The 72,089-nt window shown below is 38.3% G+C and overlaps 2 protein-coding genes across 8 annotated transcripts in view; both read left to right on the plus strand.

The window, feature by feature from the left end:
- The first annotated feature begins 15,118 nt into the window (after positions 1-15,118).
- tprg1 (tumor protein p63 regulated 1) lies at positions 15,119-43,589 on the plus strand. The gene is made up of 6 exons (XM_039691638.2): positions 15,119-15,292; positions 15,945-16,466; positions 17,610-17,701; positions 23,636-23,812; positions 37,499-37,652; positions 43,261-43,589. Exons 2-6 carry the CDS (start codon positions 15,951-15,953, stop codon positions 43,453-43,455), a joined length of 1,134 nt encoding a protein of 377 aa, XP_039547572.2. The 5' UTR covers positions 15,119-15,292; positions 15,945-15,950; the 3' UTR covers positions 43,456-43,589.
- Positions 43,590-71,597: 28,008 nt separating this feature from the next.
- The window catches only part of tp63 (tumor protein p63), a 108,773-nt gene continuing 108,281 nt past the window's right edge, over positions 71,598-72,089 (plus strand). For 2 of the 7 annotated variants that reach the window (XM_089134156.1, XM_089134159.1), the window contains exon 1: positions 71,599-71,748. The gene's annotated coding sequence lies outside the window, so the exon portion shown is untranslated. Of the gene's footprint in view, positions 71,749-72,089 lie in introns of all 7 variants that reach the window. The other 5 variants (XM_089134160.1, XM_089134154.1, XM_089134152.1 and 2 more) reach the window with 5 other exon arrangements.

Here is a 72,089-nt window from a genome sequence, read left to right on the forward strand (position 1 = left end):
ATTGTTCTTTTCACCATTATTTACGCACAGATCACCTCAGATTAAGCAGTGAGTGCGGAGAAAACTGGTTATTTGCATACATGCTCCACAAAGAGCGGGTGCAGGTATGTTTGTAGCTTGCCACTGCTATCCAAAGGGCTGTGCGCACACATTTACATAGTTTAACAGCAAGACAAGCGCAGATGCGTATGGGACCATCTGGTCACGGAAAGAGGGTCAGTACAATTAGATAGCTCAAGGTAACTACACATCTTGCAGGAGAAGTCATTTAAAAAGGAAACTTCCCTCAAAAATCACTGTTGTTAATTACTCTGCACCTAAATCTCACCAGTTTACACCACCTGACTAGCACTGACTTTTTTTTTTTTTGCTTTGTTTGTTTACCTCAGGCCAAAAAAGTCAAATGAAGTGGAGAGATACTATGTGGGCCAGTGCAATAAGGATGCAGCTGGAGTGAAATGAGCCAGAAATGCACAACCTTAGATCAGATCTGGAGTTCTTGAAAAGGGTCAAAAAGTTACTCCGTCACCCAGCAATAACCTCAAAACAAGCAAGAGTCACAGCAGTGCTGTGTTTTAAACAAATCAGATGTGCCGTTCAACATAGCTTCATTTTTTTGTGGACTTTTAGCACAGAAGCTGCCCGATGTTCAGCACAAGGTGCACAGAGGCTACCTTAGAGGCTAAGATCAAAACAGGCCTATATGATATTAAATCAATTCATAACAGATCAGCATTTGGAGGATGAGATATTCTTTGTATTTTTTCTGCCTCATCAAAGCTTATTTTCATCATCGGATATTTTTTAAGGGCAGGGATTAATCATCATGAGAGATTTTCATTAGGAATGTAAAGATATCGTGGATAGATTATTTGACCCATGTCCCCCAAAGCAGAGTCCATTCCAAACTTCTAATAGTAATCAGACCAGATCATCTCAGCGGAGGCCTGATCCATTCAGGTCAATGAGAGTCAACAGTAGGCTTTTAGAAGCAGCAGAGGCAGCCCGAGCGCTCCCTCCCCAGTTTCTGGGTGGTGTGTATGAATCAAACTTGAGAGAACACTGCCACCCTGTGCCCATTGCAGTAACAAATCTCAGATCTGCTTCTAATGTTTGTTAGTATTGAGCGCAGCTGCAGTTTTCTGACACTACACGTATTTTGTCTTTGATGAGTGCTGGCTTACTGGGGTTTTGGCTAGAAGTCAGTGTTTAGACAACAATAAATAACAAAAACCATGAAGCCTGGGTGTTCTTCACTATTAATGTTTTCAGTTTCTATCTTTAGAAATGCTGGGAGAGAAAATGTATGTCAGGGTTTTCTATTCTTTAATGGTATAAATAGTACCAGATGGTTCTTTTAACAGCTTGATGCCTTCTAAGGAGGTTCAGTTCTGACATGTAAAATTCATATGAATTCATATCCTCTCTATTAAGAATATTAAGATATAATTCAAGAATATGGAATTATTCTGTTTAAGGAACAGCCGTTAATTTTTTCTACAACACTAAAATAAGGTTTGTTTATTTAACTTTAGTTAATGCATTAGGTATCCTATTCTAGACCATAATTGATAAACAGCATTTATTGATCTGGATTAAAGCTAATGTCATTATCCAACTCAATTCACTTCAAATTTAGTTCTCTTCCGATCGTGTCAGGGCAGTGAAATCGATAATATTACAGAATAATGACAATAACCATTGAACAATAGAACGTAAAATAAATGACATAGCCTAACCTAAATTAATAAATAAAAATGGTGATTAATTGCTGTCTATTTTATATAAAATGTCACCAGTGATTCACATTTTAAAGATTTATTGTTCATTTGCAATCATTTGTCACAATCATTCTGTCACAGTGTAGCAGACTAAGTGCCGTCACATCAGCTTGTGCAACATTGTTTACCTTCCTGGACATTCAGCTGCTTTCAGGAGAGGTAGCTGTCAGCAGTCATTTGGAAGAGATCTCTCCGGTCAAATGTTGTTGCTCTTCACGTACAGGGATATACCACTGTGCTCGGTTGCTTGTCTGCCCCTTGCATGTCTTCCACTCTAGTGTTGATGTGATACATTCAAGTGGAATACAGATGGATGAGGTTGAAACTATACCCTCCAGACATATCAGGGCGAGACCACGGTGCTGAAGAGGCAGGTTACTGCATGGTCAGAACCCTGGAAGCATTGACGATATGGGTCAGAGTGCTAGCACAATAGCTCAGTGTAACAAATTTTTTTAGAAAATTAATCCACATGCAGTTTTAGCCCTGTACACAATTCCATATTGTCTGTTTTTTGATGAATTGTCGTGCTTAGACAAAATTGGCACACTTAATGATTTGAATAATAACATAATATGTAACACAGTCTCATCCCAAAAAGTCATATAACTGACGTTTTGGGACGTCTTTTGACCATACGTCAATATCCGCCTTTTTAGGGCCCCCTTAAACGTCGGTAGATGGCGATGCCGGGCCGTCATACAACTGACGCTTTACCTTTAACGTCAGTTAGGTGACGGGTTAGGTTTAGGGTTAGGTTTAGGTATGGGGTAGAGTTAGGATCCCATAACCTCATCTACCGACGTTTAAGGGGGCCCTAAAAAGGCGAATATTGACGTATGGTCAAAAGACGTCCCAAAACGTCAGTTATATGACGTCTTGGGATGAGACCGGGTTGTAATATGATAGGATATAATAGGCTACAATTTAAAAAAGCCTATACTATAATACTATATAATTGTCTATACTATAATTGTGATATCTGAGTTTTGTAATTAGTTTTCATTGTGTTCAGTTCATGTTTGCCTGTGTGCCCAATTAATTTGATCTAGTTTCCCAATGTGTCTCATTGATTTATTCCTGTCACTTGTTCCTCAATTAACTTGTTAGTCTTGTCAGCTGTGTCTCGTTTACTTGATTAATTCCTTAAGCCTTGTGTTTGGTTCAGTTTAGTTTGGATGGTGGTTCTGTTCTCTGTTATCATGCGTTCATTGTTAATACATCTTTTTCTGCTGCACTTGGATCTACTACTTATCCTGCAACCACTGTTTGACAGAACAACAGACCGTTTAAATGGATCCAGCAGCTGCTAAAAGAATCCTTCTCGCAGGGGGACCAGTCCCTAGAGAGACACGCACAGGTATCTTTGGACCTTTGCCCATGTCCCTTATGATGACGACTGCCTGTGTGTGCTTTTTCGGACAAGACTCAATGCAAGAGATAAGAATGCACTTCCCCGGAAAGGTACTTTCATGAAGTATGTGGAGTGGGTACTCTTCAATAACGGTTACCCATTCACCATCTGTGAGTGAAGAGAAAATCAGTGTGCCAGTCTGTTCCTTTTAGAGAAATTCCGGAGTCTGTTCCTGTAAGTGAAATTGGAGCCCAACCCAGAGTGCATGGTATTTTCCATAATGGCTCATACATTTGTTTGTCTGGGCCACATGCTTACCTGCTCCAGCCCCTAACCAGAGTCCACTCCAGCCCAAGAGCCTTCTCCAGTTCTTAACTTCATACCTCCTGCCAAGAAAATTTGGGGGGAGGGGGTGCTATACTTCCTTGGTCATAGTGGCCAAGCTAGATTCCTTGGTCAGGACTACGGAGGCTGACCCTTCCTGAACTGTCGGCATCACCCTGGCACCCTGTGCATGTTTTATGACTTCCAGGAGGGCGGGGTACTAACACATTTTGTTTTTCTGTTCATGAGTTTTGTGATTAGTTTCCATTGTGTTCAGTTAATGTTTGCCTGTGTGCCCGTTAATTTGATCCAGTTTTTCATTAATATATACCTGTCACCTGTTTCTCACATAACTCAGCTGTGTCTCGTTTCCTTGATCAGTCCCTGTGTATTTAAGCCCTGTGTTTGGTTTAGTTGTCTGTTAGCATTGTGTTTGGATGGTGGTTCTGTGTGAGTTATCCTGAGTTTATTATTAATAAACCTTTTACTGCTGCACTTGAATCTTGTTCCTACATGCCCTGCAACTATTGTGACTATAATATAATGGGCTATAATTTAATACCATAATGTGTTGAGAGGCGTATTATAAATCTATATGTGTATAAATCAACTTCTATAAAACTAATATCTAATATCAAGGTTATAAACTTTGGTAACACTTCAGTCCAATTCTAACTTTACTTAAAGGAATAGTTCACCCAAAAATGAAAATAATGTCAGTAATTACTCACCCTCTTGTTTTTCCAACCCCGTAAAGCTTTCGTTCATCTTTGGAACACAAATTAAGATATTTTTTATTAAATCTGACAGCTGGATCACTCCTCCATATCTTCTATGGGATTGAAACTTGCAAGCCCAGAAAACTTATTAGTGCCGCTTTCTTTTACAGTACAGTACTTGCAACGCATTCTCACCCCAAGGCGTCACCTTTGACCATGCTTCAATATTTGACGTTTTAGGCGCCCTTTAGCGCCCACTTACATGACGCGATCCTACGGCGTCATCTAACTGACGCTAAAGGAAAGCGTCAGTTAGAGGATGCGGTTAGGTTTAGGTATGGGGTGGGGGTAGGGTACACGCGATCCTAGAGCGTCATCTTACTAACGCTAAAGGGCGCCTAATGGCTCTTTCAGACTGCACGATTTTCAAAGTAGTCAGGTCGCTGCTCTTTTCACACTGCATGACTATCTTGGCCAGCATTCAGTCGCTGCTGTGTTCACACTGGACGATGGATCGGCGACAGAAGGTTTCACACTGCATGACTTTAGAAAAATCGCCGACAGACTCTGTCTAGCACGCTGCACGCAAACTACATTTCACAACAAACACGCGTGAGATATGAAAAGGAAACAACGCGTGACACCACACGTGCAAGACCGGAGTTCTCACGTGAGACTTTTTTTTTCGACCCGGTTGTGGTACAGCTGGTGAAACAGACACGAGTGCTCCTGCCAAATTTCTACTAATTTTTCTTCCATTTATTGTGTCCAAATAGACAGAGAAGAAGCTTTTTTTGTTGAAACAATGCCATATCATGTTGATATGTGATCTATAACTCCTCCCCGAACTCCCTGCTGCTCTGTATCTTGCTCTCTCACTGGCTGCCGGTGATCGCCGATGTAGTTTTCAGTCAAAACACTTTTCACACAGCAGGATTTTGAATCGCCGACAGGTCCAGATATTTAGCATGCCAAATATCTCACGGGCGTCGGCGACTCGTCGGTGATTCTCTCAGTTCGCGTCTTTGTTCATTCACACTGCGTGATTGTCACTCGCGTGAACGAGCGCCGATTTGCCTGTGATTTCGGGCATTTGTCGGCGATTTCTCAAAACCTGTCGGCGAGCCAAAATCGTGGCTAAAATCATGCAGTCTGAACTCGGCATAAAGCGTCAGATATTGACGCATGTCCAAATGCTTCCCAAGGCTTCAGTTAAGTGACGGCTTGGGGGTGAGAATGGGCTGGTACTCACTGTGTACTTACCTAGAAAGTACTGGCTAATATAAGGTAAGTACATGGAACAGGGGTAGGTTTAGGGATAGGTTCAGGGTTAGTACTAGTTATTACCCAGTAATTGTATTTACTAAAATAAGTGCAGTACATAGTATTTACATGGGTAACTGGACTGTAAAAGGAAGCGTTACTAAGTTATTAAAGGCATCATTGAAATGGTCAATCTTAAGTTTATCAAGCAATGAGAATACAGAAGAATAAAACACCATCTCCTAAATCATAAGAACAGGCAGAACAGGGGTTACAAGCGGAGATGCATCAGAGAGAAAAAAAAGTGACATATTCAGCTAAAGAGGGACTGATTACTGCATTGCGCATGGTGTTGCTGGATGACATCCAACTGAGTGATCAACTCCAAAGTTAATGAGGCCTCATAAACATGTTTTTATACCCCTGCACAACATAATCAGTGGCAAGGGTCACTCTGCATCAGAAACCCTGTTCACACACACTAAAGCTTAAAATCGTCATATCAAACAATAAATATATTCGCAAAAATGCAAACATTGCACATTCGCACCACACTCATGCATGCCCATGAATACACACCGAGTTCAGCTCATTCTTGCTCAGTTAACACAGCTGTGGACACCCAGGGGCATTTAAGGTTGTACAGCATCTGCTGATCAGGCGCACTGTCCTAAACTTCATTTAAGCTTCACTGGCATTTGGCCCAACAAAGATAAACATGCAGTCGTATAATTGAATTACAGCGTCTCCACCCGTACAGGGAAGACAGTAGATCGCCACATGCTTAAACTGTGCAACGAGGCATTTGAGCAGCAAGTGAACACATGGCTTTTGCAAAGGTTTGCTATTGCCAAAAAAAGCAGTAGTGCACAGTGAACGAAACACAAAACACATGTGCAGTGTGCACACATATAAATGATTTCGCAGTACCTAAAGGGCACATAAAGGGGTCATGCGATCATGCGAATGTCTTTTTTGACAGGTAAAGAGGCATATGAGGTTTCATTGTTTTCTGCTCTGAAAATCCACAGCCTCATTTGTCTATATATAAACAGTTTTGATGTAAATAGTGATAGCTTCAATGGTGTATATAAAGTTAACAACCGTATTGAGCAGATGGTAAAACATGGTCGAGTGTTTTTGTTAGAGATTATTATTCAGCTGAACTGAGCCTGTTCATTTTTTAAATTAAGCTGAATTTACAATGTCTGACATTCCAGAATGAGATGTCACATTTCCTCAAGTTCCCTCTTGCGTGCTGCCATTTACTTGAGCAAATAAGCATAATTTATAGTGTTTTTCCATGGTTAATATAGTTATTTTATTCCTTGCTCCTGGGGAAATTTCCTCGCTTTATGGGTCATCAAATCTTATCCTGTTTAACATCACGCATATGGAGGATGTGCATTGTGGATAAACAAAATACAGACGTTATACGTTCCCAAGCATCAGAGTTTAAATAACATAATATGATAAAGCAGGGGTTGATTTAATAGCCTAGTTCTCAGTGACCCATAAGATATGTGTTTTAGGAATACAACAAGAGTTAGATATTAGTGACAATATATATTATGACAATATATCTTGTTTGAAGAATGCTCCATCAGTTTTCTTTCTAGAAAGCCATCTGCCTTGGAAGAGTCAGGATCTATTATGTTAGAGTAATAAGATAATTATTGACACAATATTTACTTTGCAAGCTAATAAGTGTTTGTGACAAAGCAATTTGGACTTGAGCTGAATGCAAAAGCTGCTCTGTAGTGGCTGCTGAGTGTATTGCTTAGATAAAGCATTTGAAAAAAGAATCTTATTGTAGGCTATCACGCAGAAAAAAAAAACATTACAAAGTGTCTCTCTCACATGCACACAGTTAATATGCTTTTGAAAGGGAATTGTTACTGTACATATTTCATTTTTTTTTATTCCCATCCAGCAAGCTTTCTCTAACAGGCCAGTTAAAGAGCGGCGTGTGGCCACGAAGCGTCTCACGTCAAAAGCGATTAGCAGGAATGGAAAATGACACCTGAATAGTAAAGCCTTTTGATGCATTGTGGGAGGCTCTAATGCTCAAGAAAGCAAACCCCAAACATCCCACTCAAATAATTGTTAACTGAATATTTGAGGGCTTCGATCGGCTGTTTGAATTGGTATTTTTGGGAGGACACGTCTAAGGTGGAACATAAGCGTAAAATAAGAATAAACTGCACAATGTACTATCTGAGGCCAGTGTGTGTGAAAAGCATGCAGGACAAATTGTACCCATGCCCCTCTCTGCCAGAAGATTAAGTCTAAGTGTGAAATCCTAAATGCTGTCGAGAAAAATACAGTTGCCAGTAATGTCTTATTGTGTATCTGGAGAAATGTGGGTGGTTTGGGCTAGTTGAATTATTGATGTCAAAGATGGGAAAGTAAAAGCCTGTGTTCCCAGTCTGATTGGTTATTCATGGTGTCCAGAATTAGATATTGAGATGAAGAGATTTATGAACTAATTGGTTCAACATAAAAAAATCCTGTTGCTTGTGTTTGGAATCAATATGCTTTTAACTGCCCTACAAAGCAAAAAGGCAGTAACTGCAGTTTTGGTAAAGCATTAATTATTACAATTTTCATGACATTCAAGGCATCCTTTGTTATGTGACAAAACATCTTATCTTAAATGCGTGTCGTTTTAGAGAAAAATGGTAGTCGTTTGTACAGTAACTGCAAAAAGCCCTAGTAAAAGTCATTTTTGTCAGTTCTGCACTCTGCGTAGTTACTGCCTTTTTGCTTTGTAGGGCAATAGCCTACTGCACAGTGAGGCAGCTACGACCACAGCAACTGCCTCTCTGTGCAGTGCAGAGGTTTAGTTTTATGTTCAACACCCATGGCCGTTTCTCAATAGGCCTTTATCTCATTTCCTGGTTTCGGAATGTTCAAAATGTACGGAATGTACACGGAAAGCATGTGTACTCGCACTTCCAGTGGTTACTTACAGTAGTTACCAGAGAAACTATGACTGCCTCCTCTCGCTGGTGCTATTACAGTGTGCTTGGGGACACAAGAAGTGCAAAATACAAAATACAAAGTTCAAACATTGCTCAGAGTAGTATAAACCAGACAAGTAAGGATCTTTTTTATATATATATTAAGTGCTCACGGAAGAGATGAGATTTCCGTTGTCTTTTGAAGGCTGTCAGGGATTCTGCATTCCGGATGATGATGGGCAGATCATTCCACCAGCATGGAACTGTGAATGAGAATATTCTAGAAGTGATTTTGTGGCTCTTTGTGATGGTACCACGAGCAATCGCTCATTGACTGATCGTAGGCTTCTGGTAGAGATGTAGAGCTTCTCGAAGGAGCGAGTGAAAGTAAGAGGGAGCTGAGCCAGTGGTCAATCTGTAAGCAAGTGTCAACGCCTTGAACTTGATGCGAGCAGTGAGTGGCAGCCAGTGCAAAGATTTGAACAGAGGAGTGATGTGGGCCCTTTTGGGCTCGTTGAAAACCAGACGAGCAGCAGTATTCTGGATCATTTGTAGAGGTTTAGTTGCTCATGATGGAAGTCCAGCCAGAAGAGCATTGCAGTCATCAAGCCTAGAAATAACCAGGGCCTGGACAAGAAGCTGTGTCGCCTGCTCAGTTAGGAAAAGCCTGATATTCCCAATGTTGTGCAATGCAAACCTGCATGATCGAGCTGTCTTTGTAATATGGTCTGAGAAGGTCAGCTGGTCATCAAAGATTACTCCAAGATTTCTGACTGACCTTGATGGGGTGATTGAGGAAGAATCTAGCTGGATAGTGAAGTTGTGCTGTAGAGACGGATTGGCAGGGAGGACGAGAAGCTCAGTCCTAGCTAGGTTGAGCTGCAGGTGATGTTCCATCATCCATGCCGAGATGTCCGCCAGACAGCTTGAGATATGTGCAGCTGCTGTGGGATCATTTGGTTGAAATGAGAGGTAGATCTGGGTGACATCAGCATAGCAATGGTAAGAGAAACCATGTGCCTGTATGATTGGTCCCAGTGATGTGGTGTAAATGGAGAAGAAGAGGGGTCCACGCACTAAACCCTCGGGAACCCCTGTGGTCAGTTGATGTGCTTTGGATAGCTCACCTCTCCATGCGACCCTGAAGGACCTACCTGTGAGATAGGACTCAAACCAATGGAGGGAAGTAATCTGTTTCCCAGGCTGTCTCAGTCGAACAATTAACACAGCACCCTCAAATAATCCGACAATCGGTGACAAATCGAAACTAGGCCTTGGCCAGTGACTTGTTGTATTGTCGTGTGATTTATACGCTAAAGTGAGTTTTTACGTGCATATGATAGCCTACGCATTGGTTGGTTCTGGTATGTGTGGGGTGTTGTGTGTGTGTATTATACGTTTGGGTAGAATTAGTATCAAGTGCAAGCGGAAAACTGCGTCTCATATGCACGTAAAAACAAATCGGTTACCTAACGTAACATCAGTTCTCTCTAGATGAGGGAACGAGTATTGTGTAAGCTAGCTTACGCTACGGGAAAGATTAATCTTTTCTGAGATATTGAAGCCATAAAAATTTTCCTAATTTTTGTATCCATTGACAACGCAGTGGAGCAGCTGCAGACCAGGAGCGGATAGCTAGTGAGCTCATTGGTTGCTCTGCGGCAAACTGCTGCAGCCTATAGATGAACTCGCGTGAACTCATGTCCAATGAAAGGCGCTTGTATTTAATGGCCTTGAATGGGGGACCCCGGGGAGCCCTTATAAGTGGGGAATAATGTATATATGTGGCCGGCAAGAGTGCAGGCCAGTGTGTGTGTAATACATAAGCACATAGTGGGAGGGATACACAGAGCGGCGGTGCTAGTCTGTGTGGAATGTGTCCCATCAGTGCAGCTCACCAGGAGAGCTGTAGCGTATTAGACCACTAGTAATTTCACCTGCATGGCGGGCACTTCCAGATTGTAAAATCTGACGAAGGTGGAGGGGGAAGCCCATCCCACTGCCACACGTATGTCGTGAATGGAAATCCCGCTGGACCATGCCCACGATGAGGCCATGCCTGGAGTGGAGTGAGCCCTAATGCCCAGGGGGCATGGCAGATCTTTTCCCGCGTATGCAGCAGGAATTGCGTCCACTATCCAGTGTCTGTTTCGAGGCGGCGAGACCTTTAGTGCGCCCTCCAAACGAAACAAAAAACTGCTCTGAAAAGACGCAGTGCTCGTATTATACAATCTCAGTGCTCTAACTGGGCAGAGGAGATTGGCGTCGCATTCACTATCGGATGCTAGCAGAGCCGATAGGGAAATGACCTGAGCCCTGAACGGGGTACCGATCACTTTGGGGACATAGTCGTGTCTAGGCTTTAAAATGACCTTGGAGTCGTTTGGTCCGAACTCGAGACACGCAGCGCTGACAAACAGCGCGTGAAGGTTGGCTCCCCCTGATCTCGCCTAGGAGGCTCATGTTATAGGCCCGTGGGCCATCATATGCATGTTTGTCAAAATCGGAGAACTTGCGGTTTCTTCATTCGCATCCATTGTAATCTGAGCTTGAATTTGACCAGACTCCCCTGCCGATCGTCACTTCTGGTTAGTTCTTCATAGACGTGGGTAGCCTGGATGCCAGCCCGAACTCCGCCCACAACATTTTTTGGTTGGGAAGTTCGGTCTGGACTCGATCCATTGAGGAGTAATTATGATCAGACAAGAAAAGTTCGGGCCAATCAAATTGCCAGGGCGGGCTTTATACGATGATGGACAGATGATCTGCAAGGACGTAATAATCACGTTATCAAAGAGCGCTTAACTGATTTCCCTCAGAGATGACTGCAGCTGGAGAGATGTATAGATTCCGTTATCACGTCTGTTGTAAAATAAATCGATAGCGCAAGATATTTTTGGCGTCCTTCCTACATGATTCGGGAAAAGTGTAACTTCTCAGCTGGCTCTGACAGTCGCTAAGAAGATGGGACGTAATGAAAAGCCTGTGGTTGTTGTGGTTTTGTCCTTTGGTCGCACTCATGGAGAAGGATGTAAAAGAAGCAACACTCATTATATTACTTCTAAAATAAGTAAGTTCTGTAGTTGAAAACTGTGCTATGCAAAGTAGTTGACTTACTGCGTTGCTCTGATTGGTTGTAGGTCTAACGACTATCCAATTGAGTGCAGAGGGTTTTTTTTTTCCTGGTTCGGTTACGACACCAGGCCTCATAATCAAAGCCCTACGGAGCGGTTTCAGACTCATATTCTCACTCGAATATGAGTATGACGAAGTCAGGCTAAGACGTGGGAGTTATTTTATCACAATTTTTCTCAAAATATCGTTAATGGCTAAATATTACTCCAGTTCAGAAAATCTAGTTGTTTTATCATCAACATACACTATGCTACAGTATATAGGGGTGTCTAACCTGCATGTTGCTCTTAAAAACCTCAAGTCAGTTGTGTATTTAGAAAGATTGTGCATGTTTAAAATTTTGATCTGCTGTTTTCGTAGTTGTGATATCCAGTCAATTGCGGGTGCTCCGCGCTCATGTAGGCCTATATATCCCACCGAAAACAGCTTTAGGCTACCTCGGCTAGTTCTTCTGATGTTTGTCGCTGGCTCTGATGTGCCTTGGGGTTCTAAGTATGCATCAAAACCATGGTCAAAACCATAGGTCAAAATAGCCGCCATCTTGGAACACGCTGCTATCTCCGCCTGTACTTTTAATTCATGGATTTTCAGACTTTTGTGCTGCGTGTGGATGGTCACACGAACAAAATCTGAACTTGGAAGAATGTTTAAAAAAAATATGTGTATTTTTATTTTCTCTGGACTCAATGATAAGTACATGTCCGATCATTGGAACGAACCAAAAAAACTAGAAAATCGCATTCATGACTATGGTGCATTTATTTCTTTTGCCTACATTGAGCCTTATAAAGAGGAGAGGCTTCCCTGTTCCATGATGGCGGCATTCATTCCAATGAACTGCCGTAGCCAAGGTGATCTAGTGTATATAAGTCTATGGCTGGGTCTGATATCTCTGTATGTATGTAATGGTTAACAGGTACAGTAGCACTAGCCCCCCCGGAATATGATTGCCAAAAAAAGCCATGCTGTGGTAAACAGTAAAATGTGAGAATGTTAACATGCAAGTTGCAACTCTGTGTAATTTATACTTTTGTTTATTTTTACACTGTAACAGGACATCCAAGGTTTCTTTAAGAAGAAACCATGTCAGAGACAGATTTCATGCGGAGAACGTTCGCCAACACACGCACACACACACACACACACACACACACACACACACTCAATGTTGGTGTTGAGAATAAAGCACGTTAAATTAATGTCTTGGAGATGTTTTTATTACAGTTTTTTTCAGTTGCTAAATGACAGTGAGCACAACTGGAGCTACATGTGCAAAACTCTAACTCCAGTCTGCACAGCAGCCGTTCATGTGGACCAAACTCTAGCTCGTTTTTCATTGATTGAACACAGTTTTCAAAACTGTACACACTTATCCCATGACTTTAACGACAACCTGCACAATACTATGGATTTACAGCACTTTGTTCAAATGCTAACACACTGCTGTCAAAACCAGTGTTGTAGTACTCGAGACTCGGACTCGTCTCGGACTCGGTCTCGAGACCATATTTTAATGGTCTTGGTCTTGTCATGGACTCGTGTCCATTTGGACTCGGAATTGACTCGTACTCGAACACTTTTTTTTTAGGACTCGGAATTATTCCCGAGTCCACTCGAGTTCAATTAAAAATATATTTTTCATGATTATTAATGTATGTTAATAAAATATTTCTTTAAAGTGATTGACACGCCCAGTGATTGGTGATTTTCTAGTGCGCAACTGCGCATGACAAATTGTAATAAAATTACTTTTAACACCACCTACTATGTGGCCTTTTTACCCTAAACTGATCACATTCAGTAAAAAAAAAAAAAAAAAAAGGATTTCTCTAAGTAAATAAAAGTAAATTAGGTAATCAACCCTCACTGGTCTCGGTCTCGACTCGGACTCAACCGTCTCTGGTCTCGGACTCGACTCGGACTCGACTCTCTATGGACGCGGTCTCGACTCGGACTCGACTCTCTCTGGTCTCGGTGTCGACTCGGACTCGAGTGAGGTGGTCTCGACTACAACACTTGTCAAAACTGTGAACCACACATTCAAAACAGAATAAATTTCAGCCTTGTGCCTTTCACACACTGCTGATTTTCAAACAATTTCAACTGAAAGGCTGAAAACTTGTGGCCTAATGCTTGATAGAGGCAGGGGGTTACAGTATTACAGTTTGTACTTTTAGTTTACAGTAAACCTTTTTTTTCTCATTACTGTCATTCTGTAAATTACTACAGGCTATAGACTATGGGCTATATGCACGCATAAATTCCGCATTTGACGCAAGGATGCTCGTCCATTTCCAGTTGTGGAGATTAAAGCGGAGAAAAACCGAGGAAAACGGGATTAGAGTCTTCAAAATTTACTGTCCTCTAGTCTTTGAAATGAAACGTACATACTGTACGTTTAGATGTAATTTTATATATAGTTATATTTATTTAATATAATTTTAAAAAGAAGCATAAACACAACGAGGGGTGTCTGTTTTATCTGTTTTTGTGACTAACGTTTCTTTAGTATAACCATGGAGTAAAAAATTCAATATAAATTCTCGGTATTGCATTGGACTCTACGATCGGCGGAAGTTATCGAGCATCCTTACCTTCACCGGAAATACCGCTGTGCATAGAGCCCATTGAAGCAAACTGCTAATTTTCAATTGTTATGTTCTATAAATGTAAATAAATCAAATTACTGTAAAGAATGTCACTCCTTTCTTTGAATAAAATATTACTTTGTATGAAGTCACTGAAATTGTTGAAACTGGAAAGATGAAGAGTTTGTATTTTCTGTATTGGTGTTTGATGCTAGTGTTTTTCCTCTCAGTGTGTTCTGAGTGACAGTGTGTGTTATCTCAGTGAGGGTTGTGCATGTTGTGTACACTGAGCCTGTTTTGAGCCGTGTGTTACTGGAAGAGTTGTGCTCAGGTGACTGTTGGTAATGCAGACTAGTTAGAGTTTTGCACATTTAGCTCCAGCTGTGCTCACTGTCGTTTAGCAATTAAAAAAAAAAAAAACTGTAATTATAACAAAACAGTGTGGTCCAATCCATGTCAGGCTCTTGTTTAGTGCCACATTTAATAACATATTAGGACATTGGGCATTGCAAATAGGCCTATTTTATATATATATATATATATATATATATATATATATATATATATATATATATATATATATATATATACACACAATACAATACACCCCATATAGTCTACTTTTAATATGGCTATTATTGATCACTAAAACTGACGTTTAACAACAAGAGAAAGGGTTGTTATTGCAAGGGGTTGTCGCATTTCATTTTATAATCAGAGTAGGCTATGCATATTAATGTTTTATATTTTTAAAATGTAAAGAGCGGGTTGTTTTATTACGTTTTGTTATATGCATAGGCTATAGGTAGATATGCTTTACGGGGTTTTTTACAGTAATGAAAAAAAAAAGAGAAAGAGTGCTGTTTTTCGTTTCCATTCCCCTGGAATGGAAAAACATAATTCGTTTTATTGTTGACTAAAATATACTGAGAACCGGAGTAGCCAGAGCTGAGAGACCACTTAACGCTGCAGTTCCACATTCTCCTCAGAGCCGTTGCTCTCCTGAGTCGAACCTGGCTGACAGGTCCAAACTTTGCGTATACTTTCAGAAACGCCCATCTCTTCAGATCACGGAAGCAGGAAATGCTGGTTTCTGGTGCACCTGACGCATTGTCAAACCGTCTAGTTAAAACATAGCAGGGTGAAATAATTCGTTCAGCCATCGGTAAGATACAACATTTCTTGCCTACATTTTATAATAAATATATAAGTAGGCCTAACTTATGCGGTGCTATACTTCGATTAATATATTGATGTTTCAGAATAGAGATGGAAATTGTAAGAATTAGGCTAGATTTGATATTCCATAACGATTAGCTATTTTAATACAGTTGAGGTCGAAAATATAACGTTTACGGAATTTAACGTTAACGTTACAGCCTTCAGCAGGTGTTGCCAATGACATCATTTCAACAGACAGATAACAAAACATAAAAGTAGGCCTAATGCTGTTCTTGTAAAATATTTGTGTACCTAGACGTTTATTTTTTTAACAGCATGTTAACATCACAGAGTTCTTAGTTTATGTATATTTCAGACATGTCGAAATTGATTCATAAGTAAGTCAAATATCTCCAACTGATTCACAAGTGTTTTGATTAAAGAATCGGTTCAAAATAGTTTGGAAATTCATTTAAAAGAACCGACACAAAAGATTCGTTTGGGAATTGAACTATTGTCGAACTGCATATGGCGTTAAATAGCCTACGTTTTGCTTCTTAAACTTAATTAGGCTTATTAATTAATTATAGTTTATGATTTATATATGTTTTTAATGACATGTTAATTTTAATGATCTTTTCAAACGAACTTTTTAGGTCACCATGTCAGAGAGAGATGAGGAAACATTCAAGTCTGTGGACTTGAAGCAGCAAAATCAAAAGTCTCCAGTCTTGTCAGAGCAAGATGAGGAAACATTCGAGTCTGTGGACTTGAAGCAGCAAAATCAAAAGTCTCCAGTCACATCAGAGAAAGAAGTTGAAACATTCAAGTCTGTAGACTTGGAGCAGCAAAATCAAAAGTCACCGGTCACTATGCCCGAGAGAGAAGATGAAACATTCAAGTCTGTGGACTTGAAGCAGCAAAATCAAAAGTCTCCAGTCACTATGTCAGAGAAAGACGAGGAAACATTCAATTCTGTGGACTTGAAGCCGCAAACTCAAAAGTCTCCAGAACCAGACATCTATCCTCAACAATCTCCCAGTGAAACAGAAAAACCCAGCACACCTGCTTCAGAGGCCAAGGCAGAAACCACCCCCTCTCCACGTGTCTCAGCGGTCAAATCTAAATGGCAAACATCTACACAACAGTTTAAAGTCAAGAAATTTTTTGTCCTCAGGGTAATGTTTACTTTTTTGAATTCTCATCAAAGTCTCTGTTTTCTGTGTTGACTGCAAATCGATGTTCTACTGTGTTTGTAATCATTCTGACACATAATCTACACTTCTATTGTATGTTGAGTGGTGTGGGGTAAACAAACCACGGTTGTTCTGCTGCAGTACAATAGAGTGAGGATATTCATACAACAGGTGTGGTCAGCAGCAATTGCCTATTCAGCAAACAATGATAGTCTTAATACTCTTCACTCGTCGAGTACTGACATGTCTGCCAATATTCAGTCATATATTCCTCGCCTGCAGAGATCACTGAAAGCTGTCTTCCTGTTTTCTGTTTCCTCAGTTGAGCTGAGGACATTTGAATAGCAAATAATGTCTGTTGGCCAGCTCAAAGACCACATTTTGTTTTGTGAAAGTGGTGAAATGGGATCACTCATCCCTCAAAACCATTTTTCCCCACTTACTCTAAAATAGAATTCCATTTTTCATGACTTCTTTTTAAGAACTATATTGTACTGTATTGTGTCTGGTATTGTAATCGGTGGCATCGTTGTCTCTGTATCCCTGGTGTGACACAACACTAACAAAATAATAGTTATTTTCATAGTAGTTAGAAATTAAATCTTATAATATTTCGAATTAAAAAATTTCAAATAAATAAAACGGACTTGCCAAAGAATGTTGCCTCCAGGTAATTTGTAGGAACTTTTCAGTATACAGTACATCTGGCATACAAAGCACATCGAGGCTGACATTCGTTTAAAGTTTTTGTCAATTTCAGTGTTTCTTATATGGACACAATGTGCACAAGAACATGAAATGCTAACATTTGGTTTCAAACACACCCTTTTGTGAAACTTTTTTTATATGAACACTGGAAGAACATTGTGAACATGACATTTTGCACTTCTTCAATGATTAACTGAAAAAAAAAATGTGTACAGTTACAGTTTATGGCTTCAACATCACAGACATTGTTTAACAAATAGTTTGTCTAAATAAAATTGTCTTGTTAAAGGAACTCAGAACAAGTTTAGTTTGCAGAAAAGAATATTTTAAAATGCCCCACTGGCCCCTAATGCACAGATGTCACTGGTTGTGATATTACTTGATGAAGATTAATTGTTGTGTTATGTCACATTTTAGCCTGGAACATTGGACCATGGCATTGAAGATGTTAAATCTCTGGTGGATCCCACAGAAGATGGTGCTGTCCAGAGTGTTTGGCTCATGGCTGAGTAAGTGTCTTTCTTTTTCAAAAAAAAAAAAACAAACAAAAAAAACAAAAAAACAAATTGGAACACTCTTGTTTAAGAGCACTTTTGAAGTAACCAAATATCGACTGCTCTGCTAATGTGCAACATTCATGTGGAGTAAGAGAATCTCATTTAGTTCTTTCACATGGCACTCACTCCAGAACACAATCCATTATCTTGCTCTGTGTTCTGTAAATAAGTAAAATGTACAGGAAATAAAGTGAAATAAACAGGGAGCAGAATGGGGCTGCTAAAATACATTTTGATATATGTGTTGACAGATGACAACTTCTATCTGTCTGTGAGCAGGCTTTCAGGAAACAGTTTGAAGGCCTTGCTATGTGATAATTAATAATATATTATATTTCCCATGCTCCAGACTAGTACCCAGAAGTACACACACACACACACACACACACACACACTTATTTACAGATCTGTGGTTTGAGTTTAGGATTGAAACAAAAGTTGAAGTTCATGGAATTCATTCTTTTTGACTGATACATTTATTATGTTAGACATTGTAAGAAATAGCTTTAGCTGTACCTTGTCTTTTTGTGCTGTCAAAACAAAGACACTTGAAATGCATAATAGGTTAGTTGCGTTAAATTACCTTTAAATAGTCTCGTATTCCAGAGGTATGCATTATTAAAGGATTCCTATAATAATTAAATGCATTATATTGCCCTGTGCATGCCCTCACATTGGCCCTCATTTATCAAAAGTGCGTACACCAAATTTCCAGCGTACACCCAAAACCACGATGACTTTGAGATTTATCAATATGGACGTTGGCGTATGGCACGCTCAAATCCTACACCAGCCAGGAGGTGGTGTACGCACATTTTGAGTTAGTGAGGAAATGCGCAGAAAAATTCCTAACACCACAAACCGCACTGGCAAACTAAAAGATATGATATGTTATTATGACCCTCTGTAAAAAATAAAATAAACAAACAAAAAACAACAACATAGTAGGCTAATTAATTATAAACTTCAGTGTTTATTTTTGTGCAACATGGAATTCAATGTTTTATTTGTGTGACTTTACCAAAGCATTTGATTTGTTAGCATATGTATTCCTTCAGTTGCGAGCCTGTGGACTTTACCCTGCCGTTTCAGGATTAGCTATCCCCGGCAGGTGCGCACGGACTCGGTTCGGTAATGAAAGGCTTTCAATGACCAAAAATAATTCAGACTGACAAAATAATAAAAAATACATTCTTCTTCTTTTAAATGATAATAATAATACAAATCATAATGACATCTTTCTTCTAAATATCAATAAGCGTCATTAAATCATTATAAGAAGAATATTACAAATTGTCATGCAATTATTAATGTGAATGAATGGTACTTCACATCACATCATCATCATCACTATTATACGTGTGACGTGATTCGAAATTGAATGCTAATTTCAAAAGGCGTGCTGTAAAATAATGCATTGTGATAGGTCATTTCGGCTCCACATCGGAGAAGTTTCTCTTCTTTGCCGTCTTCCGTGTGTCCATGGCGTAAAATGAGGGCGTGGGGGGAGCGGAGACTTGAATATTTAGGGGCGTGTTATTTTAATGACGATCGTTTTCGGCCGTGGGATTTATCAAGGGCAGGCATTGCGTACACCTGGATTTCAGAGTGTTGTGTAAGCATAATCTTACACCAAAATATACGCCCGTTTCTACGCAAGAATGATAAATGAGGACCATTATGTGCATAATTAAAAATAAATGTAAAATGAGCTCATATAAAAATTTACAGTACCATGTGAAAGTTTGATATACTGAATTGCTAAAAATGTTTTACTTTTACTTCCTCATACTAATTCAAGAAGTAATACCATTTTATTACATTTTTAATTAAAAAAGATACAAAATTATCATTCGAGGCTTAATCACAAAGCCTTCTATGTGAACAGTCGTCCAACTCTTTGAAAACCTAGTAGTAATTTAGGGCTCCAGGCTAACATTTGGAGGTAGTAGCACTGATGCCACTAAGTTCTACAGATGGTGGCGCCAGCACCTGATTTGGTATAGTAATTAGTTAATTTAATCTCAAAATGACTACTGTTTTGCATTGATAAGTACAGTTACTCATAATTATATTACATGTTTGTTTATTGGAAATTCAACAGTAAAGCACTGAGCTTGAATTGAGATGCAGATAAAATTAACTAGTAACCTAGTAAGACCCCCTCCACAAGTCAATAGGTGCTGCTTTGCCACCATCTACTGGTTATAGTGGTAATTTCATGTCTTTTTTAATATAAACGCGTTTCTCTGTCACAAAATATTAGGGCCCTATTTTAACGATCTAATCACATGTTCTAAAGCGCTCTGTGCAAGCGCACTGAAATCCACTTTTGCTAGATGGGGAAAAATGGCCGGCACGCCAGGCGCATGGTCTAAAAGGGTTGTCCCTATTCTCTTAATGAGTAATGGGCGTGTTTTGGGCTTTACGTGCAATAAACCAATCATTCCCTTTAAATGCCAGTTGCGCTCGTGCCACGGTGGATTCGTGATTTATTTGAAAAAATTTGATAGGAAAGACTCAACGCGTCTCCAGAGAGCAAACGGATCTGCTCGTGCGCGAGATTAAAGCGTGCGAGCAGACCATCTACGGGACAAGCCGGATTCCATCACATATTTATTTACACAATAATAAACGTGGCGCAGGACGTAAAAAAATGATAACTGCGTCGGGCTGGAAGTGAACTAGCAAAAAATACTCGGGTCTCGTCTGGCGCTGCATTACGCCGAATGTATGATAGGGCCGACGGTTTTCTTACATCTTTTAGTTTTAAAAGTCATGACATTAATAATATTTAAATTGGATAATATTTAGAGCTTTGAAGTTCTTTAATAGTGTGAAGCACTTTAAAACTCTCAAGAGGTTTTAAGAACCCTGAGATGCATAATGTAAAAAAAAAATAATAATAATAATTTCTGCCACAATACCATGGTTACAGTTAGCATTACTACATTAAATCTTTGGTGAATGTTGATTTGTGGACTGGAAAGCCTTCTATTACTTGTTCATTCATGGCACAATGTTTCTCCTGGTTTCCACGTCAGTGCTGTTTGTTCTGATATCTGTGAATTTGAATGCTTCCTACAAGATCTCCCTGTGATGCTGTGAATTCCCAAACTTTCTCGATGGATCCCCCAGCGCTATGTAATAATGGTGTCGCGTGTCTGCTAGTGCTACGAGCTGGTAAACGGTCCACACTACGTAGCTCAATCGAGTGACACAGGTTTCGTTCCACTTTTGTTTCATTTGCTGTTTGATTTGCTGTTGCTGGAACCAGTGCGACCTCTAACAAAATGTAGTCGCACTGGCAGGATTTTATTTTTTTCGCAAAATCCGACCATTCGGTCCTCTGGAGCGCTGTTATTTAGTGGTAAAGGAAGACTGTAGAGTTTAACAAGTCTTGTGACATCGAGAGAAACTCTTACACCATGCTTGCAGTATTACATCCAAAGGCCCTGGGGCACTGCTGTGAGCCAGAGCTCCTGTTAGTGTGTGGTGTGTAAATGTTTGTGTTCTTTCATACCTATTGTACGTCCCCAGACCCACATACTCAGCCAAGGTGAAATTATTCCATTTGTCTTATCAGAAGTAAACAAGTAAAAAGTATACCTAAATAAGACACCAGGATGGATAAAAGCCCTGTATTTTAGTAAGATTCTCATGTGCTGTTTTTGTCACTGTCAAGATCTGATGTTGTGATTAAGAGAAAATACATTCACATAGAAGTTTACACATCTGGATACAAGTCTTGTGTTTTTACCTTGTCATCACTGAGTAAGTTTCACAATTCCTTGCTGAGAGAAAGTTTTAAGAAATGAATAACATGCACTGCATCTGTCTTTGTCTCATGGGCAGAAGCTTTCCATACACTTTTCACTCACTAATTGGGACGAAAGCTCTGACAAAAGAAATGAGATTTGGTGTTTTGAAAAAAAAAAAAAAAGTAATTCATGAAATAAAAAGTAGCTTATGCATTTTCCAAAAGTAGCTTATGCATTTTTGACACATGTTTCTGGGATCTAAAAATGTGGGCATACATAATTTAAGAAGAATGCCAAAGGCAATTGCAGATATTTTGTAGCTTTTAGAATATGTAGGCCTACATAATTGAAACCCACATGATTATAGAAAATTTTGGTGTGGATGAACTTAAAATAAAATAGTTTGGTCTCTTTTTCTTAGGCTGTAGGCCAAACAGACCTACTGCAGCTTACAAATGTGTAATGTTTCTAAAAAAAAAAAAAGTATTAAGGGCTTCAATTGGTTTTTAAATTGAGGTCCAGGAAAATGCTAGGGGGTCTGTGAAAACTTTGAAATAAAAAAACGCATGATATTGGCAAAATAATCACATTTGCATATTTTTGTAAAAAAAAAAAAAAAAATCACATTACTTCTGACAGTAAATCAAGAATGCTTGAATGTTTCCAATTTTTTACAGACAGTATTCTGCCTTGAACTGTTCTCTTATATTGGGTAGAATAAAAGATACACTGTCAGTTTAATACAAAGTAAATATTTTCTACATAACAAGCTTGACATGGAAAAGTACGGAAGCCCTGAACCGCAAGCTGAGGAAAAAAAGAAAGAAAACTTATCTCGTTATTACAACATATCTCATTATTTCAACTTAAGTCGTTATTTCAATATCGTTATTACAACGTTATTTCGACTTAAGTATACTAAACTTACTGAACTTATAATAAAGTATACTACAAAAACCAGATAAGTCCAGAGAATTAATATTTTCTCTTTTCCTCCCATAGAAACTTATAAGAATGCTAAATGTAGCTTAATGTATTAGAATGCCCCTTATTATGTCGAAATAACAAGATATTTATGTCGTAATAACGAGATATTATGTCGAAATTCCAAGATATTATGTCGTAATAATGAGATATGTCGTAATAATGAGATATTTGGACGAAATACCGAGATATTATGACGAAATAACGTCTTAAATCCAAATAACGAGATATGTCGTAATAACGAGATATTATGTCATAATGACAAGATATTATGTTGAAATAACGACTTAAGTTGTAATAACGAGATATGTTAAAATAACAACTTAAGTTGAAATAACGAGATATGTTGAAATAACGACTTAAGTCGTAATAATGATATATGATGAAATAACGACTTATGTCGAAATAAAGAGATATGTTGAAATAACAACTTAAGTCGTAATAAAGAGATATTATGTTGAAATAACAAGATAAGTTTTCTTTCTTTTTTCTCACCTTGCGGTTTAGGACTTCCGTAGAAAAGCCTGCTGTTGCCATTTAGAATAACTGGTATAGAAACAATACTGTGACAAGATTAATTCATCTACATGTGCCAAACTAATCTGTCAAACTCTAAATTAACATATGTACAAGAACTTGTTTTAGAATCCTTCTGTGCTTGATTAAAGCTGTGGAAGGATTGTGAATGACAGATTTATGGGAATGTAGGCTGTTTGCTGGTGTAGTTACATTGATGTACTTTATGCAACACAGCAGAGGTCTGCAGTCGGCCCAGTGGGGGACCCTTGCTAACATGTTTCAAATAATTAAACTCATGCTAATTAAAGATGCTGTAAACGATTAAGCACTGTGAAGTTCCTGCCAGACTGCCACAGACATACTGCTGAAGCATATTTCATGGCGAAGCAGCAGAACACTAGCACGTCATCTCAATGTTTTCAAAGTAGTCAAAAGCAGCTGTAGCAGAAAAGTAGCAACTGCTTATGAAGTTGAGTATTGTTCAAGGAGCTTCTGCATCATATATCAGAGCACTGCCAACGAGGCTTTGGTTCTGACATTGGCCAGAATGTTATTATTGTGCATTGTAATACCCATATAAGTAATACCCATATGTTTAATGCTCTCTCCTTTTCCTGTGTAGGATCGATCATTGGAACAATGAGAAAGAGCGTTTGGTGCTCATCACAGAGAACACCCTTCTCGTCTGCAAGTATGACTTCATCATGCTTCACTGTGAGCAGATCCAGAAGATTCCACTCAACTTCATCGACCGTATCAGCCATGGTACCTTCTGCTTTCCACCAAATTCCCTCCTGAAGTGAGTAAAACCCTTTCTTTCATCAGTATCAGTTCATTCCTTGTTGAAGTTGTCCACATCTCCCTAATGCAACAAAAGGTTTCTGAACGTTCTTCATTTGCAAGCAGTTCCTTAACTTTTAACCGTACATCTGATTTTAATACTTTTAATCAACTGTAACCGTCAGAACCAAAAATACAAGCATGGAAAATGATCTATGCTCCACTGATTGTTATTGTGCCACCTGTTGTCATGTGTAATGAAGCCTTGTTCATTCGAGAACCCTCAGAAGGTATTTTTCTTAGAAACATCTTCCACACTGGCTTATTGCCAGTTCTGTTAATCAGTTGTAAATTCCTCCCCACCTTTTGCATGTCATGCTTAATTGCATGATAAGAGGAAAGTCTGGGGAGAGATAGAGCACAAAGAGAGGTGCTCCATATGTAGATGACTAACTTGCAGGGCTTGTCGAGAATGAGAGATGGGCTCCTGTTCTGCTTCAGTAAGGACATTGAGGATGTGATTGCAAGTAAAGAGAAGTCAGTGTTTCTTTAACTGCTTGGTGGTCTTAATAGTAGCTGGACACCTGGTTGAAAATAATTAGTTATCGAAAGGTTAAATGAATAGGACTGTTCAAAAGGTTTGGGGTCAGAAATATATATATATATATATATATATATATATATACAGTCTATATATATATACATATATATATATATATATATATATACAGTATATATATAAACATATATATATATATATATATATATATATATATATATACAGTATATATATATATAGTAAGATGCATTGAATTGACTTTTGCATTGTTACAAAAATAAATAAATAAATAAATATAATCAAATAAATGCTGTTCTTTTACTTTCCATTCATTAAATAATTCTAAACATTTTACATTTTATATATATATATATATATATATATATATATATATATATATATATATATAGTTATTTTAAATTGTAATATCATTTCACAATATTACTGTTTTTAAAATTGATTTATAAGTATCTTTTTGTTACTGTTATTGCACATCAAATACTGTTAATATATACTGTCAAATATACTGTTATTGCACATCAAAATTAATTAAGTACTGAATAAGGTATTGGATTTATGTTAGTAACATATTTTTTTTTTCATAACTGAGTTGCCACTGGAGTACTCAGGTGTTCCAACTGTCATCAGTAAGCTGTAATATTCTCACATTAAAGCACTTTGTATTTTTGTGAATATTTAAGCCAATGGCTTTTGACTCTCATTTATTTCTGTAGATTTCTCCATCCTCCATAAAGCCTTAAACAGACAAATGAGGAAAATCTGAGACCATTTTCCTTAACCGTATTAGCAGTTTTTACAGGGTGATAATACCCACAATGCAGCAGGATTTGACAAATGGTATCAGAGGGGAAGGAGGCCAGAGCCTCTTTTCTTCTCTTAATTTTTGTGTGGAGGGATTATGTGAATAGAAATGGGATGTAAGGAGGACTTTATAACGCAGGGAGGGGAGAGCTGTCAGTACAGCTCTTGTGTAACCGATTAGTGGTAGAAATTAATGTAGTCCTTTCATCCAAACCTTTTAAAGCTGGCTCAGGGGACACCAACCCAAGTAAAACTAATTTGATGAATAAAACGTAATGTGGCATGAAGTGCTTAGGAGAGGCAGGCCGTATTGGGCTGACTTTATCTCCCCACATTACATTCAATTATAAATAAAACGCCACTGAAAACCAGAAAGGCAAGCTTTAAAGCCACTCTCTTCCTTTTTCCTTTTCCTTCCATTTTTGCTTAATCATTTCTTTCCATCTCCCTCATTATTTTGTCTTTTCGCAAACTTAATCTCATGCTTAAGCTGTCAGTTGTTTATTAAAAAAAAACTGTGCATGCAGTTCTCCGCTCATGTTCTCCTATTTACTCACTTTTTACCACTTAAATATTATTCTTATTGATATACAGGCTGTCTTCAGCTTTAGTCACTGCTGTTGAGTCCTTCATTCTGTTATTGTCAGTCACCTGTTAGATGTTATTGTACAGACCCCATTTACAGTACAGAAGTGAGACAGCAGAATGCTAAAAAACTCAAAAAGGTAAACCTCAGTAAATACCTAACGCCACTGTCCTGCATCAGTCCGATGAATTAGTGAATATTGAGTGAATGGAATAAATCATACAGCAAATTGTGATGCCCCACATCACAATGTAGTTGCATGCATTTGTGCATTCAAAAGGAAAGTTAAGGTGTGTTCACACTTGTAGTTCAATTTTCTTGTTCTTTTGGTCAAAGAAAATTATACATTTAACGTTGGTTCACTTAGCGTTCCCAGTGTAATTTTTTAAAGGACACCTCTGGCACAAAATAAACCTTTGATCTAATAATACATTGGTACCCAGTCAACTGTTGTCTGAGATTTGTTTTCATGATAATCGAATGTAAAGAGTTTTATCTCTAAAAACTTTTTAGCTAGTATAGAGCATAGTATAGAGTTTATATAGTATAGTTTAGCTAGTATAGAGAAATGAAAAATAAAAATCGCTAGTTAATACCACTAACAAGGCTCAAAATAGCAACACAGTCTCATGAAGATGCGCATCTATAACATGAATGTCATTTCTCGTGGCATTAATACGCTAAAAATGTTTTTTTGCGTGCTTATGCTACACACTAAAAACCCTGGGGTAGGTTTAGGGGGGAGAAGGTGGGGAGTTTGTGCGTATTATGCGCCAAAAAGTGTGTATCATATCCACGCGAAAAACGCGTACCATATACACGCAAAAACTGTTTTTGGTGTACAAATGCCACGAGAAATGACATTCGTGCTATAGATACGAACTTGATCGGGCTCCAGAATAGCCCCACACTAACACAGTAACATAATGAGGGTTTCTACATGCAAACCGAAGCATTGAGACTTTGTAAGTACAGGCAGTTTAATAAGAAGATATTTTATAAAGAGAGTCCTCTTCGCATACAGGCAGGAGCCATCTTTGAAAAACAGTCTCTGCAAGTTTGAAACACGAACGCCGTGCCAAGTGACCTGTTCGATCGGAATTGCGTACAGTATGTGAAATCTAATTACATGGAAATGCATGAGTTATATTTGTTTAAGTTTGCACTGTTTTGGGAGAGGGAGGGCATGGGCAAGAGGTTTTTGTAGTGTAGAATGTAATTAATAACATGAAAATAATCAACTGTATCAGCCAGAATTTGAATGTGCATTCTTATATTCTCAGCTCTGTCGAAAACATTTAGTCATACATAAAACCTTCAAGCCATCAGATTTCCAACAATCAGTGCAGGACATGTGGGGAAAAAGTGTGCTGATTATGTGTGGGCTTTTGCCATGAGTCATTACAGTGATAAATGATGGCTAATGCCTTTACTGAGAATGAGAGAGACAAGCAATTTTTTTTGAGACTCTCTACCCTTTCGGTTTTTATTTTCTAAGCCTCTTAGACAGTACACCTCTTAAGAAAGAGCACTGGATTTTTTAAATTTTGAAATTGATTTTTTTAATTAACTTTTTTTTTTTTTTTTTTCATGATAATCAGATTTATTTACAGTGCAGCCCAAAAAAATGCAGTGGCTCCACTATGACCAAGTTCTATCATGAGTAAGGTTTACTTCAGATGTCTGAAGGCCACTGATATCTTCCCTTAACTGCAGGGAGAATGGTTCATGGTGGTTTTGAATGAGTCTTAGCCCCAGTGTGGTGCAAAGAGAGTTCATTCACTGTGGCTGGATAAAGAAGTGTGCAGTGTTTTCAAAAAGTGCTTTTCACCCAGACTGTCTAGACAAGGTAATTACCCATCTACCCTGCACATCACTCATGTGTCCTCAGTAGCTCGTGCTGACAAGAGCCTTAAAAAAAAAAAAAAAAAAACATTTTTGCGGAATGTTGCTATAAAAATATAACTAGCATTTCAAGTGTAAAGAGGATGTTTATGAAACATCAAAATGTGTCAGACTTGGAGGCAATTTGTAGCTTTCTGTCAAATGAAAACATACTGATAACAAAATGTGCTATTAAGCATGAAGATTGTCATTACAGTCAGAACTTGGATAGGCAAAGCGATAACCTTATATTTCCACAGAGAAGACATAGAAAACAACTTTAAAATGTATCTTAGTATCTTATTCCAGTCATGGCAAAGCTGAATTTACAGCAGCCATTACTCCAGTCTTCAGTGTCGCATGAAATCTTTCTATAAACTTTGATGCTCAAGAAAGATTTCTTGTTGTTCAAGTAGTTCTTGTTGAGTAGAAAGTTCAAAATATTTATTTGAAATAAAAATCTTTTGCAACATTATAAATGTTATGTCCTTGCTGAATAAAAAGTATTAATTTCTTTAAAAAAAAATCATAACCAAACTTTTGAATGCATAATGTTCATATACACTACTATTTGTATATAGCTTTAAAATGAAATTAAATATTGAGTTGCTGTGTTTGTGTGTATGTGTGTGTATATATATATATATATATATATATATATATATATATATATATATATAAATGTGTGTGTCTGTATGTGTATATATATAATGTGTGTGTCTGTATGTGTATATATATATATATATATATTCCACCCCATCACATTATTGGACACTTGATAATGAATCATTTTGTCAGCAGAGGGGGCAATTTCACACATTTAGACCAGCTGTGTACAGCGTCCTCATCTAGTTCATATCCTCCCACAACTGCACCGTAACCAAAACCACCTTGTGCACATTACCTGATTAAGAACAACATTGCTGATATAACTTTTGAATTACTTTAAGCTTTTTAATTTTGCAGATTTCCTAGACCTTGCAATCAATCTGAGCTGTTTCCATTAAGTGCACTGGGTGGGGTAAAAACTGCACAAACAGAACTGTATTGAAGCATTCATTGTGATTGACTTCCTGGGATGGATTAGCTAAAGTTTACATAGGGATTTGTTAACCATTTCTTAACTATGTGTCAACATGCTAGTGCTTGCCAGGTCATCTACTGTATTGACTGTGTCCACTGCACTCATGTATAATAATGTGTCAGCACTGTTTGGACCTGAGAGACTCTAGTCTGATTTGTCATTGTCCGGAACTGGAAGCATAGCGTTAAATCTCTAAATCTTGTGGTGTTGTATGGAGAACACTGATTTATGCCTAATTGCAATAGGATATTGCCTATATAAAACAGAAGCATTTTGATGCATAATTTCTTGGCATTTAGTTTCCTGGATCTTCACCTCTTGAAGGAAATTAGTCACTGGGATAAAGCCCCACCTATTTCTTCCTCTCGCCCTTTTTCTCTTGCTCTGAAATATTTTGCATGAATTTTGTTTTTCGATCATGTCAAGTAAAAGACTGGATCACGGATGTCCCACCACAGTGAGTGGCCGGGCTGCTCAATCGTGGGATCTATTGAGCAATCTGGGGATTTGTTTGTTGGCTCTGGCACTCTGTGAGCCACTTGCCCTGACAGCTGTAGCAGACCTCTGATATTCATCTAGTGTGTTGACTTACCAGTCCTCAGCCATGCATAAGTGCAGTCGACCGCTACAGGAATTTCAAGACGCTGCACCAGAGATTAACTAAGAATACATTTGAGTGTGTGTGTGTTTCTTGTTGTGTTTATTTTTGAGTCATTCTACAATTGAGGTGACATTTCAATCTGGAAGTTGTTCAAAAACTAAACTCATCAATCCTAAATCAAACCAACTGTGATGTTTGTGTGCTATTTGAATATTTTTATCTTCTTGTGTCATTCGAGGTTACAGTATGATGACTATAATGAAAACAATTTACCATTGACTGCTATGTTCTTGTCAGTGAGATTGCTACTTATTAAAGCTTATAGCAATTAGTAACATTTGTGACTTCACCAAAATAACGAATTGGGCATTCAGTGGCACTGATGTAAGGAGGATTGAAGCTTTTTTCTATTAAGGTCATTTTTGGTGTTTCTGTATTGGACTAGATTCTAGCATTGAAGGGTGACATGCCATTCGAAAATTTCTCCAGTGATCCGAACGGGTATCCCGTAAGCCAACCATGATGTCACTGAATCACTTTCAGATTTACTTGTCACCATTTGCAGATATCTTTGAAATCAGTTGTTGTATATAATCAAAACTGTTGCATAAGTGTCCAATCTCTAAATAAACCACAGTTGTTGTTTTTTCTAAGACTCCAAAACACTTAAAAACAAACATGTAAACATGATGAAAATGAATAGACAGGCAGTGAGAAGCCGTTTTCACACAAAAGCAGTTTAAGGAATTTAATTTGGAAGTCTTCCTCTGGGGGAAGGACTCTGACACTACTGACATTAAGAGTGACAGTTGCTTTTGTGTAAATATAAAAAATAAAAAAATATTAGTGCTGTCAATCGATTAAAAATTAAGTAATTAATCACAATTTTTCCTGTAATTAATCGCACCTAACATTAAAGTTTTTCATATATTTTTATATTGTAATAATTTCACATGTAGAAACAACATAGACAGTAGCCTATATTTTAAATATTTATTTGACGTCATCTTTTTTTGGAAGGTACACCGATACCAATACTGTCCACCACGGTTATGTAGATATAAATGTCTAATTCTAAGGTAATAAAAACATTACGGTTCAAGTAATACACCACTAAATACATCGATGTGACAATGCATTTCTGTCAATAGATACTCAAAATATTTGTGATAATTGTGAGGAGGAGAGAGATGAGATAGTTTAGAGGCTGCGCAGTAAGCAAAGCTACTTTCAACTATGTCATGACTCATGGGTGTAGGAACCCATTGTCCAGTTACTCATTATTTCCACATAAGTATAGTTGATGGTTACTGCAATTTACGAAATTTAATGACACGTTTGTAAACCATGTTTTCCATCAAAATAAAAGCTTGATGCAGTTTTCGCCAAAATAAAAAAATCATGTGCTAATCTCAAGTATATAAATTAGTACAAAACTTATTATGAAAGTTTCCTTTATTTTTCAGTGCGTTTGTTTTTACAATATTGCTATTACTGTCATGGGATTCATATTATAACTATTATTATGTAGTAGTGTAATGTAGGTTTGAAACTTTTAATTTTGAACAAAGTCCACCATGTTCTTACAGGGTAGCATGCCCATGAACCCCCCTAGAAGGCTAGAAGTCCACCCACCACAGTTTTACCAAAAATCCTCTGAGAGATACTGGTATTGCTATGCCAAGGCAGCTTATAGCTTGTTTTTTTGGAAGCATCATTGTGGAATACTGTTCAGTTGTATTAATAAATGACAATTTTATACTTATTTCATGTTATTTATTTACTTATTTCTTATTTCATGTTAACTCTCAATCGTTCCTATACTCACTCATTACATGGCATTAGTGATTTAAGGAATAGGAGTTGGAATACAGTACATATTCAAGGGCATGCAAAGATGGGTGGTGTTTATGATCATAGCCAGTCTGGGCCAAAATGCCATAAGAGAGCAATAACCCCCCTTGGGGTAAGCAGAACAAAAACAACATGAATCTATTACAGATATCATTAATTCATTTTAAAGTATAACATAATCGAGAATTTATTCGGATTCAAGGGTAATCAGAATGCCATACTGACTGACGAGAGGAGGAACTGGGGAGGGAGGAGGGTAATAAGCTCCTGAGAAATGTGATAGCTGCTGATTATACTGAAGGAGCTTATATACTGTACAGTATGTATACACTACAGTGATAGGAGTCGTATTCCTGTTGGTAGACATGGATCAGCTGAGATTCAGCTGATGCGAGCTTGACTAACGTGAACTGCCAGAACTGACCCTGCGCTTAATTTTTATTAAAAAAAAAAATCGAAAAACTTTTAATTTAAATTAAGTTAAAACAATAGTCACATAAACCCATTATTAAAAATGTCACACATACATGTGCCCTTCAATATATCAGGGCTCGTGATTTCAACTTGTAAAAAGCATTCACGTTCTCGTAGAGCTCATAATTGCAGCTTGTAAGTTGGGAATTGTCTGAGAGTTCCTACTTGTACCATGCAACTACTGTACCACCTGATCTGTACCACAGATTTAGTGGTGCCATAGAAACACCAGTAATTCCCAGTCCGAGGAAGTGAACGGCTCTGAATATAACTTCATATGTTGTGGTATAGAGACTACGGTAATTAAGACATGGCATGAATGCAGCATAAGTCACACAGACAGGAGATTCACAGACGCGCCAGTACAGCACTACGTTGTCTTTGGAAACGTGGAAACGGATGCTGCATTAATTGAGTTAAATGTTTTAAACAAGTTAAAATGAAAAACATTACGGATGTAGTGTCTGTGACGTCACCCATAGGTTTCAGAAGGCCATTTTTGAAGTGGGCGTAGCCTGCCGTCGACATCTTGGCTGCACGTCACCGCGTGTCACTCCCAGATAACTGAAAATGGGCAAAGAGGCAGAATTAGCTGAGGTGAGGCTAACACTAACAGACAGCAGACAAATGGCTAGTGATGACAGCAGTGGTAATCCACCTGTCACTCAAGTGGCCACACCCTAATTATGCAGAACTTTAAGGCTTAATATAATTTTTAAGGGGTGGTAATGCCCCTTTTCACAACATGCAAAATAAGTCTTTGATGTCTCCAGAGTGTGTATGTGAAGTTTTAGCTCAAAATACCCCATAAATTATTTTTTTACAGCATGTTAAAATTGTCCCTTTTTGAGAGTGAGCAAAAATGTGTCATTTTGTTTGTCCCTTTAAATGCAAATGAACTGCTGCTCCCGGCACAGAGGGCGGAGTTTCAAGTACGTGTGTGTGTGTTAGCAGCTCCGATTAACCCACAGTTCTGAATGGTTAGTTGATGAATTTATGTTGCTGATTTGGAGTTAACTATCTTCAAGTCTTTGATTAGCATATTCTGTCATAATCTATTAAATCGCTCGTGTGGGAACTGTTGTAAGATGCCATCAGAGTGACATGCTATTGCATTTGTGTTACGTACTGTGTTGCATGTGAAAAGACGGATGAGTCAACTTGAGCAGACTCACAAATGTGCTCTACTGCAACAATTCTTCCTCTTCTCAACATGGAGGTGTTCACATGTTCCCGGGGGTGGGGTTTATGTACATTTTAAGGTTAGTGATGTCACTAACCCTGTAGGAATCTCATGTACTGTAGTCCCTACCAGCCGTTTGTTGTAGTCTTTAAAAAATGATTTCTTTAAAAGCAAATATCTTCCTTTGCTTTGAACTTTGAGCATTGTAACTTTACAGATGTTGTTAATGCAACATTAACAGTAGCATTACACACTAACTAAAGTTAGAAAAGTGAAATCATAATCAACCACCCCTTTAAAAGGAGTTGTAAAAAAGTTGTCATGAAGGGCAAAATTTGCTATAAAGACAAAAAACAGTTTTTGTACCTGGCTTTTTTTTTTTTTTTTCTGCTTTACAGTTGGGCGTATTAACACTGGGGATATATGGGATTGAATCTCTTTTGGAGCCTGTCTCCAGCAACCAGTTGATGAATTGCATTTTAAGTACTTCCGTGTTGTATTCATTTTGACAGCCCTAATAAATATACATTTTAAAAATATGCATTTTTAATTTGAATTTTATTTAACTTTTTTACAAAAATTAGATATGTTACAGCACATATTTGATTATTACTTTCCTTAAAATCTAGTATATCAGTACTGTACGCTAAATTTAATGTTTCCTGCTGGCCATTATTCCAAGTTTATGGCCAGCAGGAAACATCAAATTTAGTGTGACTTTATTTCTAGGAATGCACTCCTGTGTGTAACGTTTCTCGGGAAAGGTTCATGCATGACAAATCTTAGCATCCATTTTTCACCTTTTCTTTTCATCCTTCCCTTTCCCTCCCCTTCTCAATCTTTCTCAATCATGTAGAGTGATGGAATTAAAGTGTGTGTGTGTGTGTGTCTGAGACAGGGTTGCAATGATCAGTGAAAGCTCAAGCCTGTACCATGAGCAGTGAATGTCCCAGCCCGCTGGCTGCTGCAGCCCAGCCCTCTGCCTGTCTCAACTGGCCCGCGCGTACTGATAGCTTACCTCTGGAATCATCTGGATCAACTCACATACACAGTAAAATACACAACTGCTTTGGCACAAACAATGCATGCGTGTGCACGTGCTCATGTACACACAAAAGCACACTTTACGCTTTTAAGCAAACATACAAAAACCTTACATGCTCAACAAAGTCAAATTTTCAGCCTTTTTTCTAAGTTGGGCTTTGTGCCACCCCATGATCACATTTCTTCTCTTTTTCTCTCAACACAACAGTTTATTCAGCAGGGTGTAGCCCGCAAGACCTCAGCAGCCATTGTCAAGGTCTGAGAGTGTTAGTGTAAACAGAGGCAGCATCGTGAGAGCTGGAGACACAGCCTTGCCCTGTAGTTATGTTTTTTTTTTTTTTTTTTTTTTCTATCTAAAGAGTCACTCTTTCTCTGTAGCTTTAAGGTATGTGTGTTTGGCAGGAACTGGTCCTGCTTAAGGTGTGTTCTGGAGTCTGTTGGTTTTTGCCAAAATAAGACACACCTGGAAATGCAACAGGCACGTTTTAAGCAACAGTGTGCATACATTTGCACCGATTGTCTCGTGTTGAAGATATGCATCTGATTTCATAAAAGCCTTTATGCTTAAAGATTCCAATCACCGACACCTCTGTGTATTCTTTAAACAAAGGTTCATATGCTCTAATGAAAAATCATCAATTACACGTACTCAAAGGAATGCAATTCCTTTATCCCCCCCCCCCCCCATTTACTCGATATTTTATTCATGATTTCCATATCTTAAAGCCTTTCATTTTTTGTTTCTGTGGTACAACGTAGCAGGATATTGATGATAGTTCTTATGACCATGTTGTAGTCCATAATTGTGCTCTCTATTTTTCTTATAATAGGAATGCCTTTGGTTTGTGTCATAACCAATCACGACGTGCGAGTTTGAAGGAAAATGGCATGTAAGAGTTGCAGTGGAGTGGAAGATTTTCAGTCAATAATTAATTGTTTGGAATGTTAAAGGAATAATGAATCGTGTCGTTTCGGTATACTGTATTCATATGGGGTGGTGATGGCGCAGTGGATAAGACACGTGCCTTTGGTGTTAAAGACCCGGGTTCGAATCCACTGTGAGACACCAATGTGTCCCTGAGCAAGACATTTAACCCTTAGTTGCTCCAGAGGCGTGTGATATCTATATGTCGCTTTGGATAAAAGCGTCTGCTAAATTAATAAATGTAAATGTAATGTACTGTTAAAGTTAAATGAATTGACATATGACACACAATGTATTCAGAATATATCACTTAGAATAAAACAAAAAAAAGAGTCAGAGTTAAAAGTTTTGGCAAAAGCGTAATGCAAATTATTATTATAATATTTGACCATAATAATTGATTTATAAATGTCTAGAATGCATGCGGTCAGTAAATAAGGTTGTATTACATTCATTTCTCATGTATCCTCCCTTATTATACGTGCAACATATATTATGATATCATATCTTAAAATCATATGATTAAGACTGTGGTTACTAAATAAATTGCAATCAAATATAACCCCCAATTGTTTCCTCAAAGAGCTATTTCTACCTGATTTAGCACATAAACATTAGTTTTATTTAGATCAATTCTGCGATATATTAATCGATATTTTTAACTTCAATTAAATATTTACATTTAAATGATGTGACCATTTTTTTTTTAGAATGCTATGTGCCATAAGTTTGAAATATTTCATTCAAGTGGAGGGGAGAGTGAATGTTGAGAAAAGTATGTATCCATCTATCAGCTAAAAAAAGAAGACCTCTCGAGGCTAAAGACTGAATGCTTTGTAGTGATTACAGTAGATTCTTGACCTTACCTGGAGCCTGTATGAGAATGAAGGAGGGCCGCTAGGTCAGTGGTTATGTGGTTACGTTTGTTTAATGGCTATGGTGTTGTGCTGAAGGGCACATCAATCTCAGCGAGACACACGAGAAGTGTTTTTTACAGGCCACACGTTTATCAAATGTCACTAGTGAAGCATAACTACTTTTACTTCCATTTCAAAAACTCTATTAAGGATAGGAAGTTCCTGAAATTGAATTTATACCAAGCTCATTCCATTAAAAGCTATCTTTCATGAAGATAAGAAAACTTCTCAGATTTCACAGATATCTTTGTTTACGAATCATTCTGTAAAGAAGGAAATGAAGGAAATGTGTTTCTATAATGCCTCATTTAGAATAGTATAACCAGGCATGATGTCAGATTTCTTTGTGAAAACGCAAAAACGCTGTGGGATGCAGCACAGTAACAGCCAATTAGAACATATTCAAAATCTAATATATACATTTACGAGGAATGTGATTTTAAACCAATGACAATTTACTGTGGGCGGGGCTACCCGGAGCAATGGCACAGAAATGGAAACCAAACCGTCAACAAGCTTGACAAAAACTCAAATTAACAGGGTAAAAGCTATTTATTGCTTGTTGATTTGTTTTGTTGCACCAATACGTGATGCAATACTTTCAAATTGGTGTTAAAAAAAGAATGTCTCTTAGTGTGATTGCATGGACAGTTGGAGAAATCAAAGCTTTCCATTCCATGACTGATGGAGAAACGGTACATTGTCTGTTGTGAAAGATGCTTATAAAAAATGGAAGGGTGCCAACACATTACAAAGAGTGAATGTTTGGAGGTTTTAAAGCCCTGTGTTTGCTGCCAGGCACTCTCTTGTCTTATGAGGTTTCATCAGCCTGGAAAATAAAGACATCCCCTCTAGGCTTTTCATAAAAAAATATTTACTTAACATGGCAGAGGAGAAAGGCAGAGGGGATGAAAGAAAATCTGATGAGCGGAGGGAATTGCCTCTAAGCTAGCAAACATTACATTGGGCTGTATATAAAGGAGGCGGCCTGAAGAGAAATGGTGACAGTTTTGGCAGGGAGGGAAGCATGGTGGGGGTGTCTGGGGTCAAGCTGACCTAATTGAAAGCATGAAATTGTGAATCCCTGAGCAGATAATACATTTGTTAGTATTAAGGGATTACAGATGTTGCAATACAAAAATATATGTGCCACTTGTTCCTGTTTTTGTACAGTTGAGTTGAGTGCTTTTTGTGCATGATTCAGCAAACTCATGAAATGTATTTGTGTAATTATATTTGTAAAATCTACATGTCTGCATTTTCATTGTGTTTTTCTCTGCTATCATCGGACTCTCCCACTAGTTTTGCAGTCAGGGGTTTTCAGGACCCCCAAATGTGACTTCTCTTGTGATGTACCCACTTCCTAAAATAAGACAGGTTAATCATTTTTAGTTCTATTTATTTATTCATTTCTATAAGGATACATGGAATAAATAAATAAATAGAAATATAATAAATATAGATAAATAGAATAAATGCAAAAATTGAAATAATTGAGTAAATGAATGAGCATAAATAGAATAAACAAACAAAAAGTAATAGAAAAAAATAAATAGAAATAGATAAATAAATAGAACAAATAAATAATTAGAAATAAATCAATATTGTTTATTTGTTTATTTATTTTCTCTGAACTTTTCAGTGGACCCCATAGTATTTCCTTGTTGAGTCCCCTGTAGAGTTTATTGTAAATGTAGATTTCTCTAGCAATGCTATTATTTATCTGTCATTGTTGTCCATTATACAAGCATTACGATGTGTGTGTTTTTCAGGAGAGAAGGTGAGGGTGTGCGGGTGTTTTGGGATAAACTCCGAGAGCCATCTTTCACGTCTCGTTGGAATCCTTTTTCTGTTGACTATCCTTTCTGTTCATTCACCTATCACCCTGTCCGCGGTGCTAATGAGCAGCTGGGTCACCTGTGTGAGGTCAGTATTACAATGCAACACACAGAACACGTTTATCACAGACAGGTCTCATTCCTTACCCCTTTACATATTCCTATAAGATCTTTAAACTATCAAGACTAAACCCAACCATTAAATTAGCTCAGTTAGCCACTCTCAAAACTTGGTAGCCTACTCACAAGTGTTACAGAAGCTGCCAGAGGACTTGCAGAGGTGGAGTAGGAATCCACAATTTCTTGGAAGTCGACTTAGGAAGAAATGACGTGTTCAGTTAACATTAGTGGTGCAATACTTATTTCACTACATGATTAAGATTTCAAAGAATGACAACTTAAGGATTGAGGCAAGGTTACTTAAGGCAGCGTTTCTCATTTCTCGAAATCAAATGGGGTCATTGGAAATTTTCTGCATAAATAAATTGTACGTTTCTGAATATAAGTGTTAATCTATGAAAGGCTCACCAAGTCCACCAGGACTCTTTTACAAATTGGCGTAGTTATGTATTGGTCTGCCAAATTCAAGCTTAAAAATATACTTGATTAAAAATCAACCTATTGCCAAAAAGAGTTTTTTTTTTTTTGTTTTGTTTTTTTTTTTTTACCATCTGCTTAGCATTTTTATTTTATGTGTATGTTGGTAGGTTTTTTTTGTTTGTTTGTTTGTTTTTTTGCTCATTTTTAAATGCATATAAAACCTCTTTTGTTTAAATCTACATTTCCCTTGCGAAAAAAAGTACACTTTTGCATACTTAAAAAAAAAACGTACCTAATAATACACTAATAGAATATACTGTAGTGCAAACAGAACATTATGTTTTCAGACACTTAATTATGTTTATTGCAATAAATGAAAATATATTAATACTTTTATTAAGTGCAATTAGCTGAAATTAGCTGAAGTAGAGTGCCTGTTGACCCACTTAACTAGGACTTAAGTACATCTTTATATGTAATTTCAAAATTTCTCTACTGACTTTGAAATATTTTTTAAAGTTTACTGCTAAATGTACTGACAAGTGTTTATGGGGAAACTAAAATATACTATAATGTCACTTGTATGTTGATGTATTTAGATATACTGTATGTATATTTAATTACACATTTTAATGATAATTGTTAATTTAGTACATTTTAATATAAATTAAACTTGAAATATAGGGTACAATGGGGCTGAAGGCGCACTAGGGTAAAAAATGCATTTGACTTTATTCTCTATTATTTTTTATGAATAATATTTGTCTTATTTTCCCATGCTGGTGGGCCTTTTACCTTTACACACTTTTTTCTTCAATCATACACTATGGGAGTAGTGAAAAGCATTTTTTTATACTTAAGGCGGGCATACACGGCGCGATTTTTATTTAATTTATTTATTTATTTATTTTGCTGTTTTACGAGCTCGCAGATGATTATTTTTTTTCACTCGGGAGAAATCGCGCGGAAATTGGTTGTGCTCACGTTGCGGCTCGTGTCGTGTGCTAGGAAGATACCTCACAATAATTTTTTAAACATGTCTAAAAAGTTTGGGAGCTGTCGGCTTGAATTTGTGAGTTGTGTGCAGTTGAATGAGCCGATTTGTCAGTCTATCTGAATTTGACCAATCAGGAGCTGAAGAAATCCACTGAAGAATGACGAAAATGGCACCGCCACAGCAAATTTGAAGTATTGAAAGGGAAGCCTACTACTTTATTCTGATTTTAGTATCATACTGATTAATAAATGCATGCACAATTATCTGTGAACTTGATAAATGCTGCAGATATGTTTTATATGCACAAACATCTTTCAACTTGTGTGCAAAATTCGGAATTAAATGAATATGCAGCAATTTGTACAAATAGAGTCTGTGTTGTAGCCATAATAAGCGCATTTAGTTTCATTTTATTATAATGTTTTTTTTTTTCATCTATGTTGATTATGAAAAGTATGATACGCAATATATCAGGAGACATGGCTAGACATGATTTAGACATGGCTAGACAAGCCTTTCTTTAAAGTCAACTTCGTTTTATACAAATTGTGTCTTAATTTTAATAAATTTTTCATCAACCAATTTCCTGGATTTAATTAATAAGAAGCAAATATAGCTGGATTTACAAATGCATATCTTGATTGTTGCATGCACACATATGTTGAAATAACAACATAACCACAACAACCGTTGAATTGTCCTGGTTTGAGACTGTTAAAATGTAAGTGATCTTTGTCACCAATGTGATGAACACTGATTCCCCAGTCTGAGAGAGCAGTTTTTATCAGGGTTTTTGGCCCGGAACTTCGTGCGATTTCTTCGGAATACAGCAGGTGGTAAAATCGTGTCGTATATCACTGCCTCTGCACGATTTTCGGATAAAGTCTCTCGTAAAGTGTGCGTGGACGTACGATCTTCCGACCGTCAGAATTTGCACCGCCTTTAGGGGCCTTTAACCCTGTTTTACCCTAACACCGTGTCCTAACTACACGCAACGCGAAAAAATTCCAGCAATAGCAAGTGTGTCTGTCCACACTAGACGTGACACGACTGTGAGACGCCACACGTCAATCAAAAATCATAGCCAGATCAGAACAGTGTGAAAGCGCACTGCTGGCCCGCATTCGCATTGGAAATGGGTAAGGACGAAATCAAATCAAGAAATAACATTATTTAAAATCAAAACATTAACAAAATATATTCATTGACTAATTTTGTTATGAAGTACAGTTGTATTTTTGCATAGAATTCATTTTGAACGCTATATTATATGCTTTCAAAATATCCAAGGTAAATTATCCGTTATTGCTTGTGGCACAGTGACCTATTTTTTACTAAAAATAAATAATGTGTACTCATAACCAGTGTAATTTCTTCATTCTGTCAGCCGTGACGTCGCAGAAATAGGAACCGTTTCGCGGCGTCGCACTACAGTTACTTTAGTATGTGTAGTTTGTTAGCCAACGTAGAGTGAATACACTTCTTTAAGCCCCAATTCCCCCTGTACCGGGGTGTCCATTTTTAACAGGTTAAAGCATGACAAATCATTATTGAAATATATATATTGATATATTGAAATATAATGATTTAAAGCTACACTGTGTGATTTTTACCCCCATCTAGTGGTGAAAAGGTATATGACCATCCATGGAATATTAGTTTCTGTTCCTCTCAATTCCGATTTCGTTTTAACTCCTACGGTGGCCAATGTAGTCCAAGATTAACATGACTTCCATTTCGACCTCGTCCATGAGTGTTAGTTCAAACGTAATCGCGAAAGGCGAAGCTTGAATTAACGGGTATGTCCCTCTTTGGCTAATGTACTTTCAAGATGGAGGGGCAACATGGCGACCGACATTAGAACCCCTTACCCGTATGCAGTGGTTAAAGTGGGATTTGTCAGGTGGGGGAACCCTCAAATTTTGTGCAACAGAGAAAAATGACTCGCCTTGGGACAACATATTGAGTATCGTGGTATAGCAATACTTTTTGGGTGTCGCTGTGGCACCAAGTGGCCTGTCACTTATTTACTTGATATTTTAATGGTTTTATTTTGGCCCATCTACACTGATTTAATGACAATACTATGTTAAAATTGCTTAACACTGGGACAAAAAGTGGGGTTCAGGGCCTCCCCCGAGAAAATTTTGATTTCTCTGACCAAATTATGTGCAATTTAAGACTTTTGAAAGCCAAAACAAAAGGATAATAAATAGCTTTAAAACCATGTCAGTGGGCATTCGATTATTTTGTCAATAGCCTACCTGCTCTCTTCTCATCTACATCTTTCTTTTTCTCAGTCTCCTTATCCTACCCTATTTCTTCCCCTCCTAAACTCCTAAACCCCCTGAACTTTGACTGATAGACTTTCATTTTCGTCTGTGTCAGTGAAGTAAATAGGCTTAACTGATAATTATATGTTTTATGAATTATTATCTTAAACAAGTTAATTTACTCAAGGCTACCAGGTCAGTATTGCCACCTTCTACAAGCTTTGGAATTTAAAAAGTAATTTTAAAAAATACAAATTATAGGCTACGTTTAACGCAGTTGGTGGAATTGGCAGACGTTCCCTCATCATGCGCTGTTAAAACGCGTCAAAGCATTCTCATGCAGCATTAAATGCAGCATTAATTTTTTGAATATTAATGAACGAATATTAATGTTGATATACAATGGTTTGTTAAAACTAATCCTGCTATTGATCTCTTTGTAAGACCCTAGAACAGTGGCTATAGGCAAAACAAATGTCAGGCGAAATATTTCAGAACTAAAACTAACTTTACCATCCGAGGCGTATATAGTTTATACTTTATGCGTTTATACTTTATACAGTTTATACTTTATATAGTTTATATTTTATGTGTTTATCGCTCGCGTTCAGCGGGGAGGAAGGGAAGTTGGTCCATATCGGGAGAAGCAAGATTTGTTGAGATTAATTAATCTATTTATTTATTAATTTATCTGAGGTGCCGGAACGCATTTCCGGACCGTTCCGGCCCACTTTAACCCCTGCCCGTATGTGTTTTCAATGGCATATTATACACTCACAAGAATACTTTATTACTTGAATGAAGTAAATATACATTAATGAGCACATATATTTTTGAAAGAACTAAGTGTTTCTTATAAACTAAAAGAGTTACACAGTGTAGCTTTAAAATGATAATAATTAAAAAAATGCATTACTTTATCGGCAAGGATATAAATAAATATGTAGGCTACTTGTAAGATTTGAAGTTCACTACAAGTGCACATTCAATACAATTGAGTATTTCTTTGAGTACTTCTTTTTTTGCAAGGGATAAAGAGATAAACTGATATTCTATTTTGTTGTTGTTTTGCTAACTATCAGTAGACCTTACATAATGTCATGATCAAGTCAAGTCACATTTATTTATATAGCGCTTTTCACAATACAGATTGTATCAAAGCAGCTTCACAGTGATAACATGAAAGTAGTACAACACAGATCAATAATATTGTTAAATATTAAATAACCCCAACTAAGCAAGCCAAAAGCAAGGCAACAGTGGCAAGGAACCAAAACTCCATCCGATTGGATGGAGAAAAAACCTTGGGAGAACCCAGGCTCAGTCGGGGTCCAGTTCTCCTCTGGCTTACATTCATATTGTTTGTATATAAATATTAAATATAAATAATGTTTATGTATAAAACGGCGCCATAACATATCACAGGCGTTGGTCTTCTCATCACAGGCGTTGGGGGATCCGAAATCCCCGTGAGAGGCTATGATCAATGTCGTGCAATGTCATGAAAAATCACTGAAATCAAAAATGTTGAAAATTTGATTTGTTTTGGTCCCTGGTTCACTTAGCTTCACTAAAGTATGCATGTAGTTTAAGGTGTGAGCGAAGGGTCTTATGCAGGTGACCTCACAGATCGCATAACCAGTCATTTGGACTACGGGGGTGTCTAATCCCACAGCCACACATTCCCATTCCTCACATTCCACCCCGCCTACTGAGGTGAACAGCAGGTTCAACAAAAAAATGAAGAACGACTGATAAAAAAAAAGTGCTGACAAAAATGTTTTGACAAGCAGAAACCGCCAACCTCACGAACACCGGTTGAGTCAAATTGCCGCGTGTTTTAGTGCTGAATAAATGACGTCTCCATATTTTTCTTCATCATTTAGATTCAAAGCTTCAGGGAGGAGCTGACTTTAGCAGCGCAGAAAGCCCACAGCAAGAATCCTGTTCCTGGAAAAGCCAACGGTGTTCTTGTGCTGAATCAACCCATTCTAATCGAAGCATATGTGGGTCTGATGTCTGTCATAGGCAACCAAAACAAGCTGGGCTATTGCTTAGCACGAGGCAATATTGGTTTCTGAGGGAACTTTGAGTCTTCCATTGATGGTTTACACTAAGTAATTCTCTTGCACCAGCTGAGCATGTGTAATTTATATTTGAATTTAGTATATTTTAAATATACGGAAGGATGTATAATTTCTGTTGAGTAGTTCACTTTTCAAAAAACGTTTGCTGATAATTTACTCACCCACATGTCATCCAAGATGTCCATGTCATTCTTTCTTCAGTCGAAAAGAAATTAAGGTTTTTTGTTGAAAACATTCCAGGATTTTCTCCATATAATGCACTTTACTGGGAACCAAACGGTTCAAGGTCCAAAAGGTTTCAGTGCAAACTGTTCAAGGCTTTAAATGATTCCAGTCAATGAATAAGGGTCTTATCAAGCGAAACGATCGCTCATTTAAAAAATAAAAAAAATAACAAAGTTTAAGTTTTATGAGCTCAAATGCTCGCCTTGCTCTGTTCTGTGACTCTCCTGTTTGAAGAACGCTTGACGCGCGTTCGTGACTCTCCTGTTTGAACTCGTTCATCAAAATGAACAAATTTTTTTCCGAGTCATTTTGTTCGTTTCGTTCATTGAATGAACCAAATGACTCAGAAAAAGATTTGTTCATTTTGATGAACGAGGTCGAACAGGAGAGTCACGAACGTGTGTCACAGAACAGAGCAAGGCGACTATATGAGCTTCTAAACTTAAACTTTGTTATTTATTTATTAAATGAGTAATCGTTTCGCTTGATAAGACACTTATTCATCGTCTGGAATCATTTAAAGCCCTTCGAACAGTTTGCAGTTTGTACTGAAAGTGTCTTTTGGACCATTTGGTGACCACTGAAGTGTATTATATGGAGAAAAATCCTGGAATGTTTTCATCAAAAACCTTAATTTCTTTTCGACTGAAGAAAGAATGACTTGGACATCTTGGATGACATGGGGGTGAGTAAATTATCAGCAAAAGTTTTTTTCAAAAGTGAACTACTCCTTTAAAATACATTTATCTTTACTCTTAATGTTCTTCAAACCTTTCAAGTTTCTTATAGTTACATTAGCACCAAAATGTCAATCAGATATTTCCTTTTTGGTTGTGGCATAGCATACAAAGTATGTTTTCCTTCCTCCTGTGTAGAAATATCTTGTATTTGGTATGTTATCTCTCAGAAGAAACCTTGCTACGTGTTTTGTAATGTGCCATTCCTATCTTTCTGTTTCTATGCTGATATCCTACCTCATCACAAAGCTTCTAGTTCTTACAAGCCAATTGATGCATAAAGGGTACACAAGTCATTTTTGTTGGTTTAGGGTTTTATTATTACAGCTAAATGCAGTTCTGGTTTTCCCCATATTGTGTAATTACTACATTCACGTAGTTATCTAGATATATTACTACAACAGAATGTCAAACAAACTGTAAAGCCTTTATAAAATAAATGCTAATACTGAAACATGCTTCATTAGTGCTGAAACTGACATTAGCGTTCCTTAGCTTTGCTTCATTTATCTGACTAGTTTGCTCTGTTTTGATTTATTGAGCATTTCTATGGTGGGCCATAAGCTTGAAAGGTATAAAACGTGTATATTTTAAATTTAAGGTAATGTGAATTGTCCCCAAAAAACTGGCACCAGCATGGCCTACAAATTTTTGAAAACAGTTGAAACAATTCACCATTTTCTCACAACTATAAACAATTTCATAACTACACATCAATTTGTACAAACTTCAAACGTTCACGTCGATTTCAAATATTTCAGTCAAAAACAAATTCTCTTTGGTCAAAATCAAACCCTGGCCCCAGATATCACACAAAACCCTTGGATGACTTTAAAGCAAGATACCACAGCTAAATAGAGTAATATATATATATATATATATATATATATACATGCATACATACACACTACTCTATTTAGCTGTGGTGCCTTGCTTTAAAGTCATCATGAAACGTACTTCTTGTGATGTATGTCAGTAAAATGGTTTCTCAAAAATAGAAAATAAAGCAGGAAGGGACTTAATTTTGTCTGTTGTTGGATTGTTGCGGTTTGCTATTGCTGCGATCTCATTTAAGGGAGAAGAGAAGAGAAAAGGAGAAATTATTTTAATTAAAGATTATGGCACATTAATAAAAAATAATATGTGTACGGATAAATCATTTATACTGTAATCCACAAAAAAACAAAAAACAAGAACTGTCAATTTTGATTTAATGGTGACTTTAAATAATAAATATATACAAATAATTAAAAAAAAATAAAAAACGCGTTGAGTTACATGAGTAGCTCAAAAGTAGCTTACACAGTGCACAATGGATTGTGCAAAATAACATGCAAACCTTTTTTTGGAGTAAATGGAACAAATTATTTATACAGTAAAATTTGAGTTTTGTTGTTTAGCTTTCTGCAGCTCCCTTTATAAAGTGGGATCTGCATTCATGACCGGTACGTGTGGAGAATGCAGACTTATAGAATGTACACCATAACTCTGGTCTGGCAGATGTTACGTGTTAATCTCTTGTTTATCTGATTACATATCTGTAGGCTGCACAATGGCACAGTGTATGCTGCTACCAGATCCTAAACCAGGAGCTCTGCAAATATGTGAATTCTTTCCATTCATCAACCTCCCACAATATCCTTTTACAACTAAACAAGCTTTTATACACTTGCACATGACACCAACCTTTTCTAATGTAATGATGTAGAGTTCACAACATGATCGTTTATATGTTTGTCTTTGAAGGCTCAAAGGGTTAATGCTTTTTCTACGAATGTGGGGACGTGTCTCTTAATCCAGGATCAGGTAGTGCTGTCCCCTCAGGCCATGGCTTCTCATGCATGGTATCTCCACCTCTGCTCGTAAAAGATCTACAGGATAAACCTTGCGTCATATTCCAAATAAACTAAGACTGTTTAAAAAGAAACCGAATGAAACAGGGTGATGACACTGTTCTGTGTGATTTGGATTTCACAAGAGGATAAGTGAAAGATAAATAATATTGCTCTTTTTGATGGGCGTGTCCATATTAGCAGTGAACCTTGTTATTAGTGTTGTCATGGTGGCAAGATATATCACCTAATCTTCACTGTAGTGTGCAGAATCCAATTGGTTGATTCCACTTGGAAATGGTGAAATAAAGCAGAGAGACCAATATTGTATCACACTGCTTTTCACAGGTGCCATTTTCATATATTGACCAATGGGCAGTGACTTGAGCTCTTTTTCTTGCATTTTGCACTTTTATGTCATCCTTGTAATTGCGTTGTTGAGCTGTGAGCAGTGTTTCCATGGAGGCTGAACAATAATTGCCCTCTTTCAGTTGTCTTTTGTCAAAAAAAAATCAGCCAATAAACGAGAGCGGTGCATGTGCCACCTCCAAGAAATTATTTAAAATATTCATCTAGTCTGTTGCATAATCTAGGCTGATTTGAGAAAATGAATTGTTTTCTAAATGCATGACATAGAGTGGTTATATTTCTCACTCTGCAAATGAGTAATATTTGACCTTTCACGTCTATTAAAAACAACTGACAAATAAGTTACACATAGTCTCTGTCTTGCGGCCATGGCCTTATATAACCTTATCAAGAAGTGATAAATGTATAAATGTGTGTAATAATACAGAATGGTAGTTTTGGAGGTGAATACTGTTCTGGATGTATAAACATCCACAGTAATCCCTGCGCTTAGGTGTCGGGTACTTTATGGGTAACGTAGCACACAGAGTTAATCATCATGAAGTTTCATAATGAGAGAGGTTCAAGCTGCATTCTTCTGTGAAAAGGTAAGACGTTGCCCATGGCAATAGAATCTTTTTTTTTTTTTTTTTTTTTTTTTTTACTGAAGCACAGCCTCTGAAAAACATACATCCTTTTGTTTTTTGTTTTTTTTCATGCTTAGTAAATGGGTAAAAGTTGAAATGGAATGATTGTGCTTTCAGATCATACACATGACATGAGTCAAAAATATTAATTCTACAGATCATTTATGTGAAAATAAGCTGGCCAAAAGTAATTTAAAAAAAACCCCTCTAAATGAAAAGCATGTTAAAGTGCGGTCAAATGAGTTGTGTAACTGCAAAATCAAGGATTAATTTTGTGTCTCAGCATCATGTCTTCGGGTTGTGTTTAACTTTTTCCTGACTGTAACTTTTGCCTCCAGTGGTTTAGCATTTTGAAACATAAGTGCATCACAGTGCAAAATGTGTGTTTAGAGGTTTGCAAAGAGAGTGCATGCTTTCTGTAAACAGCGTTTTAACAACCTGAACTTGTTTAATGTTTTACAGAAAAAGTGATTTATTTGACAAATTGGTTTAGGTTATTGAGAATAGTGTTTTAGCAATTTAGAAAAACTGCTTAATATTTTAGTGGAAGAAATACGAAGGATAAGCAATACTTCTATTGAGCAAAGACATGAATTATGAATTTAATCCAAATGAAGGTTCTTTGATGAATTGAGAGTTCAAAAGAGCATTTATTTGAAAATGAAAAACTCTAATTTCACTTTTGATGAATTTAATGTGTAAGTATTCATTCCTTTAAATCCCACTGACCCCAAACCTTTGAATGGTAGTTTGTATACATCATTTAGGAAGATAGACAGTGTGTTTGTGTGGCATATGTATTGCCTTGGAGGGTTTTGTGTCTTCTCATAGGTCAAGCGTCAGCGGAAAGGCAAATCGTGTCCTCTAGACAGCCGCTTTAGCTTTTTGTTGTCATATGAAAAGAGACTCCCCATTGCCCTTGAGTGGAATTTGATTGGCAAAGTGGCCGAGGGTGGAGAAGAGTTGAGAAACTTTCTAGACACCCATGACCCCACATGACCCGTCTAACACCAGCGCAACATGCCTGGAGCGAGTAATACTATACAAACAGTCAATCGCCAGCTGACGTTGCACATTGCCGGTAGCTTCCCAATCTCCAACAAACACTTACTGAGATCCCATCTGAGGTTCTAGAGAAGAGATGATATGTACTGTATGTAAAGTTCTGTATGCTCACAGAAAACTAGAATGAAACAGAAGTTGCGAAAGTCTTTTCTGATGTATATCGGAGTGTAATGGCTACTTGAAGAAAAAATGTTAGGTGTGACTTGATTTTATCCATTGGGAATTGATTGGATCATTGTGGTTTACTGCTTGTGGTTTGGTCTCATGTGAGTGACATGCTGTCCCCCATTTGTGCCAGTAAACAGGCATCAGAGAATGTCACTGCAGAGAGGAGGGGGATTTATTTTGATTCGAGATTACAAGTGCAAAGTAATTAAAAAAATATGTGCCTTGATATATAATCTACAAGAAATACTGCAATATTCAATTAAAAAAAAGAATTGTCCATTTTGTGGGTAATTTGAAGTTACAGTGATAATTACTTTAAGAAGAAGTGCCTAAGGTCAGACTAGTGTCACTCTGTCTCAGTATCTCTGAACATTGCTTGTTTGTTCAGTAAACACAAGGCACCTGTTTGCGGAATTCGGGTTGCCAACTAGACAGTGGCATTTATTATGCCTAATGACCCCAGCCACCTTTCCTTTTCGCTTTCTACTCGTTCCATCTGTCAGCCATACAGCTGTGTGTTAGCATGTACCGGGGAAGGCGACACAGATAGGGATACTTTGTTTTTATTTATCTCGTCCTCACCCCCCCGTTTCTGCGTCAGCTGTCAGTGTTGTGTCTGGAGTGTGGTGTCAAACGTGGCAGGGAATGGGACCCTTGGAAAAGACTCAACTTTGCTAGCCCTCTCAGCTATGCAGAATGTAGAGGGGAGAGAGGAGCACGCCCTGGATTCAGATCCTGGAAAACAATAGCTATGGCAAAAATGTCAGGACACCATTGCTGAGTTGCTGGTTTGGCGTCATCACTCCAAAATAACAGCCCCTGTCATTTCGTTTACAACCATGAATTGTTTTGATTAATCTCTAAATGTTAAAATATGATTTAAGATTGCATGCATACCATTTTTTTTTTTAGTTTGGATTTTTCTGTTGGAGACTTATAACCTCTTGACACGCAAAGATCGCCGACAGCCCAACATTCTATTAATTGAAACTTTAAGATCTACTGATCTGTTTTTTTTTAAATAAAGAAAAGCTGTTTTTTATATAATAATATATTATATTTTTTTCCCCCCTCAGTATTATAAAAGTGAACAGGAAATGGGGCTGTCAAGGTCCAAAACGGCATAAAAACATTTTAAAACTTGGTCCACATTACCTATATTTGTATGGTAATATATTTATAATAAATTTCTAATCTAATATTTCTATATATTTCTAACTCTATTTCAAGACTTCTGAAGTCATACAATAGTTTTATGTGAGAAACCAGAAAGTATCGATGTCTGAAAATTATTTTGAGAAAGATAATTTTGAATGAATCGGATGATCCAGTTCACAAAACTACTGATATATTTCTCACGTTAAACTCACTGGCTCAATGATTTGGTCACAGCAGTTATCAGTCCATGATAATGACTAAAATTTGGGTTTGCAAATCTAAATGACTTCAGCAGACTTGAAAAACAGTGCATGATTCCGGCAGAGTACTTTATTATGCTTTTTGCATCATTTGTGAAAGTTGAAATCTTCAGTTTTCTATTTCACGAGTACACACTTACATACAATTGGAAGAGGTAAAGTTTAATGCGTATTTCGGGGGGAGGGCTTCGAGCTCAGAGTTGAGCCCGAACCCAGAGTACTCCCCGTAAGTAGTTAGGGCCAGAAGTGTGGAGAGGGGGCGGTGGAGGGGTGCTGCTAAACAGTCAATAAATTGAGGTGAGACTGCTGAGTCTCTGATCAGTGAATGTTGAGGGCTCTCCACCCATGTTAATTATATGAACGTGCTCCTCTCGAAATTTGTTAATAAAACATAATTTAATGTAGTTGCATGAAAAAGAAAAAACAAAATAGTATTCAAAAATTCTCTTTTTTGTGTTCCACAAAATAAAGTAATACTAGTTTGGAATGGCATGAAGATGAAGAAATTATGACAGAATTTTAGTTCTCTTACGAGAGGTTCTTTCGTACTGCGTAAGTTAGCTTACGCTACAGGAAAGATTAATCTTTTCGAGATATCGAAGCCAAAAGATTATCCTTAATTTTGTATTCATTGTCAACGCAGTGTAGCAGCTAGCTACCTAGCGTGCTAATAGGCTGCTTTGCGGGAACTGCAGCAGCCTACCACTGAGCCCGACGTGACGACACGTCCAATGAAAGGAGCTCGTGCCTTCACAGTGACATAGCCCGCTAGTGTAGGTGTGGCTTAGCATATTTAAGTGGGGATTGGAGGCCGTGTCTCTAATTTTCATCTCTTCAGCGAGGCTCTTTGCATCGCTGTATCTTGAGAGAAGCCACCGCCGCCGTTGAGGAAGCGACTAGCCAGCTTAGGACAACACCTGGAGAAGCCGGCCGTCTTCACCGAGCTCTGTGAAACACTTTCGTTGTTGACCCTGCAGGCTCGACTCGAAGTGTTCAACCGTGTTTTAGGACTGCACAAGAAAAAGCAGCGTTCTCAAAGGCCACTGGAGCCTGTGGTCACCACGGCATGCTCGCTGGACTCCCTCCCTCAAGCCTCGCTCTCACCTTCTCCGGCTCCCCTCAAAGATGCGCAGCTGCCGCCCATGAGCCGCACTGCCGTTATGCCTGACGACGAGGCCAAACGGACAGCGAGGAATGGTCGGGCTCTCATCGCTCTTCTCATCGATCCAGGAATCAGGCCTGACCCGGGCTGGTGTGGACGCAGAGCGGATGCACCTCCTCTCGAGTGGTCGCTGCCGAAGGAGCCCGCCCCTAACAGGCTCGACGGCTGTTTTCTTCAAAGTCGCCGCCGTCAAGTGCCCCCAGCCAGGTCCGCCCCCTTTCTGCTGAACTTCACACAGACCTGGCTAAATCGTGGAATGCACCTTTCTCCACGAGGCTTCAATCCCAATTCTCCGCGTTGCTCTCAGTGGATGGCGCCGCCGAGAGAGGATACACAGCCATTTCCCCTGTGGTAGAGGCAGTCACAGCGCACCTTTGCCCGCCCTCTGCGAGATGGCGCTCAAAGTCTGCCCTCCCGTCTAGGGCCTGCAGAACCACATCCGCCCTTGTCGGCCACGCGGCCACCAGACAGGCCACTTCCGCTCTGTACTCAATGACTGTACATCAAATTCTACTGGCCGACCTCCTCTGTGAATGGGACAAGAAGTGCCATGATCTAGAAGAAGGACAAGCATGACTGATCTCTCTTTTTGCGCTACCAAGACTGCAACTCAAGCCATCAGAAGATCTATGGCCATGTTAACCATCACAGAGAGGCACTTATGGTTGACGCTTGCTGACATGAGGGAAACTGAGCACGCCACTTTTCTCAACGCGCCTCTCTCCCCCACTGGTCTCTGGGCCAGAAGGATGACCGTTGCCAAAACTTATTTCCCTTTCAGTCCCCTTCAAACAGGCTACTGCGGTGGTTCATTTAGCAGCCAAAGAGCCAGTAACTCAACCCTCTCGCCTGCACACTAGCGCCGTTTTCACAGCCACCCAGAGAAATCTAAAAAAGAGTATAATGTCTGGCTATCTGGCTCACGCCGATGGTGTTTTAAGTGTAGAGAAAGTGCCCACACCACAGTGTTCACCCCTACACACAAGCACAACACTTCCCGTGTCACTCACAGAGCCCACTTTCATAAAGCAGGTAAAAGCTGCCTTGGTGTTGAATGTAAGAAATGTGTAGAGATGCATCCAACTCAGGTTGGGGCACTTTCTTTGAGGACAGACCGGTCTTTGGCCAGTGGTCAGACCAGGAGAAGCTCCATCACGTAAACTGTCTGGAAATAGTAGTGGTCGGTGACGCGTTGAAGCGCTTCCTCCCGTTCATTTAGGACCACCATGTTCTAGTTCGCTCAGACAACATGTCAGTGGTGTCCTACGTGAACCGTCAGGGCGAAGTCAGAACGACGCCCCAGACAAATTATCCACGGACAACGTTCCCCCAGGGGAATAGTCCCTGCACCCCCAAAAAGTCCAGAAATGATGGTACCTATTCGGCAAATTGGAAGTCGACCTATTGGCGTCAAAAGACAGAGCTCACTCAAATCTGGCCCAGCCGCCCGCTTTTTGCCTTCCCGCCGATCTCTCTGCTACCCGATCCCGGTAAGAACAGATCTCCTCTCTCAGGCTCGTGGCTCGATCTGGCATCCCCATCTAGAGCGCTGGTTTCTGCATGCATGGTTGACCAACCGGTACCCATTGCCCTGCCAGAAGGAGTGATGAACACAATTACGCAGTCTAGAGCTCCCTCTACCAGAAAGCTTTATGTGTCTAAATGGTCTGTGTTCTCCAAATGGTGCACCGACAGAAATATGTGGGGCCTCGCGGCTGCTCAGTTTCTTACAAGAGCTTTTGGATAAGGGAAGGTCCCCATCCATGCTCAAGATCTACGTGGCGATCGTTGCAGCGTTCACAGAGTTGACGTATGGCCGGTCACTAGGCAAAAATGAGCTTGTCCGCTTCCTTAGAGGGATGAACCCTCTGCGCCCCCCGTCGATTCCTGTGGGATCTTTCGTTGGTCCTCGAGGCCCTGAAAGCTTTTCCCTTTGAACCACTAGATTCCGTGGAATTAAAGTACTTGTCACTTAAAACCGTTTTTCTGACAGCTTTGTTATCAGTCAAACGTGTGGGGGACTTACACACGCTGTCCGTCAGCGTTGCGTATCTTGAGTTTGGGCCAAATGACTCGAAAGTCATCCTCAAACCTAGACAAGGCTATGTTCCTAAAGTAATTGGCACTCCTTTCAGAGTGCAGGTCATTTCTCTATCAGCTCTGCCATCATCTGATAACGAGAGCAATGTTAATCTCCTCTGCCCAGTCAGGGCACTGAGGGTTTACAATGCGCTTACACTGCACTTACTACGCGGTCTCACCGCCTCAAAGCAAAGCTTGTCCAGATGGACTGTGGACGCTATAGCTGCCGCTTATGCATCAAAATGTCTGCAATGCCCCCTGGGCATCAGGGCTCATTCCACTAGAAGCATGGCCTCATCGTGGGCATGGTCCAGTGGAATATCTATTCATGACGTGTGTGGTGGCGGGCTGGGCCTCCTCGTCCACCTTTTTCACATTTAATAACTTAGAAGTTCCCACTCTGGAGGCAAATCTTCTATCAATATAGGTGAGATGTACGTTCTGTCGAGATATGATTGTGCGCAGGCTACTCTCACGTGTCTTAGCTCTTCTGGTTGAGCTGCACTATTGGGTATATGTGCTACAGTATGCTTATACAGACCAGTGGTGCCGCTCTGTATTCTCTATGAGTGCTTTTGTACAAGTGCTGGCCCACGTTGCTGCCCGCCTTTAATTTCCCACTAAATCTGGGTTCTTCGGGAAGCCCTGGGACTCATGAAAGAATGCTTGGTGCGCACGGCGTTGACAAAGGGTCCCCGTAGCGTAAGCTAACTTACGCAATACGGGAGAACCTATCGTAAGAGAACATATCGGTAACCTAATGTAACCTCGGTTCTCGCTAGAAGAGGGAACGAGTATTGCGTAATCTGCAGTGCTCACGCCATCGATGAAAACCAGAGAAAAAGACTCCGAGCCCCACTTGTATATACTCTAAGCCATGCCCAACCTCACAAGCTATGTCGCTGTGAAGGCGCGAGCGCCTTTCATTTGACGTGACGTCCTGAATGGCATGAACAGTGTATGGAACTCCAGCCTCTTCCGCCAAATCAAACTCAGCTTATTCTACGCGACGGTAGAGTCTGTTCTCTAAGGTTGGATTCAGGGTCTAGCATTCACTGCCATAGAGGAGAAGTCCCTGGATGGGTGCTATACCAGGATGCTGCGTGCAGTGCTTAATATCAGTAAGGGAGTGCATGTAACCAACAAAATCCTCTATGAGGGAGTATCAAGAGTGACCAAAAAGATTGCTGTGAGGAGAATGAGACTTGCAGGATATTGCCGAAGGCATCGAGAGCTGCCAGCCAGCAAGCTGGTGCTATGGGAACCAACACATGGCCATAGGTCAAGAGGACGCCCCACGCTAACATACGTGGACATACTCAAGAGGGATGCGGGAGCCCAGAGCACCAACGAACTGGCCGGATGCACGGAGAACCGGGATGCCTGGAGGCAACGATGGAAGGCTCATCTGAGGACGGCTTAGAGAGACGTCACATCGGGCTCAGTGGTAGGCTGCTGCAGTTCCCACAGAGCAGCCTATGAGCACACTAGATAGCCTGCTCTAGGTCTGTTAGCTGCTGCACTATGTTGACAATGAATAGAAAATTAAGGATATTTTTTTGGCTTTAATATCTCAAAAAGACGAATCTTTCCTGTAGTGCAAGCTAACTTCTGCAATACTCGTTCTCTCTTCTAGAGAGAACTGAGGTTACGTTAGGTAACCGATACGTTTTAAGGTCAAACCCTGTATCCAAAAGAAATGTATTTCTTTCTTTTGTATTGATAAATAATAATTTAAAAAAGCCTTTTTTTCTCATGAATAGTTCTTTGATCAATTACATAATTATCAATTAAATAACTGTAATGTACACATTATCAAATCCTACATGAAACTACATCACAAATCACCCTGCCAACTAAGAAAAGAAAAACTGGAAGTTGTACATCACAGTGTTAAAGTGTTCTATATTATAAAGTGGCTGCACTTGATTTGTTTCATGTATTAATTCCTTTTACCTATTCTGGACATATTTTTTTATAATTAAATTGTAACTTTAACTGGCTAGTAATGTTCAAAAATAATTACAAAGAAACAGCAAGTAACACATTGAGTTAAGCATGAGTTTCTAATGAAAAGTAACAACCTAAATACTATTTTCTTGTAATAATTAAGTAATAATAAGTAAGTAAGTAATAATCTAATAACAATAAGTAATAATCTAATGTTTTATTTAGCAATTCAAAACATACTTTTTACAGTGTGGGATTAAACGGGCTCTACAGAAATCATCTTGTAATCAATACCCATGAGGAGACAGCCAATAATGGCCACTTGCGCAACCTGTTATCTTGGTTGCTATCTGTTAAGAAAAGGAAAAGAAGAAAGAAAAACAACCATGATATGATAAAGATCTTTGATCCAGAAAGACATTAGTCACTACGTTTATAAGATGACAAACGAGGGTTTTCTTCTGTCATTTTTCTCATGAAAATACCCACATAATTATATCCTCCTAAGCTCCCCTAAGTATTCTTGGGACAAGTAAAGCTTGTCGTTAGATGTATTTCTTTTAGCCCTGGAAATGCTAAATCCCTATTTGCTTAAAGCTTCTGAATGAATTAATCTTAGTTTTGGCATTTTTATGCAGATTATCGCAAAAAAAAAAAAAATCGAAGTAACCTCCAAACAGTCATTTCAGCATATTTATAGTTGCATAGACCTTAGTGATATTTGCTCTGTATCAAAGCTGTTGCTATCGCTGACTGCAGGGGTCCGGCGTGAGGCCTGCTGACAGGCGTTTTAAGGGAGCATATCAATACGAGAAAGAGCAGACGCTGTTCTGGGGCCCACCCTAAGCCCTGAAGGTGCGTTAGTGCACACTCCATCCCTCATGTGACTCCAAGGAATCTCAATCTTTATGCCCCCCAGTGTAACCGAAGCCCCAAAAATGCACCCACAAAAAAAAACCTCTACATGCCTCGCTGGTTTGAACGTTTAGGATACCACAGCTAGCGGAGCAGGCTGAAATGCAAATGCATTCCACCACAATCTCTAACATTTTTGCTGAATTTCTGTGTGGGTAAATATAGTGTACGAATTGTAGAGTTGAACATATCAGATATTTAATTACCTCGTGTTCTGTCATGCAATGCACCTGCATGTTTGTTTGACATCCCTGCAGTTCATCATCTGTTTTTATCCCACTTGAAGTCAGCATGCCACATATTTAAATTTCATATACGTGATTGTTTGCCAACAGGGGGCAATGCATGCCTTTATCCAATGCAATGTAATGCGATCCAGTGCAATGCATTGTGGCAAGTTTGTAGTCACTGAAAACCAAACAAGCAGTTGGATCAATGACACTCACTCCATGACACCCCCAGACATAATTACATTCTTTGAACATAATACTAATAATGATAATAATATTAAAAATAAAGCAATTTGGCATTGTATTTAAAAATTTCTCATACAAAAAATATTTTAACAAAATTGCTTAATTGCTAATAAATATTTTTATTTTGTTTTTATTTTATTTTATTATTTTTAACTGGTTTCCGCTAAATAAAATTCATGTGGTGCAACCATGGATAAAAAATACATTGCATTGTAAAATTATAAAATATAAAACAGGAACGCTGTAAAAAGTAATTGGTTGTCTTAACTTAAAAAATTGAGGAAACCTGTTGCCCTAAAATTATTAAGTGAATAACCTCATGTGTTGTTGAAAAGTTGAATTAAGTAATGTGATCTTTTTATGACAAAGCAAGGATAGTTTGTTGTAAAATGTGGTGACTGTGATTTTTCCAAGTAACATATGTTCCTGGGTAAACATATTTTGTTGATTCTGGAACAACATTTCTGTCTGAAAAAGTAGTCCTAACCTTATCCCTACCCCTAACCCTACCCATAATTATTCTTAAAATCAGAAGGAAATGATAGGTGAATAACACTGATAACCAGCTAACCCTGGTTGTAAGCCAAACTTGACATAAACTGTAAACAACTTTGATTTGTTGATTGAAATGTTCCAGGATCAACAAAGATGTCGATCCAGGAACACATTGCACATGGTGAAATCACTTTCAATGTAAAGAGTAATGGGCTTGAGTGATAGTTATGAATCAATCATTTATGCTATTTGTAATGTACACATTATTGACCCAGTTATTGCATTTAATTTGTGGTTCTTCAGGTTATTCCACCCTTATGCTGCCATACAACAACTGCTTCCTTCTGTCATGTCGTGTGTTTACTTTGCAATGATGCTTAGCACTTCAGCAAAAAAAGCATTTTCCTCCACCAGTCTTACATGCCTCATGGTCTGAGTATGCTCAATTAAAAAAATAGAAATAAATACCCATAAACTCATAAAACCTGAGCCAAGTAAAGCTCAGGTATTTACATTCGGGCTGCATACTGGTGACCTGAACTAGAGCAATGGCCATCTTTTCACCCCTCAGCCCCTGTGGCCCTTAAGCCTCAAACCCCTCTTGACAAGTGGGAGAGTTTATGAGCCAGGTTAAGATGTCAGTGGGTGCACGAGTTCAAGGAACGCTTACGCCCAAAGTGCACGCCACCATATCCCACACACACCCCAGCTCTCCATCCCCCTGTGCCCTGGAGCTTTTCTCCTCTTGACCTCTTGAAGCAGAGCATTGTGATTGGGATCTGTGTAAATGAGAATCACAACACATTTAATTTATTCCCTGTATTCCCTTGTTTTGTGTACTTTCTCACTCTTGCTCTCTCTCTCGCTCTGATCTCTCAACTACTACTGGTCTCTACTACTGTGTCCCAGACAACCCCTTGCAAATCATGCAAATATGTCCTCCTTGAAATGGTTGGCATGCCACTCGCAGATGTCCGTGCGGTGGGAGATAAATTGGAGTGAGTAGATGAGAGCGACAGCTGGGGGGTTACAGTTTCACCAGATGTCCACTGGGTGCTAACCCTCGGTCAGACATGAGCCATGCTGGACACTCCTCCCTCTTGCACTCTGGATGCTTTTGGGATACACGGTAATTTTTTTTTCTCTGCAGAATGAGGGGAGGAATGGATGGGAAGAGAAGTGAGCTGAATTCTCTCGGGCGAGACTTGCATGGTTTGACACATTGCAGATTGAAATGATGAACAGTAGTCTCATGATTTACATTAATAACCTGTGTGGTGCTGAGAGACTGGGATGCCTTGTTTAAGTAGATTCACATCTGTAGCATTGCATATGGGGCATCACTGTAAGTCTTATTATAGCAATAGATTTTTTAAAATCTGACTTAATGACATGACAATGATGTGTCAATAAAAAAAACCTACAACAGTGAATTATTTTAAAGAATTTTTATGTGTTTTTATATACTTTTTTTAATGATATTAAAAGCGCCTGGAAGTAATAATAAAAAAAAGTAACTGTGACTTTATATCAGATAATTATCAACGCATTCTCACCCCAAGGTGTCACCTTTTGACCTATGCATTTATTTCTAATAATTGTAACTTTATCTCCCAATCATATTGGACTTGGTCTTGTAATTGCAACATTTTAAGACACAATCTGACTTTATATTTATCAAACATGACTTTATCATAATGGGTATTTTATATCTCAAAATGTAGGCTAACATATCCCACTTAAACGTTGTTTCTCGTAATTGTGATTTTTATATATCAAAATCTGGGGTTATTTGTTGTAATTGTGGCTTTAATTTAAAAGTATAACAACAATTGTCTTGAATTTCTTTTTTCCATGAGATTAATTTTTACATTTTTCAGTTCCATACAACATTTACAAAGTCACTAAGTTTTTTTGTTTGTTTGTTTTTGTTTTTTACACAACACCACTGGACAATATATTTCAAAAAAGGAATGCTACCACTACCACTAAATATGAAAAAAAAAAAAAATTCCTCTGACTGTCAGAGACACACCTGTGTTTTTGTTTTAATAGGCTACAAAATCAAGTCCAGGAATTACAACACAGTACAGCACATGCAGACCTTGATTCCTGGCTCTGGTGAATGTCATGTGAGTTTTGTTGATTAATGACTTGTTTTTAGTAAAAGACACAATGTGCAAACCGGATGCACTTCATGACTAAGAGTGCAAATGCAGTGCTGGATCCACATCCTCAGAATAAAACACATTGTTCATTACTCATGTATTAATCATAGTTATAAATTGTGTATATACTGTACGGGTGTTTTAGTCCAATTTAAATTTGTTTCAGTTCCATTCAATGTTGACAAGATTTATAAGTTTAAATTAACATAGTTTGCCTTATATCATAATATTTCAATGCCGCTTTACAAAATGTCGTGATTTACAAACAATTTATTTTTAATTTAATTGTTATTTTTGTATAGTTTGAATTTGACTCATTATTTTTAGTATCAGTCAATGTCCTTCAATTTAAAAGCAAGTTAAGATGATGTAATGTAAAATTTGTTATAACAAAAGGCATTTATTTGCTGTTTATATTGTGATCATTGCACTTAATTCCCATTCAACCTTTTTCCAGTAAAGGTCCTGGCTGTGTGGAAAGTACGTAGTGGGTAAAGAGTTCGCATATGGGGATTTTCTGTATTCTGTAGGTTTGTCTCCAGTCTGCTGAATTTGCCCTGTGGGTGCACACTGCACAGCCCTTAAAGAAAAACCAGGAAGAAGCCAGGGAAACCTGTTTTGCAGCTCATACTGTATGTAAATGAACACATTAGTAAAGTTTACTTTTAAAAACAAAATGAGGAAACTTACTCGGTAACTTAATGTAACCTCGATTCTCTCTAGAAGAGGGAACGAGTATTGCGTAAGTTGCTGCTTATGCTACGGTGAAGTCCTCTTTTCTCGAAATCTGAAGCCAAAATTATTCTTAATATTGTATTTATTGTCAATGCAGTGCAGAGGACAGCAGCCTAGCAGAGTATGTGTGCTCATTGGCTGTCCTGCTGCAAATGCAGCAGCCTATCAGTGAGCCCAGCGTGACGTCACGCCCAGTGCATCACAGCCACTGATTTATATAGAATGACTGGATAGCTCATGACATCATAAACAGTGAAGCCACCGTGCCGCCATATTGGTACAGTATTCCCCAGTGAGCTCATGCAAATTATTCCTGCTAACTAAAAATTAAGTATGTGTGAATTGTGTACTCAAAATATATCTCTTTCTGATTGTGTTTTACAGATAGATCAGTAGTCTGTATAAGTATTTGATTAGTTAGCAAGAACATGGTCAGGAAATGCATAATACAAATTGTATGGGTTAATGTACACCTGTTTCACTCCTTTTTTACCCCTTATTTACACTGCAGACGTTTGCAACGTGTAGAATCACGTGGAAATGCTTCTGGTGTGAGTTGACGCCGCGTGAAGGACGGAATAAAACATTGTCGGAGCCGTAATGCGCGTGTAAATAAGGGGTTTGGTGCGCCCTCCAAATGAAACAAAGCTCTTCGGAGCACCTAAAGGCTGCTGAGCGCGTGATGTAAAACCTCAGAGTTTTGACCGGGCACAGAAGGTTACCGTCGCCCTCGCTATCGGATGCTGGCAGAGCCGATAGGGAGATGACGTGTGCTCTAAAAAGGCGTGCCAATCGCCTTGGGGACGTAACCATGTCTCGGTTTGAGAATGGCTTTAGAGTCATTTGGACCGAACTCGAGACACGCTGGGTCGCCCACACGTTTTACTGTTGACAGGGCTATCAGAAAAAAAAAATGGTTTTGAGCGAGAGGTTTTTTAAACCCACAGATTCAAATGGTTCAAAGGGGAAAGCTTTCAGGGCCACCAAGACCAAAGAAAGATCCCAAACCGGAACCAAGCGGGGCTGCGGGGGATACATCCTCCTGGCTCTTCTGAGGAAGCGGATCTCACAGCGATCGGCCACGGGCAATGTGTGACAGCCTCACCAGCTCTGGGAACCAAGTCTGGTTCCCATCGTGGGGCTACAAGAAGGACTGAGTGGCCCATTTCCCTGATCCTCTTGATTATCTGTGGTAACAGCGAGATAGGTGGAAAAGCGTACAGTGGGCAGCTGGGCCAGGTTTGGGCCAGCGCGTCCTCATTCTTTGAAAAGAATCTTGAGCAATTGGCGTTGTATTTTGACGCAAATAGGAGACTATGAGGCTGACAATCGCCATGTCGATGCGGACACTGGCATTCAGAATCACAGATTATTCTTTTTGGAAGTATGACCAACATAAGAATTTTCACCGGAAAATGTCATCTGAACTAGTAAGAAGCATCCACCTTTGTTCTGGTTCTGACATTGCAGTAAATCGCACTGATTAAATCGCTTATAAGTTATCATATCACGCAAAACCGTGCAAATTATAATTTGTAGTGATGTAGTACTCGAGTATGGTCTCGGACTCGAGACCGATTTCTGCTTTCTCTGACTCGTCTCAGACTTGTTCCTTCAAAGACTTGTCTCGGAACACAGAGAAGGACTCGAGTCCTCGAGGTTTTTTTTTTCCAGCATATTTTTTTATATGTTAAAAATAAATATATAAATAAAAAAACACAACACATAACAACAACAATAATAAAATGCAATGTTGATGGGCATTATTTGAAAATGACATCCCATGGTGTAATGCAAAGATTTTGCCATCTGAGCCATCAGTGTCTTCAGTTGCTGCCTGGTGTGATCGGCATTTTTTTTTTTTGTTGTTGTTGTTATTGTTTTTTCAAATATGTATTTTGGATCATTTGTAACCCCCCCCCCCCCCCCCCCCCCCCACAAAAAAAAAGATTTAAAGATAAAGTAAATAAAATTCATGTCAAACTGAAAAATTTGATTAAGTTGACAGTAATTTACCAGTTACAATGAAAAAATTAAAAGTTATTAAAACAAAAGAAAATATGTTGTGGTCACTTTTTTTATGTTGGACTAACTTAAGCTTATACTAAGCTGACTCAGAGGGCTTTGCTTTACACCATTAAGGCCGTGTGTCCACTAAAGTGTTTTTAGCCAGCTGAAAACGCTAGACGCTCTGCTGAAGACGCCTGGGCGCTTGAGAGAGTTTTGGCAGCACAGCGTTTTTTCCGTTGAGACGTTTCGTTGCTATATACAGAATATCCGCAGCAGTTTGAATGTTGTGGCAGTTGGTCGGTGTGGTATTAGTCCCGCCCCTCCTCCACTGTGATTGGACGGCAGGGTAAAAAGTGACAGTGATGAGTGCTGAAAAAAAAACGCTCAGCGCCTCGGTACACTCATGGCGTTTAAAAAACGTGGCGCCCCCTTTGAAAACAGTTGAAAACATACGCCAGGCGCGTGGAAAAACGCTTTTGGTGGACACGCAGCCTAAGAGTTTCATATATCACAATAAAATGAAGTTTATAATACAGGTTTTAGTAATACAATTTTAATAGATCATAACTGCCAAATGTGCATTACTTTATGATCTAGCTTGAAGTTAGATTAAAAAGAAACCCATACTGTTCATTTGGAAGTAATAATTGTAATATCGTGTAACACCATTACACTGATAGGGAGATAATTATATTAAAACAAAATACATCTCAAGTGCCAACCCAAAGAGAACACTAACCACCATAATGGTGACTTCAAAAAGAAATTATATATAATAGAATAAATTTGAGGGATCACCATCACTTATGGTAATGGTCAACTTCTGTGGTATTCTCTCAACATTTACAGCTGTGTTGAAAATTTAACAACTTTCAAGATGACTTGGAAAATGAGTGCAATCTGCCTGACTTAAGAACTTGGACACTAAATGATTCAGCATCAACTTTCATGTAATTTCCTGCTCTATGATCGCCATTCTCCACCGTTTGTACTTCCAGTGGTGTAATGTTAATTTCATTTATGAATGCTATGTCCAGCAATGAGAAACCTAAAGTGAATAATTACACCTAACATTTTAACCAAAAAAGAATTAACATAATTATGTTAATCCAGATAATCTAATTAAATGTTGTACTTGTGTCTAGTTAATATATAAGTTCAATAAATAAATAAATTAAAACTAATAAAAATAAATGATAATTGTACAATGGACAATTATAATAAGTGTAGTTAGCACATTAGAGCAAGGCTAACCATAATACAGATACAGTACGTGGTGATCCAGACTGGTGTAAATCCAGCTGCTGACGTGTTTATCACTGAACTCTGAGTCTATCATATTCCATTAAGGAGTGCTTCTAAATTCCCAATATACCACAAAATGTTTAGCATGCTGAAAACCAATCAATTCTATTGTAAAACAACAACAACAACAACAACACAGCATTGCACATAATAGTTTTCATGAAGAAAAGGTAATTTAAAGGAGATAGTGATGTGAGTGGTTTCGTCATCACATATATAATAGAAATATATGAATCTGAGAAGAATGGATAGTCTTTACAACCCCTCCAGTGTCCATTGGAAACATCCGCACACACACGCATGCATGCACACACACACACACACACACACACACACACACACAAGCAGCTGGTTGTCATGATTGGCAGGTGACGTTATCTCATAGGAACCTGGCCCACCTTACAGTGTGAGTGTTCATGTACATACACACTATTACCTCGCTCTCACCCAGATCGGCTTTCATTCTCTTCCACGGCAATGTAAATTCCTTGAGCCAATCCAATTAGAAAAACAGATTACATGGCCTTTGCATCTAACTGAGCCAATGACTCTCCATTGCATGTATGAAAAGATTGTTCATGTTGAGAGCCAATGGAAACACAGTTATTGTTAAACATTGTCACATCGACATGCTTTCTTAGAGATGACTCACAGTGGAAATTTCACAAAGTGAACTGAATGGCTTTAACTGTAAAGTAGCCATTGTGCGTCAATCCATCTAACTGCATAGGTGGATACAGGCCGAAACATCTGCTAAAAGCTGATGTTTGGCTTTTATTTATCTAGAGTTAATAAAGTCTGTTGCCATAACAACTCAAAAGTACTGCCTTAATAGTCACGTAGAGTCAATTACGTGTTTAGGAGTAACTTGTAATTTATAATCAAGTTGCCCTTGATAATTGACTTTTAGCCTTCAGCTAAATCTTGAACTGAGTGAAATCTCTTTGCTTGCATTAAAGCAGCCCTTTACATAATTTAACCCAGTTTTATTTTTAAAGCCTATCCTGTGACAAAAGACACCTTAGAGCCTCTCTCAAATTACGCATGGATATGTGGTAGCTCATGGACCATGGATAAGATATCATTGAGATGCCACATTATGTACTACGCAAACATTCATTTTAATGGTTTGACGGGAGAACCAATCACACTTGTCACTCAGTTGCCTGGATACCAATCTCCTGGTTGCTAAACACCAGGCCATAAGTTTTACATCATGAGCTATTTTTCTGAAAGTTAGAATATCAAAGATAGGGTTACCTCACAGAAGTGCTGAGCCGGAGACACCTGCTCAGATGTGTACAAGGGCTGTTAAAAGAGATCTCTTTTTACACGACCCCTTACTGCAACAACCCATAGGGTACACATGAACTGTCAGCAGTCCGCTTTTTTGATACTCTAAAGAAGAATAAAGACTTTGGCCAATGGAGATACAACACAATCAAAAATCTCAAACTCGACACATGGTGCTTCAAGTTAATTTAAAGGGATCATGACATGATACATCTATTTTTCCTTAATCTTTTGACATATAAGTGGTCATTGTACCATTAAAACATCCTGCTAGTGTCATGGTTTAAAATGCTCTCTTAAAAAAAAAAGTAACACCGATTACAAACATCATGTTAAAAGCAAATACGACCCATTAAAATAACTGACACTCTCTACACTGGATACAGCATTTGCTTGTTCAATTTATGATGTACTCCACGTTCATGAGCAATATTTCCGACAGCAGGAATATTGGATATGAATATCATATTAGACTTCATAGGACATAGACTTCGGCATAGACTTCCGAAGGACCTCACCGTCAGGAAGAAGCAAGGGGGTAATCCATCGACTGGAAGTTGAAGCCTCAGGAGCTGCCATCTTGTAGCAGAACTTCACTTGCGTTAGCATTTCCATTGACTCCCATTTATTTTGGCGTCACTTTGAGAGCGAATAACTTTACATCTGAGGCGTTTGAAGACTCCATTTGTCCATTATTTATTTCTAAAGAAACACGACAATGTATAAAATGCTCCATTACCTTGTAGCTTATGTTATGGCCCCGTAGTAGCAGTTTTTTGTAAAATTAGGCTAACGATTGCGTCATAACCACACAACTCTGTGTCGCACAGTAGAGAGATTACCGTATGGACAGGAGGAAAAGCTCGCGGGCAATCGGGGAAACGTGGAGGCAGAATGACAAAATAATTAATCAGAATACCTAGCAAAAGTTTCTCCAGACGGGTTGCTCACGTCACATCTACGTCGTCAAGGTCTGTTTGAGTCTGCGCGTCAGGAATGGAAGTCCCAAAAAAAGAGCTAAAAATGGGCTTCACTTGTCCCAATGGAGTTCCAATGAGATGGCTCTGTCCACTTCTTTTCAAAGTGGTCAACTTCTGACCATTGTTGGCAAGATGTGGATATATTAATCCACACAACAAAGTTAATCAAATGCAACCATATGTAACTCACACCGTTCAAAGGGGAATCCGAACCAGCATCAAACATCATGGGAGACAGCCACAACAGGGACACTAAAGATGCCTCTAGTGTGCATTTAAAGGGCAGACGAGTGAGATTTATTTGCACAGCTCTTATTAATTGGCCTCCATCATCCACCTAATGTCACTGCACCAACTGCACCAACTTTACTCGGCCTACTCGGACCATTACAAATGGGATTTAACCAGCATTATTTGGCATGGGAGGCGGCCGCACTAACTTGAAGGCAAGGGAGTGAGGTTTACATGCATAGCTCATAGATTCTTGCCTCTGATATGATGCATTATGCACTGGTGCAAATTGTTTACAATTTTTTTCCCTCTAGAATGTAAATTTTTGTGGTATAAAAACAGTTTTTATGACATCTAAGCAGTGGTGATGATCAAAACCAGAAGTAATGCCTACTAACAAACAAGTACACTGACTGCCACATTCAGCAATGCGGTGTGAACAAGGCTTGAGATGTGAGGCTTAAAATGACTGTTGTTGAGAACTATGAACACTGTGTCACGCTTACAGAGTATTTTTTCTCAGTAAATGAGAGGATTCTGTATTGCAGAGGTAAACAAAGTCCAGAAAAACCTGTTTAAACGAACGGTGGCTTACTGTCAGATGTGCTCCATTTTTTATATTATCAGTTGGAGGTGTTTTTGTTTGTTACCTTTAAAAAATCATTTCATAATTATAATCTTATCATGATTACTGGACTGTAATTAAATCAATGTTGCTTAAGTTCCTTACATACTTTTAACCTTTTCAGCATTGACTGAGTTTTTGCAATCAAACTGGAACATTTTTCAGGTGAAGTGTGTTATGTGAAAACAACAGTATTATACAGTTCAGGAAGGGTTACATGTTTTGGAGCTGGTGCAACAGAGCTGCAAGACAAAAAAAAAACAGAACAATCAGCTTTTAGACTAACAGCTTTTACTAAATGTGAATTATTCAGCTATAATCCCAAACCAGTTTGGCATTAATAATGCAACAGAGGATATAAAAAAGAAAGAAAAAAAAGAAAGAAAACAAATCTGGTTCCCACCAAAAGCTGTCCTACAGGATGATTCAAAATTTGGCATTTCGCCTTTTACTCCTTGCCACCAGCAACTTGATTTTTCCCATGAATGGTGACACAACTGATTTTAGGTGGAGAAGTCACTGTGACAAAAGTGAGCTGAGGGTAGTAGATATAGTGTGATTCACAACGTGGGAAAGTATTTGTCTTTGTCTACAGTTTTATACTTAGAACAATAACAAGGTGCACAAACTAGTATTATCTCTTTAAGACAGCATGCATGTGAGAAGTGGAGATTATTTTATAATACGCTTTCAGTTATTGTTTCAGTGTGTGAATCACCTGTTACTTTGACATTTTTAATAGGATCTAATCATTTATTCAAAACCACCTTACAAATGCAATTTACATAATATAATCAGTACATCTTACTAGCATGTTTTTAATTTCTGAATTAAAATCAAATATATATATATATATATATATATATATATATATATTGTTTTTTAAAAACCAACAAAAATACATTTCTAAGAACTTGGTATACATTTTTAGAATTTTAAAGACTATTTAAAAATATTTCTTTAACAGACACTCTTATTTGTCTTTGTCACTATTCTAGTGATAATTTGCCATTCCCTCTATATAGCAAGTGGATTATTTCACTCTTAATTTTGTTCGTAAAAGGAATGATCCGTCTTCATGTTTAATGTGACAGGCTGATGTAAACACTGGTGAGTTGCTGGGCAGTTTTGGAGTTGTTCACAAGCCTCTGTACTCCATGAATTATCACCTCTCAAACACTGCACTGAACACCAGTCCCTCTGACTCATTTGGATACCCACACCATTAGTCACAACGGGCAATACAGACACATACGGATATGTTTGAGCCCTACTACACAGGGCCAGAGAGTGGCTGGCGTATGTTCGTCCCACGCAGTGTACGCTTGACCTCATGTTGATGACCGTCCTCACCAGCTGCCCCCCAACAACTGCTTAGCCGTATGCAAGCACAGGACAGTAATAGGTGGTGTGAACTGCCTTACCATGTGTAAAGGAAGATAAAGGGCATAAAGACGAATTAGGAGGGATGATGTACTTAAAGTTGCATGCGCTTCAGTCATTGGCTTATAAACAACTACTTTTAACCCATCTATGCAAGCAGATTAACATGGGTTTAAGCCTGCAGATCATGCAACAACACTCTGTGATACACTGCAACAAGATAATCAGCACATTAGAGATGTGAGATTAGACACACACAGGGCACAGCCCACTGTGGAAACTGACGTAATCACGAGGGCCCTAAATGAGAATGTGTACTTCATGAAGTAATAGGGATAGAGTGACTATCATCCAGTGACTCCATGTTGAGAGCAATTAACACTGCAGTGATGTAAGGGTTTCATGTGTCATCTGCAATCTCACTTGAACTCAACAAGAGATCATATTAGTAATGTTATTTTGTCCTTGCTTGGAGAACAGGGGTGGTAACCACTGGTGTGTGTGGTCCAAATTGGTGATATGTCCAAATATAATTGAAGAGTTCAGATGCAAAAGCCTCTAAGTGCCATAGAATGATAATTTTTATCAAACTTGTATATTTAAGTTCAGTGATTTCACTTAAATGGCAATGATAATTACCTATTAATTGTTATTTAAGTGAAATTACTGAACTTAAATATACAAGTTTGATAAAAATCATCATTAAAGAAGAAAATTTCAAATGGCATTTAGAGGTTTTTGCATCTGAACTCTTCAATTGTTCATGGTGAAAATTAAAATAATAATAAAAAAATATGCTAATTCCTCATGTTGTTTTCATAAAGTAGCCAAACGAGTGTTTTGGACACTTAAATCACAGAAATGTATTAATTTCGTTGCTTTTAATTAGGAAATAACAAACCAAATGGCACCAAATGACAAGTCCCACAGGTGTCCAAACAAAGTAACCACATTCATAATGTGTAGTTCAGCACATTAAATATTGTCACTAAGTTTAATAACCAGAAGGTAACCAAATAGTTTTTGTTTTAAAGTCAGCATGAAACAGAATTTGCATTAGTCCTTCTTTCTAATTGTGACATATCCAAGTGAAACGGCTACTTGAAAAATGTAGGGTGGGACTTGATTTTGTCCATCAGGAACTAATTGCTGTGATCTCACGTGAGTGACAGGTTGCACCGCCCTTGCACCAGTATGCACATCATTAGAGAAATGAAGTAATTGCAAGTGGAAGGTATGGTGGCCAAGAGGCCTCAAAATATAACTGCAGCTGAAAAATAACACACACACACGCAAATAGAAAAAACACCCGCAAATTAAGAAAACTTCTTTATCTGCAAATACTCGAGTCACAACGCAATACAGAACCGTGCTGGAAACACTCACAATGCACATACAATCAGGATGTTAATATAAAAAAAAAAAACCCTCACATTTTATGTCATCAATGTCACAGTTAGTGTCTGTTTGATCATCCGTTGCCCGATTCCTGTGTATTCTTTGTTCAAGTTTGCCGCCACTCGTCGGTTTTCATGGACACTCAATCATCACAGCGTCATCTCTTTGTCACCCATGACATGGAGATGACGCCAGAGCCCACCGTAGATGAGGAGCTTCCCCCTGCCGTGATGGAGGAGCCGCCCTGGAGCCGAAGCACCACAGTGAGTCTGATCAGGTAAATTCGAGCAGGCAACATCTGTGAAAAGGAGAGGGTTGGTGGAGTGGGACACCGAGGAATGGCTGATCGATTGGGAATCTGAGGTTGTGTTACACACCCAGTCCTGCCCTGAGCCTTTTGTACCCTCATCATCGCTGGTTCTGTCCAGCCCTGAATCATTTATGCCCTCATCATCACTGGTCCGTCCAGCACAAAGACTGTTTGTCATTATGTTCATCACCATTGTGTATTTAAGTTCCTCACCTCATTGGCTGATATTGTTCATGAGTTACACGCCGTTTTATTTGTGTTTGGCCCTATGTTTAATAAATCTAATTGTTTATTGGAACAATCTTCGGCCATGTCCACAGTAATAGGTTTTCGTTTGAAAACGTATATTTTTCCTCTCCGTTTTGGCCTTCCGTCCACACTGAGATGCCGTTTTAAGTCAACAAAAATGTATCTTTTTAGAAAACACTCTCCAAAGTGGATAAATTTGAAAATGACGTTTTCGCGTCATGTGATCCAATAGATATTCATGTTTATCGTATTGTGCCTGTTATGTGTGATTTATTTTTACACTGTTGTTAAAATCTTTTACTTTCTATGTTACTTAATATGTGTTATTCTTCATACCACAGTACTGCAAAGATGACAGATAATGTACTCCCATTTGCTGTCCTGCAGCAAAACAGGGAAGCAGTTGCGTTTTAGACCAAACATTTGGTGACTGAATGCGACCTGGACGCATCATGTGATGGTGAGACCTATCCTGTTAGAAGAATTGTGAGATAACTTTATTATTTATTTTCCCCTCTGTATCGTCTCAGTGAGCTTTTGTGAAGTTTCACGCATGCACGGTAAAGTGAATTTAGAAGTTTCTCATCCACACTGAAACGTAGGAAAACGCCTGAAAACGCTAGTGTGGACGGAGAGCGTTTTTAAACGAAAACCCCGTTTTCAAATGTATCCGGATTAATGTGGACATAGCCTTCATCTTCCTTGGACTAGCTATAGGCCTATGTAACAATTGACAACACCACTGACTAGTAAACAATAAGCATGTCCCAGTCAGGTTCGTCATTTGTTGTTCCCCTTGAGCCATTTCTGTGCTATTTGCAGCATGTTTCTGTTTTTGGCTGCATTGTGATTATTTACAGCACGTGTTCTCAAACCAAAAATGTTCTCTTTTTGTTTTTTGTTGGTGTTTTTTTTTTCCTATTTTCATGTGTTTTTCTTCAGTTGCAGGGCATTGAGCTTTGTGCTATTTGCTTGCATTGAGTTTGCACCATGTGTTGTCACGTGTTCTGCCTTGTGGAAACTGACCGGTAACATGTCGAATAAATCTGAAGAAATCGATCAGTCTTCAGTCGTCAACCTTGATGTGGTCTAATTTACCCTTTTCACATTTCTGGGTTTCACAGAAAAGCTGAAGTAAGAGGGAAGACATAAATTCACTCCCCCAGCCGCTGTATTAGAAACATCCTCGGATTCACAGCAACGTTAGTTTTATGTAATTTGATGCAAAGGTAATATAATAAAGTACAGTGTTATAAATGTAAATACAATTTTTCATGTGTCATCACATTCACAGACTCTCTCACTCAACGCACGTCAACACAACGTTAGATGTAACGTTAGATGTAGATTATTTACTGTTTAATGGTTTTTTGTTTTTTTGTTTTTTGGGCTTACCGATGAAGAAAGAGCCGAATCTCAACAAGACTATTTTGTTGCTTTATAAAAACTATGGCAGTGTAGGCTATATTAAAGAACAGTGATTTGCTAACATGCTGGTGGGCACATGCATTAACCGACTATCTGATCACAGTAAGAGATGGCTAGTTAATTATTTTAATTGATTGGTTTTATGCTATTAAATTAAGTTTCGGCTACATCAAATATTTAAGTGAATTTAATTTTAAGAAATATTCTTTGAGTATACTAATTAAACATTTAAAACAGTTGTAAAATATTATTGTGGATTGTTGCTCTTTACAGCATACGTACAATCCTTGTTTATTATCCTTGTTTACCCAAAAAATATAATTAAAATGTCCACTTTATAATCATTTAATATTTACTCACTTCTTTATAGCTAATAGAAATGTGACAGTCATTCTAGTTTATTGAACAAGAACAAATGGCCATCAAAACATTCAAACTTTTATTTTGAAATTGCGATGAACAACATATTGGAAACATATTGACGTGTTTTGCTGATTAACATTACAAGCCTGTGAAGTGACGCATGTTACATTTCCAGATTAATGTTATAATCAACCCAAACAGCAGAGATGGAGTCCCATGCATGTAATAAATAATGATGCTACACTGCGCGTCAGACTGCTGCACGGGTGTTTCTAATACAGCAGTGATGGTAAAGTTGACATCTTTGTCTCTTCTGTCTGCCGTTATCTCTCTGCATTTTTTTCCTCTTTTTGAAAGTGGAGACTATTGTGGAGTTTTTATTCTGCTATTTGAGCAAATGTGAACACAAAAAATAATATTTAATGTATTTTCTCATTCACCGCTGTAGAATTTTACCCAACTATGGTTCTACTGACATTTGTTTGTCATCCGCTTTGAATAATGCTCATAACTGTCATTAACTCTACAATAAGTAAATCCACTTCTCCTGCTAATTACTCTTCGACAGCAATGCCATAGAAATATACAGCGTTACAGCTAAAACAAGTTCAAACTATAACTTAGAGTTTT

The sequence above is a fragment of the Pimephales promelas genome, chromosome 8 (assembly GCF_988280905.1).
Source record: "Pimephales promelas chromosome 8, fPimPro1.hap1.1, whole genome shotgun sequence".
Taxonomy (NCBI): domain Eukaryota; kingdom Metazoa; phylum Chordata; class Actinopteri; order Cypriniformes; family Leuciscidae; genus Pimephales; species Pimephales promelas.

Excerpts from the sequence above, each read along its gene's own strand:
- tprg1 (XM_039691638.2), top strand. The coding sequence starts at position 15,951 with ATGTCAGAGAGAGATGAGGAAACATTCAAGTCTGTGGACTTGAAGCAG. Across the intron at positions 16,467-17,609 it reads AGAAATTTTTTGTCCTCAGG|CCTGGAACATTGGACCATGG; the intron begins GTAATGTTTACT and ends GTCACATTTTAG. Across the intron at positions 17,702-23,635 it reads AGTGTTTGGCTCATGGCTGA|GATCGATCATTGGAACAATG; the intron begins GTAAGTGTCTTT and ends TTTCCTGTGTAG.